Raw genomic sequence first — 72089 nt, 5'->3', positions numbered from 1 at the left:
TAAAATCAAGAATAACTCAAGATATGGCAAAATTTTAATTCAAGATCCATTTTTATTCTCAAAAGTGCACAATTGAAAACATCACAAAATTGATAGAAAGACTAACTAGACCGACTGCAAAGATATCATAACACTAAAAATTATATAGAATTTAGACCTTCCTCTACCCTCGGGAACTCACTTATATAGCATGAGTTGCAACAGGCTTCACACATAAAGGGAAATGACATTTATCCTTAGCACAAAAAGATTTACAAAAGAGGACACAAACTGTCACTATCACAAATAGAAAAAATTTGGTGTTTTTTTGCCTCTTTGTAATAGAATGGCCTTCTCATTTATTTTCCCTTGCCCTCATCTCAAATAGTCCATGTATTTTTAAATAATGGAGAGTTTTGTTAGCTGATTTAGCACATAGGACTCTAAAAGCCTAAACTAGTCACTAGTTCTACACTAGTCTAATCCTATGTGTTGTCAACAATAAAAAAATTAATAGAAATATGAAAAAGTATAATCTTAAACCAATAAATTTTTCTACATCCACCCAAATAAAAGATCACACTCAAACTATTTGCTGTTGTCTAGACTGTACCCACGACAGTGGCTTCCAAATTTGTAGAGAATTAAACTTTGATTGTTCAAAATTGTTTCAAATTCATGCCATTACATATCAATATTGATATCCTTTGTTCAAACATGTGTATTTTTATGAAATAGACCCTAACTCTTCTACAGACTGATTAACTACTTCCTAACTATCTCTATACTAGTCTAAATTGACTATTACCAACTAAAACAAGTAATTTGTTGTGAAGTTGACAAAAAGGTTGTCAACTCAAAAACACACCATTCCAATCCATCTAAAAAAACTTCTAAAAGGTTTAAGGACAACCTTTAAAACTAAACAAACTCATAAACCCTTATTACTACCCCCTACTACTCTAATTAAGCCTTTTTAGGCTCATATGGCCAATATAGGCATTTTACAACTTATTGCACTCTTAGTGCTTTTAACACCACTTAGAGGCTTTAATAGCCTTATTAAATCATTTAAAACCATTATTGTTCATTTCCTAATCATCCTTTGTTCAAACGGGCACTAGTAGGAAATAATGGAGAAGAAAACCTCCAGTCTTGCCTAGGACTGAAGTCCTGTATTATTACAAAAAAAAGGGGGCATAACCCAGTTTATAAAATCTCATCTTTAAAACTATTTCATATTGTTTAGTTATATTTCACATATTAAAACCTTCCTCTTTTGGTATTACAAAGTGAAGAATTCAAAGGAGGGATCAAGAATAGAATCAAGCAACTTGCTCCTAAGAAATTTGTAGGTGAGAGGTGGGGATAACATAAGAAGACACGAAAAATAAACCTATCAGTATCCTAAAAGAAACAATTTCTCCTTTCTTACTAAGCCAAGTTAGATATCAAATAACATCATAGTCTTCCTTTGATGTAATATCCAAAATAGATAGATTACATATTAAATATGTGAATTTATTGAGGAACTTGAACTGAAAGTGTCAACAGGAAAGAATAAAAGGAGTAGGAGGATAAATGAAGAATTTTAACCTATCAACACCCTATAGTTATTGAACCACTCCTTTGCTGCATAAAAATATTAGATCCTACCAAACTAGATTAATAATTACTAGATCCAATAGAGGGTTAGAACTACCAATTTAAACTTCTAATCTGTGGGGCATATCCCTAATATCAAACCTATCATAGCATAAAGGAGATAGTAGAAAGACACCACAATGCTCAAACAAAAACCAATAGTATCTTGATGTTTATTTATTACCGCTAAAATCTTGAAAATGAGTTTAAACAAGTTTTAAAAATTAAAAAAACATACTACCTTCTCCCTAAGACAAAATGGGGGGACAAGGTAGCCGAGGAAAATATAAGAAACTAAAAATAGGGACTAGCCAAACAAAGTCCTATACAGAGATCTAATACTACTTATGATACTTTGAGTCATCATTGAACTCCTCTTTGAGTTCCTACACTGGTTCCTCCATTCCTTTATCTTCTAGCACCCCATCCTCTTTAATGTAATCTTCTACCCAGTTGAAACTTGTTGGATCGAACACTTCATGATAATGTGCTAGGAAAATCAAATTTCTCGCAAAGATGGGCCTTGTTTCCCAAAAAATTACCTTATCTACGAAAATGATTGGATATGTTGGAACTTCTTCCCCTTTGATATATAGCATTCCATAGTTAGTAGTTAATGAAATTTTTAGGTAACCCATGATGTTCCATAGGGCTTCTTCCAAACCAAGCTGAATGTTAGGATGGAAAATTTTAGAGTGGGGCTCTACTATCTATTGGAGTTCTTTCTTGTAAAGAACATATTATGTAGATTTAAACTTGATACTAGGAAACACAAATAAGGACTAGCCTAAGGATGAGCTAAATCATATATTTAGCAAGGCTAAATCTTAGTTCTGGGCCAACATTAAAAGAGTTAATCAAGAATCACTTCACTTTAGGCTTTGCTAAGCCAAGGCAGGCAAACCTAAGGGATTTATCTTATTAACTTGATATTCTTCTCTGGAAGACTATCCCCTGTAGTAGAAATGGTCAATATTTTTCTATAATTTGCTGATAAACTTCCTGATTATAGTAGCTAGTTACAAGAAAAGAAATTAACAACAAATAAGCCATAACTGACACTTCTAGTTCTTCAAAACATAAAATGGGAAATTGATATTCAATTAAAGTTTGGATCTCAGCATAACCTAGGTATGCAACAACAAAGGATATGAAATCTCTAAGCTAACTAGTCCCTTATTCATGATAAACTCAAATCAAGAACATAACAAATCTTTGACCCCTAGATGCAAAAGGAATTTTCTTATTTGAGTCAATTGGTCCAAAGTTATAACTTGTCGAATAGGGCTACCCAAAATTATGAACAATATGCAGATTTACAAAAGATGCAACCAACCAAATTTGAGACATTTAAAACCTAGACAAAATATTTCAAAATGACTTGAAACTTGGAATATAGGTTCTTTGGTATGCATGTTAAACATACTCAAAGTGGTGAATCATGAATATTAACCAAGTAAAAGATATTCAAAAGTAAACTAGGCCCTCTGTCGTTGTTTAACACTTGAGCAGAAAATGAAATATGGCTCTAGCTCAAAACGAGACCTCACAGAATGGTTCAAGATGTTAGTTTATCATTATAGAACACATGGAAAAGCTGAATGCAAGGTGTTAGAAACATAAAATACCTCTTAGACCTTAATACAATAGTCAGGTACTCAAGCAAGAAAATGCATTTATAGGGCTCAAAACTTGGAATGGACACTCAAAATGGGAATGCAATTTTGAGCACTAACATAGGCTCTATTTGGGGATGCATGGCCCTTGTGGGCATGAAAAAAAATTAGATCTCTGGAGGAAGCAGACCACTCAAATTTTCTCAAACAACTTACTGAAAACAAGGAATTTAATTTAACCGTACAAGCTAGTGCCCCGGGCCACCAAACTTCTTCAAACTTCTTACCTCTATCAAACACTTGATTCTCACTTATGTCTCCCTAAGGTAAGCTGGAAAAAACTTTTCCATTAGTTTCACCAAACACATAAAAATTATCAATTAACTTAGCTAGTAAAACAAAATAACTTTCCTAACTTTCATAGTGCATACTAGGGACATCCTTAACATAATTCTCACTATGAAAATAGGGGTTAGCATGCTCAAATATACCAAGATAAAACTAATAAATGTCTTCAACAGATGAATTATGCATGCAATAAAATTTGGGAAAAAGATCAGACACACCTTGAAGATGTGTATCTCTATGTATAGATAGTTGACATTCAAATGAGTATTCAGATTTGTACTCACCCATATTATCCTTATCAATGACTGAAACAAATCTAGGGCTCTCCATTGCTTATTCACAATTAGAAAATGGATCAGCCATATTAAAACATTCATCATAAAAATCCTTGCAAGTTGTAGGTAGATTTTCAATAACCATTTCATCTAACACCTCGCCATAATAATCACAATTGAAATGTTGATTAGTATATTCACTATCACATATGGAAGAAAAATAATCTGATTTTTTACAACAATATGATAGTGTGTCACCATTTGTATCTAGCTTAGCTAAATCTAAAACTTCCATGTCCTCTTCAAAAAATGGACTGATAACTCCATGCAAGGATCCTCTTTGAACATTTTGACAAAAAATAGGCTGATCATCATCAAAATATTCATCATATAAAGCATTAGTATAAACCATGAAACTATTTTTGACATCATTCTCATGAAAAATTTCAGCATGTGAAGAGGAAAAATTAGAATCATCATCATCATTACTTGAATACATAGCATCCACTTCATCAACTAGCAAGCAAAATATAAATCAATATTAGTCACATCGCCTTCACTAAGATGATTCAAATGACTTACCCACAAATCATCTATTATTTTGTCACTAGGTGATGTTGCAGTAACTATAGAATTACTTATATGCTGATGATTACAGTTACACACAACCCCATGGCATTCATCTACACAACTAGGTAATTGATCTTTGTAAATAACCTCTTTGTCCTCACATTGTGTACACGATTCCTCTTTAAAACTTTTAACTACATGCTGGTTTATACAATTCAAAGATGGAATTTCACTTTCATTTTCAGATCTAGAAAAATAAATTATACTTTTACTTGGATAAAGACACTTACTTTCCTCATTGATGTCTTCTTCCCAATCAGCATTAGACTTGTATGAAGATGAACATGTAATATCATTTTCCTCACTTTGATTTGAGTAATTGATCTCATCATGTTCTTCATATGACACCTCTTGATTATATACTAGATCAACAACATTGTCCACATCACTTGAAACAGAACTTTTAGCTTCTTCGTCCACACAAAACTAAGATGAATGCCTTGCAACTTCATGATTAGTTACATTGTCAACACAAAGAAAACCATCAATTGGAGAAGTAACAACTGAAATTAAATCTTCTGCATATGACTTATCAAGTGAATTAACCTTAACATCTATTGCTAAAGTACTACAAAAATATGCACTCTGTTCAACAATAACAAGATCATTTCTCCTTTAAAACAAAGAGACTTCAACTTCAACATCACATGTTTTTGATTCTGAATTTTCAATAAGATTATCTACAATAGTAGGGGAACATATACACTGATATGTATTTGAATACTCAACATGATACTACTCTTTATTTTTGTCTTCATTATGTAAGCAACTAGCCTTAGAGAAATGACTCACTAGTACATTTGGGCTCATTTTTTGACCTTTATTGGTTAAAATTTTGACCCATTTTTTGACCAATCTTCGACCAAATTCGACCAATGAATTGGTCGATAATTTTTCGATCAAAAATTCGAAAAACATACTGGATGGTCAAAATTTTGACCAATACGTTGGTCAAAAAATGTCCAGTTTGTTGAGCCATTTTCTGCCATTCATTGGTCAAACTTTCAACCAATGCTTGGTAGAAATCTGCGGGGCATTGGTCAAAATTTCAACCAATGCATGGTGGAAAACTAGACAGCACTAGTTGAAAACTTTTCCAGTAGGTTGGTCAAAACTTCGATGAATACGGTGGTCAAAAAATGTTGGCATTGTTAGCGCATTTTTTCCATTCATTGGTCAAACTTTTGACCAATGCTTGGTAGAAATCTATAGGGCCCATATCATGGACAGCGATATCATGGACCCACTTCCTGTGTACTAGGTACAAAGATTTTTGATTGTGAGATCGAGCCGGGATCAAAGGGTGGCGTTGACTAGCTATGAAGAAGTGCTCAGAATTAAGTATAGCGAGTTAGTGAGTGTGGCCCACTACTATTGAAGTAAAATTGTTGTCCACAAGATCAAGTCTAGATCGATGATGCTCATTGAGTCACTATAAAGAGATGTGCAAAAATTAGGTATACCGAGTTAATGAGCAATGGACCCACCATCATATTCTTAAAGGTTGTTTCAATTGTCTACCACACGATTAAATTAAGATTAGTGATCATCACTAGCTCACTGTGGAAAGGTGCTCAAGAATTATGTATAACAGTTAGTGAGTTGATGACACGTGTGCGTAGTCATGCATGGGCCCGATTTGAAGTGCCAGCCTTGAAGGAAAGGTAGAGGTGGAGGTTTTTTATTGGCTTGACTGCCAATGTGTTAAGAAGAAAGCTGAGTCAGCTTAGTTGTAATTCCCAGATCGTAGGATTTTTCAAGGATCAATGGCACAAGTTTAAAAAAGAAAGTGCGATGCCACTCTATTTTTCTATTCGACACATTTATGATAAGTGAAAGCTTTGCATGTGGGAGAAATAGAGAATAACACAAAGATTTTCATTAATTCCAGTCCCACGTGAATAGAGATTGCAAATTTTCTGAGCACAAGAGCTTGATTGATTATGTCATGTTAAGCCTGGTAAAGATGTGAAATTATTCTTCTATTTTTCGAGAGAAATTTTAGAAGTTTAGAGAAGAACAAGTTCAGCAAGTCAAGTACTCATATTATAACCTTTGTGGCATTCCAATTCTCTCAATACTATCAAAATGCCTCCTAAGAAACCATTCTTTGGGAAAATTAATTATATGGATAGGAATGTCCACGATGATTTATTAGAATTACTCCCAGAATCTATTGTATAGCCTGCACAAGTTAAAAAGTTAATTTCCTTAAACCCTAGGCTTAAAATTGGTGATGGCCTATATGACAAGGGGAACTAGGTTAGGGATGCAAAAACTACTCAAATTTTTTAAAAAGTGGTTTTCAGAAAGAAAGTTGTTTGCCCTGCATGCTAATGTTTGGAATTTTGATTTGGGAAAGTTAGTAGTCCCAAGTGTTTTCATGGATTATGATTTGCTTGAAGCCATTGCTAAGAATTATGACCAAGCCATTAGGGTTGTAAGAAGAAAGGATGGTGTGCCTCTGGTCTCAATTACTCCTAAAGAAATTAGAGAGGTTTTTCACCTGGAACCATTATCAGACTACCATGTGCAAATCAATCTGCTAGAATTAGAGAATGAATATAAAGCAAAGAAGGATGTAATTAGGGCAGGTGCACTAAGGGCACATATTGGTACAATAGGAACTTTTCCAGTAATTACTGTAGCCTCTAGAGAGCCTTTTAAGAAGAGTCTTTTCACTTCCCGGGCTGTAGAGATATACAGGACCTGATGTTGAGTTTTTGGTGAAGATGAGCAAGAATTTATGCCCATTGGTTTCATGTACCTGATGGTTCAGATTGCTTCCTTCGGTGTAGATGTTATTTTTTCTTTTGCTTCCTTTTTGGCTGAAGAAATTCACATTGGTTTAGTTGGGATTGCGAAGGGCAAGGTGGAAAAAAATTTTGGTCACTACTCTCTATTAATGCATATGTTTTTTTTCAAAAGAGTGACATATTTTGGTAATGAGATGGAACTAAACAAAGAGGAGAATTGGGAAATACTGCCAGTTCAGTTGTGGAGTGTAGATATGACCTGGGATGCAAGTAATGCTAGTTTTTTCAGATTTGATAGATATTTTGCTGCTAAATTGAGATGCCTCATATTGAGTGACAATCCTAGAATCCCTAGGGTACTAATGAGTCTCATCAGGCCTATGGATAACCCCCATGACTTGAAAGTTTCACATAATTAGGGAGATATCATCCCCTACCCTGTTTCTACTATTTTTAGAATCTATGGTTTCAAGGGGAACCCTCATGTTTTGCCTTACCAAGTTCCTTTGAAGGTGGGAATGGCTGAAGTTTTATGGCATGATTAGATTCATGAATGTCAGTACAAATTTTAGCAATTTGTTCTATATCATTCCTTCCATCCAACATTTTCCATAATGTCTCTGTTACATTCTTTCCAATATGCATAGCATCAAACAAATGCACGATTGGGAGATCCTTGTAGCATGGTAACCTACTAAATTGAGTAGGATAACTTTTCATTCCTCTAGGAAGTTGGTCATTGATGTATTGATGACCTTCACGAGCATCAGTTACAGCATTAGTAAATATAAGACAATATCAAAATAAAAATTGTAAACTTTGGACGACAAATTGGACATTACCTCAATGATTTAGTCGATCATATTCCAACTTCCATAAATGAGGTGTCATTCTTTGTGGCCTTAATGATGTCTCTTCTTTCCCATTGAAAATATGTTTTTTAGCAATTCGACACCTATGATTATTGTGGAGAAAGTGTCTAAACTCATCAAACACCTACTTTCCTAAACTTCTTGAATGACGACATTTCATCTTCGGACCACAAACTGGACATGCAAATTTTCCCTTTGTTTGAAGACCTAAAAGATCATGTATAATTGGATCATGTACAATTATCATACGTAACTTAAGCATTTGATAGTAATGTGTAAGCACTATAACAGACCCAAAATATGTGATCTTAACAATATAACATACCGCAAAAATGAGTTAGCCCAGGGGCATCATGTATTGTCCATACAACCATTGCATGGAATTGAAATTGTCGATGTCCTATTGGTCTAGAGATGTCATACATAGTGATGCCATTCCATAACTTCAACAACTCATCAATTAGGGGCTCAATATACATGTTCATATCTTTAACTTGGTATTTACCTAGCAATTCAATGAACATAAACATTGTGTAATTATTATAACCATTTTCATGCACTATTTATAAATTAATTTAGATAACTATAAAAAAAAAATTACCTAGCACAATCATTGACAACATTATGTGCTCCCTCTTTATGGACATCCAAGGAGGAAAGTTATTGTTAATAATAAAAATAGGCCATACTAAGTAAACAGATCTCATATCTCCATATGGATTTACACCATCCTCTGCCAATGAAAGTTTCAGATTATGAGGTTCTTCTTTAAAGTGTGACCATGTTTCTTCTATCTCTTTAAATGTAGAACCATCGGTAGGCATTTGCATAATGTCATCCTGACTTCTATTGCATGCATGGTAATCCATAAATTGTGCCAAGCTAGTGCACCTGAATAACCGTTCCAGACGTGGAATAATGGGAATGTACCAAAGAACCTTGTGAGGCACTTTTTTTGTTATTTGATCTAACCGATATCTACTAACATGACAATTAGGACATTCTATTGCAAATTTATGTTGTTTATGATATAGAATGTGATCATTGGGACATGCATGTATTGTTTGATACTTCATTCCAATCTGATCCATAATGTTAGATAATTCTTGGTACGAACGAGGAAAAATGTTTGATGGTGGTAACAAAAACTCACTAATCAACCTACAACAACAAATATGCATTGTTAATATAATGAATAGTAATTGTATGCTAACCTTGAAGATGAAAAAAATGAGATACCTTAGCATACGTGATATTGCTACATTGGATATGCTATTCATAACCTTTAAGTTCACCAACAACACTATAGCCGATAGTAGAGTTGTTTGGGAGCCTGGGTATAAGGACTCGTGTGCCTTCTCAAGTAAAGGTATATCAAGACCATCTTCATCATTATTATCAGATTCGCTAGTACCATCATTGTGAGCCTCTTCATCACTTTCCCCAATACCATCTTCTTCAATCATGTCCTCTGGCACATTTTCATCTTCTTCCATGGGAGCTTTATCCTCAACTTGGATATTCACACCTCCATGTTCCTCCAGTAGGAAATCCACATTCAGCAATGGATGAAAATCATGGCCCCCTTCAACATGATCATATTGACTACAATGACTCTGGGCTGTTGTGATTAGAATTCTTTGATTCTTTAAACCCTTACACTTTTTGCAAGGACAATAACATTTATCAGGTTTTCTTTGGAATTGAGCCCACAATGCAGCCATTGTCTCATTATTTTCTTCTAGATTCATATTGTTAGGCGTGGTCTTTCTTCACAGGAAAATATACCTACAAATAAATTGGACATGTTGTGATTAATGTTTATATCTGCACATATGGTTTTTGTTAATTAATGTTTTCAAATGTAACTAAAATGATTACAAACATATCAAAAAGGACCTTCACAGGGTCTTATTACATCAACTGTTCTAACATGGTCATGTTGGTTATCTTGAGACCTTAATGTCTTCTCATGCCTTCAACCTTGACCTTGATGCTCCTGCATCATTCTCCCGAGGATCAAGGAAAGTTGGATCATCATGGAATTGAGTGGGCAGACCTTCTAGGAAGTTGCAATACTTCAACCTTGTAAGTGTCATGTCAATGCAATGTGTACTAAACAAACAATTTAAGTTGATGAGAAATAGTTGTTATGAATTCAAATTGTAAGCGTCACCTCAATGCATTGGGTATTAAACAAACAATTCAAGCTGATGAGTATGGGTGTTTATTAACCACAACTCATGAAATATGTATTAAGTCCATACCTGTTATTTACAATGAGTATGGGTTTTTTTTCTAAGAACATACCTGTTGTTTACAGTCAGTAAGTTTCTATATCCTCTAACAAATTTGAAGCAATGAGCCAAAGTCACATGGTTGAAGATGACCATTGTCCCCTCAAAGAACCATCATTTGATAAATTGTTGCATTGAAATATGATCTAGAAAGGGCCTTTCCACATAGTATGTTGGCACTATTTGGCAATCATCGATCATGTGGTTATTGCAAAGAGGCTAAGGACCAAACATAGAATCATGGAGATAGTGCACGGATGTACAAGGAAAATTTGTTGCTCTTTAGCTACTAATCTTGCTTTGTGCTTGTCAATTAAAACATTATTTTTAAACTTGATCTTAATACTTTTTATAATCAATGGCTTTCTTTCCAATGTCTATCTCTTGACTCAACACATTTTTTCATTTTTCTTTCCTTCTTGCTTCATCATAAATACTTGGTTCACAAGCACTTATGGTGTTCTTCTTGCTAAGATTATGATGTGGACAATGATTTCAATCTAGATAATCAAATGTTTGGCTCAACTTTTTTGGGTAAGTGTGATGATATGTAGTGCACTATAAATTTTATCTTCAATGAAAGGATTAGCACCTCTAATTTTCAAATGGCGATCAACCATAACTAGCTAACAATCTAAACTAAAAAATACATTTTATGCCAAATTCCAATCACAGTTAAAGACATTTAGCTATTGGAAAATGGAAAGATTATGTCTTATTTCAGATATGCAATAAAATGGGCAAGAAATGTGGAAGAACGTTAAGTTTTTATCCACCAAAACATGAGTAAAATTGTATAAACTGAATGTATTTTTAAAAATAATGTCAATTCCCTTCAAAAGAAATATTTTGCATGCAACTTACTTTCTGAAGATATTTCAAGTTTAGTAACTCTTTAATCACATGATCCACAATAGTTGGAAGCTCTGTCCTGTCTGTTAGTTGTGGCTTGGCCTGCAGCAACAAAAAATTCTTAGTATATGCATCTCAACATTTAAAAAATACATCAAGCAATTCAGGTCAGTTATAGTCTATAAATTAACTGGCATTTGTTTCTTCTTTAACATATTCGACAATCAAGTAAAATTAATAGGAATACAAGAGCAAAACTTGGAATTCTACTAATGTCATCAATGTTAATCTTGGGTACTAGTACAAAGCCAATAAGAAATCTGCAGTTGTACCAACCAAGATATTTACAAGACTTGATCACAAAAGGTTCATTTAGCACAATACAACTTCAAAAATATTGTATATATACACTCTTTGATGCTGTCAAAGGGAACAATTATTTTAATAATGTTTTACATAAGAATTGCTAGAGGAAATGATAAGCATGAAATATATTCAAGTTTTGACACTAAGGAATTGAAACATCCGCACTCAAGAATTGCCTAGAGTATTTAAAGAGTGTGTATCCCACAAATAAAATTGGTATAAATGTTACAACCACCAAATTTGGAGGGCATGGAAATTCAGTCATCACTATCCTATGTAGTACACTTAATTTCATATGTTGGAATCATTTTGTGACTTGTACACATGATAGCCCAATAGTTTTTAATGTCATCTTCATCACAATTTTTCTATGATAGTCTAATAGTTGCAGGTGGCATCTTCGTCACAATTTTTCCATGATAGTTTTGTTGGTCTAAATTTTTGCATAATCAAATTCCTTTGTCCAAGGTATAGAAGAATTCAAATTGGGATCCACCTATGGTGAATAGGGTTTCTAGCCAAGTCATATTTTGTAGGTCTTTGAAGAAAATTTTTGTTGAAACCCTAGATCTTATTTTCTTTTAAATTTTTCGGGCACAAAACTAAAAATATGCGAAGATTCCCATCCTTTTCAAACTTTTCGTGCCCTGAGTCACATCTTTTCTTTTGTGTTTCTGATCACCCGATCCCTAAAAGATCTACAGCAATCGCTATCTTGCTATGAAAAGATACAATTATTTTACCCTTAGCGACATAGCGACCACTGCTAAGTTGAAAAGCAGTACCGTCAAGTGAAAATACGGTGATCGAAGATTGTATTGTTTCAGAGATATTTCATCACATTTACAACAGACATGTCAGAACCTAAAAAGGAATTACAACATTGAGGTACAAAAGGCATCAACAAAAATCTTAGCTTTTTCGATTAGTCACTTTGTTGCTATCGGAGAAATTGGGCACTTCGCCATTAGTGACATGACACCTTCACCAAAAGTAATGACCGGCAGTCACTTAAAAAATTTTCGATGATCATAACTTTTTTCAGGCTGCCTGGTGCACATGTTGTTTTATTATGTGTTAGATGCATTAATGAGGGTAGTTATGACTTCACTCGCCTTTATCTTTCTGACCCTGAATTTTGATGAGTCACCATAAATTGCTATGTCACTATCAAAGAATTGGTGTCTCTCATCGTTAGCGACATAGCGCCCTGACAGAAAGTAGTACTGTGGCAACTTTTTAGAGTAAGTGGGTCCCAGAAAGTGCTCCATCAAATATCAATTATAAAGCTTTGGAACACACTGGCATCTAATGGGCTACACATATACACCGAGAAAAGAAAAGACACCGGGATTCACTATGTCACTATCGGGAACTTGTTCTTCTTGTCATTAGCGACATAGCACTTGGTCGAGAAATAAATAAATATGGGCCCCAAGCAGTAGGTAATATAGCCAGGATTTCATCACGTCATCAATGATTGGACCCACACCCTGTTCACAAAATATATGAAAGACTGATCGTCAGATCTATCTCAGATCCATGATCATCGCTATCTCGCTATGGCGAGTTGCATGAAGGTTACGAATAGCGACATGGTGACAAGGTGCCCACGATATTTCTTTTGAGCAATGCATCAAATGTCATCTGCATGATCAAATTAGGATCAATGATAGGCGCTATCTCGCTATGGCAAGGTGCTCACTCTTTATGTATAGTGAGATAGCACCTAAGTGACACGTGTCCTCAGAGTTCTGTGGTTCTAGTTCAGAGGCACCAACAATGAAGGAAAGGTACACACAAAAATTTTTCATTGGGTTGACTGCCAGCTTGTCAAGAGGAACATGAGTCATCTTTGCTTGCATCCCTGGATCATAGGATTTTTCGTAAATCCACGGTGTAAATTTGAATATAGAAGGTGATGCCACCCTGTGCATTAATGAGAGATGAAAGCTTCGCGTGTGAAGAAAAATAAAGTATAACACAGAAGATTTTCTTAATTCCACCTTACTCGAACAAAGATTCAAAGCATTTCTAAGCAAAAATAGTTATTGAGAAGACCGTGCTGGATTCGGTAAGATTGTGAAGCAGTTTGTTCGCAGAAAGATTGCAGTAACACTGAGAAGAACTAGAGCGAAATTCAAATTAAGTAATTGCATTATAATCCTCTTGCTATTTCAATTCCTTTGAGAGTTAATTAAAATGGCTTCAAAATAGAAAGCATTTTTTGGTCAAGAGAACTATTTGGATAGGAATATCCACGATGATTTTCTTGAACTGCTCCCTTCTTCCACTATTGAAATTGTAGAATTTAAGAGGCTAACTTCATTAAACCCTAGGCTAAAAATAGCAGATGGGTTGTATGAAAAAGGAAAATGGGTTAGGGATGTAACAACTTCACAGACTGGTCTTGTTTTATTCAAAAAATGGTTTTTAGAGAGGAACCTTTTTGCCCCACATGCCAACATCTAGAATTTTGGTCTAGGGAAAATAGCGGTTCCTAGTGTTTTCATGGATTATGATCTTTTGGAAGCTGTAGCTAAGAATTACGACCAAGCCCTTAGGGTAGTGAGGAGAATTGATGGTGAAATCTTGATTACAATCAGTGTAGAGGAGATTAGAGAAGTTTTTAATTGAGGGCTTGTCACTGATTATCATGTGCCCATTGATTTGAAAGGGTTTGAAAATGAGTATATGTCTAAGAGAGATGCAGTTAGGCAAGGAGCGCTGAGCGCACACATAGGTAGAATTGGAACACTGCTAGCAATAACAACATCCTCCAGGGAGCCTTTCAAAAGGGCATACTTCAATTCTAGGGCTATAGAAATATATAGGTCCTTGTGTAAAGTTTTTGGGAGAGATGAAAAGAGTTTATGCCTATGGATTTTATGTATATGATTACTCAGATTTCCTTTTTTGGTGTGGATATAATTTTTGATTTTGCTTCTTATTAGCTGAGGAGATTCACATTGGACTAATTGGAATTGCTAAGGGTAAGGTGGAAAAAACTTTTGGCCATTATTCTCTGTTAATGCACATGTTCTTATTCAAGGGATTAACATATTTTAGTAAAGAAATGGAATTAGCCAGAGAAGAGAGTGGGGAAGCATTACTAGTTCAATTGTGGAGTGCAGATATGACTTGGGATGCAGAGAATGCCAGTTTTGTTAGGTTTGATAGGTATTTCGCTTCAAAGCTGAGATGCCTCCTATTAAGGAACAATCCCAGAATCCCCAAAGCATTAATGAATCTCATTAGGCCTATGGACAAACCAAGTGGTTTGAAAGTTTCACATAATTGGGGGGATGTCATTCCATATTCTATTTCTACTGTATTTAGAATATATGGTTTTAAAGGAAGCCCTCATGTACTACCCTACCAAGTGCCTTTGAAGGTAGGAGTTGCTAAGATATTGTGGCAGCTGGGAGGAGTGGAGGAAGCCCTTCTATTGAAAAGACAAAAGGGGTCAATTTTTCCTACTTGCACAGTGGCTCATCATTTTTTAATCACAAAATGAGGTTGGCTTTCTTTGCACAAGATTTTGAATCCTTATAAGATGGCCACTTCCCATCCTCGTTTTTGTGATTCTGAAGGATTTTATCATTTGGCTATGAGGCAGAGAATTAAGCTTGGTAAAATTGAGCATGAATTTTATTTTCTTGAAGACTTAATAAGGAATGAGTACTCCTTGCAGGAGCAAGAGACTAGGAAAGAAAAGTGGAAAGTCTTTTCTAAAATTTTGGACTTCATTCATTGTTTTGATCCAGATTATAGTCCTTTGGACGATGCAGTTACAAATGTAGATAAGATGAGAAAACTTATGAATAATTTTCTTGAAATAATAGAGGCAATGAATGAAAAGAAGCAATTCTTTATTAGGTTCTACCCAGATAAGGCCAGGGAAGTAACGGGAAGATTGGGTTTTACTCCCAATATAAGGGCAGGTCAATTAACTATCCAAAAAAGGTCGGGATATACTATTGTTCAAAATAAAAAGAATATAGTGGAAAAAGGAAAACAAATAATTGAGTCCACTAGTAGGGTTTTGGAAGAGAGGCCTACTGAGCCCTCCACTAAGAGGAGGAAAATAATAAGAGAGGAGGATTCTCATGTTGAGGAGTATTCACCTTCACAGACCCCTTTGAGAATCAGGCAGGAGCAGCTCACTATTGAGCAAATTGAACAAATTGGATCACAAGGGGGAGTTTTTGTCACTCAAGCAGAGATCGATGAAGGGAACCCCCAAGAACCTCTTGTGCCAAGCCTCAAGGTGACTGTAGCTGATTTTAAGGGAAGGGAATTGGACCCTATTTTGGAACAAGACAGCTAGTAATTTTTGTCAGATGATATTTTTGTAAGGTCTAGGGCTGTCCATCAATTTTCTTGGAGGGCAAACATCCACAATTTTGAGGAAAGATGTAAGAACATGAAAAAAGAGCATCCATAAATGGATGAAGCCTCCATCCAAAACCAAATAAAGGAGAAAATGATGAATTCTAGAACATTACCCTTGAGGAGGGAAGGCAAATGGTAAAAACTTCTAACATACTATTGTTGCCTAATTGGGATATTGCAGATGCATTGATTTTTAACTCTGTTTCTAATAGACTAGAGTTACAAGACCCAAATAAAAAGGAATTTGCAGGGACTGCTTTTAGTGATGATCAAGCTGCTCTTGTTATGTGGTCATTAAGAAGAGGATCCAGGATTGTATCAGCATAGCCTGATGGTTCAAGACTGATAGGGAATATTATTGTGAGGAGAGTTGCTGATACCTCACACATACATGCAACCCACATGAATGTGGATTATTTTTAGTTTGCCTTGGCTACTGCTAAAAGGGAGGAAAATGAAATGTTTGAATTAAAAAGTAAATATGAGGCAGTTGTGGATGCCTATAATAAAGAGGTAAAAAGGAGAGTTGAGCTTGAGAACAAGCTATTGGGAAAATCCACTAGGCCTAAAATAACATACCCTCGCTCCCCTGTTGAACCTTTCAAATCTACCCCTCTCATTGAAATACCAGACACACCCCAAGGGCTATAGTATTACACTACTGAGGATTTTGAAGAAGAAAAGAGTAAACTGTGGGCCTTACATGTAGAGCTAGAATCTAAATATGAAGATAAACTAAGAACAACTCTTACATATCTAGGAGACAAGGTTGAATGGCCACTAATCCATGATCAATTGGCCAGGGTGATTAACATCTGGGAGGAGTTAAAAGAATATGATGAGGCTCTAAAGCCTATTGTGAACAAATGGGTGAGAAGGGAGAAAACAATAACCTTATTGTGTCTATCTATTATAAATAATTATCATGATCAGATTGATAAAACCTTTGACATTATTTCTGATCTTGTTGATTTTGATAGAAAAAGGATACATTTATAGAAGATAATAATAGGCTACTTAGAAAAATATAAGAGCCAAAAATTCAATTTATTTCCTCATGCCCTAGATAAGAAAAATAGTTTGAAAAGCAAAGAGGAATGGGAAAAGGAACTTGATGATTTATTCTGTTTAAGAATGAATCAAGTCATAAATGAAGCAGGGCATGCACGATGGGCCACCACAACAGAAGAAATGGTGAAAGCCAAAATATTCTTTGATTCTTTAAAATAGGAATTTGTTGATATTGATAATGAGGCTGACTATATAATAAAGAAATAGAAGGATATTTTGCAATTCAATTGGCGAGATGACACATTATTTGACAGGTGGGTGGCAGAAATGCCTTCTAGTGAATAGTTTGATGTAGATGAAACTGACAGTGATGAGGTGCAGGGTGAGGAAGTCCAAATCATTGATACCATCACTACTCAAACCCAATCAGAAGAAGAAGACAAGAAAAACTTGTCACTTTCAGTTGCAGAACCGGGACCACAAGATGCCAATACAATTAAAGAAAAGGAAAAGGTAGAAGTTGTCCTTACCATGCAAAATGAAGGTCGTGGAAGCCTACAGGTGGAGGTTAATGTGCCCTCATCAGAACAAGCTTCATCGTTGGCTAATTTAGCAGTTACATATGAAGATGAATAAGATCAATAGCCAACTTAGCAACATCAGAACATGTAATAAAAGCTGACCCATCGAAAGGAATGGTTTGATTTTGATATCTTCTATTACCCATAGTTTTGTCATTTTGTGATAGGTGTATGTAGATATTCCTTGTAAAAGAAACCTGTTAGTTTCTCTTAGCCTAAAGCTTGTTACATTTCATATTATATAAGTAAAATTCTAGGGCTAGAGAAAAGGTCCGAATTCTATTTGCTAAGTGATACACTTAGTCTATTTTTGGTCCACCATTTTTGAGCAAAAATTCGTGATGTATTTTCTCTGTCAGATCTTGAGAATACATGAATATAGAATGATCTGTGTTTCTTTCTGAAGGTCATTCTGAGTCTATTGTAAATTGTATACAATTTTCAAGGAAAATGAATACAAATTATGAACTGTCCCCATATCAGTTCTTTCTAAACTTTGTCTCCTTTTGATTACTTGGTTATCTTGATGTTGTATAAGTAAAAGCTTGTGCAATTGAATGTAGTTCAATTAGGTTGTATATCGATTTATCATGGCTGTTAATTCAATGGATTAAGTAAAAGCTTTGATGAATTTGATAAGGTTGCTACAGTAGTGGAAAGGATTTTGAATGACAATTTCTGATAAGAATTACTGAAAAAATTTGTTGTAAGGCAAAAAATTAGATCTAGAGATTTGTAGTAGACTCTGAACCCCAATAATTTAGGCACTGATCAAATTTAGTCCAGCTGAAAGAGAAATGTGTCACACATGATTGTCAAAATGTAGAATTACAATCAACTTTACTTTTATTTCTTGTAGATCTTCAAAGTTGGCCTCTACTTGTTTGCATGGAATGTTTTAGCTTTAGTTAGCCATTATTGCTGAGAACATCTGCAGACCTATAGAAGATTTTTGGCCATATCTGTTATATGGGATGTGTTTATTAAAGTATCAAGAATTGTACATGTATTGGAGAATTTGAGATGAGAATCAGAATGAAACTAAGATAATTCTCATATAGTTTTCCCAATCTTGTATCATCCCTGGGTATACCCACCCTGGTTTTGTAGAGCCAAAAGAGTAGAAAACCACCCTTGGTTTTGTAGAAGTTTGGCCCAAATGGTGTGCACATACAATTGATAATAAGAATTGGCTAGTCTTTAGATTGTGTGAGTATTGTCATCTTGGTATTAAGCATTTTGTTGCTTAGTAGTTTTAAGACACCAACAAGTTTTTTATTCATCCAAATGGAAACCCTTGTAGGAAGACCTAATTGCAATGGAACAATTAAATGTAATGTTGAAATATAGGAGAGAGATTCTTTTGTTTGACCTAGAAGATAAACCATCTTCTAACAAAATGACAAAGACTTTCGGTGAAGGATCCAAAGTACATCAATTCAATTATAGTCTAGTAAATTTAGGTGTCATCTTCATCATAAGTTTTTGAAGATAGTCCAGTATTTGTAGGTGTCATCTTCATCAAAAAATTTCCATGATAGTTGATTAGTTTGAGGAGTCATCTCCATCACAAGTTTTCCATGGTATACTTGTAGTTAGAGGTGCATTAAAGACCTTTTATCACTACATGAGCTAGTAGTAGATGGTGATTATTCATTATCATCATCATCATCTAACATAGAATCACATGAATATCATGTTTTATAGCCCACATGGCATAGGTATTGAGGGTACAACTCCAAGCACTAAACACATCAGATTTCAAATTATTATCTTTATGTGTTGATGTTTAAGTTGAATGTTCTAGAGTTGAAGAGAGAAACACACTCAATTTTTTGTTCTTTTTGTTCTTTTTTTAAATATGAAACTGTTGTTTAAATGATACAATATAATTATGTATTATTAAAACCAAAATACAAGAAAAATATGATACCAACACAACTATATTTATAAAACAAAAAATTTGTCATTATTATTTCTTCTAAGCTTTTACAACTACAGCTTCTACATATACATTTCCTTTCTTTTCTTTCATTACTATAACAAAAAGTATAATAGTTGTTACAATAGACCAACATTCCAAATGATAAATCTGCATCTACACACTTTCAATAAAATGAAACAACAAGTAAATTACATTCTTTTTGCAACTAGACTCTTTTTAACACTTATCATCAAAACATCAATAAGAAAAAACACTTGAGCGGAGACTCTCCCATTTATATTACACAACAATGGCTGAACTTTGGCATAAAAAATAATAATGATAGTAATAGTATTCACTTCGATCTTCAATATTATCATAAAAACCTACAAAAAAAATACACATGTACCTATGGAAATATGCTCGAAGAGAAATTCCTCTCCTCAACCACCGGAGATGCAGGTATGATTGGAGGTCGTGAATGGAATAGCTTTTGAAGTCGAGCACATCAGGAAGAATGAAAAAAAGACAATATCGAGAGTTTCAAACTACTATTCTACCCCCCCTATATTTATACAAATGCAGCCTGGCCCCCTTTCATATTATTCCCAGGGCTAACAAGCGTCATTAATCAAGTGGGTGGAGAAAACCTAAAATGAAACTGAGCTCAGAGAAAACCATGCGAAAATGCATAGATAACCATGTGAAAATGCTCCAAAAATGTCAAATGAAATCGGGCGCAAAAAACGTAATTGGGCAAATGTTTTTTGAACTTTGCCGATGTATAAGCCCTGTGTTGGTCAAAATTTTGACCAACACAGGTCTTATATGTAAAAAAACAAAATTTTTGCCTTTACATTTCGACCACCCTAAATTTATTTAGTTGATGGTCAAAATTTTTGGTCAAAAAATGATGTTAAATGTAGTAGTGACTCCTAGTAAGTCCATACTTCAAATTGTTCTCAATATCCATAGCAATCATATGACCCTAATATAAAGTCTTGGGTTCTTTATCCCTTAATCGATAGCTCATTTTCTTATCAAATGCATCAAGATAAACTATTAGACTCACTTGATCATCTAGTCTACATTTCTTAGGGATCTCATTCAAGGTTCTTGCAAATCTGATATTAAATTGAGGAACAAGTTCACCATTCTCAATATGAATCCTTAAAATTTTTCCATATGAATTAGATATGCTTACCCTTTCTCCAAATTTCTTCATGAAGGTTGAATGCAAATCACTCCAAGGTGAAATATAACATGTTGGTAAAACGAAAAACCATCTCTAGCATCACCTTTTAAAGTTTGAACAAATAATTTCATTTGCACATCCTCATGAGCAATGTCATAGTCACCCATCAAATCACTAAAAACTTGAACATGATGACTAGCTGAAATAGTATGGCTCCCATGAAATTTAGGCAAAAAATTTCTAATATCATTAGGAATGACATTTGGGAAACCATAGATACCATTGAAACATAATGGCATATATCTCTTGGTAGAAATAGATCTATGATTTTGGTTAATGGATTGCATACTAGGTAAAAAGAAATCTGCCATGTCTTGCAAACTTACAACTCACCAAAATAACTTTCAAAATTTATAGCTTGTAGTAGATTTGAAAACTCATCTACCAAATTAAATCTCTAGCATATTCCTAGATGTAAATACATTTTTTGAAACAACCTTTCATAGAATATGCTGAGATAAATTAAAAACTTCTCCTACTTAGTTCTGGAAATTACTTGATAGAGAAACCTTTTGTATAACTTACTTTCTTGAAAAAAAAAAAATCTCAAGAAAGAGTGAAAGATACCTTAAATTTGATGCTTGCAAACCTTCTTTAATGTTGTGAAGAAAAACATATACAAATCTTGTCTTGGTTTAGTAACTTTTGCATAGCATCACCCATTTTCTTTACAACTATTGCCAAGGGCCAGAGATGACTTCTTCAAATCTACATTCCAACTATTGCAACCTTCATAATACCCTCAAATTCACAATTGCACTACTACAGAGATAAAAATTTGAGTCACCACTCACTAAGTGAGAAACAAATTTTGCTAGCTTGGACAAAACACAAGCTGGTCTAGAATTTACAATAGGTATTTGAAAACTCACATACAACCTTGGAATTTCACACCCTTAACAAAGTGAAAGAAAACTTATTCTTGACCCTTAAATTCATAGCAACACTTTGTGTTCACTTATATGTTACTAATCTTCCAAGTTACTACTATCAAGAATCAGACACAACTAAGAGACACAAATTCAACATGGAGATGAAAAAGAACTTACAATTTCTTACTGTTGTAGTATTTTCATTGTGTCTCTCCCCAGCAGAGTCACCATTTTGTTGGTGACTCAGATGGGAAAAACCATGCCAAAAAATATGACTAAAATATATAAGTTCACACTAGAGATTCTTGTCCTTTTAATAGTGTATAACTTCACATAGTCCATAATAGAGTCACCATTCTGTTGGAGTTCTTTATTGTAAAGAACATATCAACTGGATTTAAACCTGATACTAGGAAAAAAAGATAGGGACAAGCCTAAGGATGAGCTAAATCCTATATTTAGCAAGGCTAAATTTTAGTTCTAGGTCAACATTAATAGAGTCAATCAGGACTCACTTCACTTTAGGCTCTGCTAAGCCAAGGCAGGAAAACCTAAGGGATTTATTTTATTAACTTTATTTTCTTCTTTGCAAGACTATCCCCTATAGTAGAAATGGTCAATATTCTTCTATAATTTGCTGACAAACTTCTTCATTATCATAGCTAGTTACAACCAAAGAAGGTAACAAAAAATAAGTCATGACTAACACTTCTAGTTCTTCAAAACATAAAATGGGAAATTGATATTCAATTAAAGTTTGGAACTCAACATAACCCAGGTATGCAACAACAGAGGATATGTAATCTCTAAGTTGACCAGTCCCTTATGCATTGGGCATCAACTAAACCCTTACATACAGATGGATACCTAAAATATACTCATATATTTAGACATCTAATATATCTATTTGACTTGTAAATAGACATCAATCTTCATAAAAACTCTCATACTTATTGCAATATCCTCCTAGTGTAACCCACAATCCTATCAATGTAAACAAACATTTACTTGGCTTCTTTATTCCAATAGAAAGTGTATTTTGACATACAACCTTAAGGGATTGCAATTGAGTTCAAGCTCTTCATTCTCAAATAAAAAACATTGCAAATAATAGAAGCATGAGATGAGAATCAGAATAAAACTAAAAGAACTGAAGCTTCTTGTATTAATTTCCTTGAAAACAATACATCATCTTCTTGTATTAATTTCCTTGAAAACAATACATCATATGTATGCCAAAATTTAGAAAAGAACACCAAGAATTGACTGTTTATCTAAAAATTCCTCAAAAGAAATACAATATTGTTGTTCATAATAGAGGAATACTGAGGAAAATGGTATCAAAATTCTAAAATTGGAGCCAACCCTATGGGCTCACTAGTCATAAAAATTGGAACCTAACTGGTCTCACAATTCTCAGAAAATCTTCAATGAATTGGAACCCTTCCAATGAGCAGATAAGGGAGATATATAGAAGAGAAGATATTTTCAGGCTTTGGAAGGTGAATTTGACATGTGTCCCATTGAAAATGTCTTCAATCTAAAGTTGTTGAAACTAAACTTCTTCATCTTCCTATAACCAAAAAACCATAAGTGATGCAACAAAATATTTGATATATCTCACTAAAGAAATTAACAAAATATCTTGTGGAGAACATATTAGGTACAAATAAAATCTAAGTTGGAGGCTCAAAATTTGATTTAGCTAGTCACATCTGCTTTTGCCATGAAATTTAAATGTATTGTTTCCAAAAACATCATTTTGCAACCAACTACATTTAAAACCATTAAATTTCCCCTAAAGTTGCCAATGAAATCAAATTTGATGAAGAACTACCAAATCCTATCTCATTTTCATCTAAAAAAATAATTCTGCAATTTTCATTGAGAAGCCAACCAGAAATACAAATCTACCTGTAGTCACTTCTAGAAAACACCTGCACAAAATATGACTGCAAAAATGGAAAGTTTGTTCTTTACCAATTCCAATGGTATATTATACTGCCTGTTCCACACAAAAATTGTGCCCCTGAGACCAATTTGAAATTCTAGTTCTTGGACTGTGCACAGAGCATAAGATTGAAAAATTTAAAATTTTATATAGTTGAACTATATAAAACTTTAAAACTCATTTAAATTTTCCAACTTCAAAATTTTGAGCATTGAAAACATTTGGATTTTTATATTTTTTAATCATTTTCACTCTCCCTCCAATCTACAGATGCCACATGTCCACTCTCCATTGGTCATCACCATTTGAATTATTTGAAATTTTCATAATATCTTTACATTTCCTTTTAACTTATACGACCATAGAAATTTGGGAAATTTCCTCCTATCATGATATCTTATACCATTTAATTTTCCTTCCCAATCACACGACAAGGCTATCGTGCTATCTTATGCCCTCCTCCTTGGATTTCTCAATCACATGACAACCTCAACCTCTTATGCTATCTTATGCCCTCTTCCTTGGCTATTGTGCTATCTTATGCCCTCCTCCTTAACTTTCTGGATTGCTTTCTCGATCACATGACAAACTCTTCATGTTCAGCTACCATGGATTGCTTTAGAGCTCTGTTATCTTTCACACTATGGAGATCCTGCAACTCCTCCTTGTGCATTGATCCTTCTAACATGGGCCTCTACTTTTTCTTGGCCTGGGGATCCCTCCCCTATCAATTCCCTTCCTTCCTATCTTTGTAGCTGTACCCATTGGAATTCCTTTGTATTTTGTCTCTGTAGCTATTCTAAAGATGCATGTTTGAATCCTAGGAATTATATACACTATGTGGCAAAGTGTAAACATAGTCCATTGGGCATTTGGGTCTATAATAATTTTTATAAGGGCTATGATATATTATTCTTCTCAAGAGAAAGAAAGTAGGGGAGTTCTTAGTTTTGTTAAGGAGAATGCCATTGAAGAATCTCTAACTAAAGTGAAGAAAGAAAATAAATTGTGGTAAACCCATCATTTTGTACACCATCAAATTCCCCAGATTCTTCTCAACAATTTTGGAAGCCTATTTCTTTATTGAATGTTAAGCTTGAGCTAGAGTATTCTATAGGAAAGATGAGCTCTTCGCAATCCACTAGAATTCACACTAAGGTTATATTATAAAAAGGTAAAATTTGAAGTAAAAGTTAAGCTGGAGATGGTGTGGACAACCTATTCTTGTGTGGACTATGGCATCTCTTCTTTGTGATGGGGTGTGGATGCCTCTTGCAGCTTAACACTAGAGCATGCTATGCATTCAAAGCCATGGGTCTCCCTCTTGATGGGTGTTGCTATATGAGGGCACTCCAATATTTTCCTCCTTGTAACTCAACTAGCAGCAGTTGTTGTAAAGTGTCATTGTGGAGACTCAGAAAATGATCTCTTGAAAGGGATCTACCATATAGCTCTTTGGGTTTATTATTTTTTAGATTCAACCACTATTTATGAACAAAATGAATTGCATTCTCAATTTCTAAAATTAGGAGCAACACTAAATCTCATAGAAATTAGAAATCATTATGACATCTCTTAGAAAAAATAAATCTCGAGATGCCCTTAGTATGCCATAACACTCAGACTCAACTAATGGAATCAGTCAAGCCCCAAGGTGGGTCTGACTAAATTTGGTTTTTTGTTTTTAAACAATGGACATTGCAAATTGATCCATTGATCATTTCAAATTTTTTGAAATCAAATTCAAACACAAATTCACCACTGAATACTTATTTTAAAATATTTCCACACCACTATGGCATCTGTGTTAGGAGGGTTGTTGCCTAGCTTTAAAAACTAATTTAAACACCTGGTCGGGCTCTAAATATCAGGATATCTTGTCTCTCTAACATATTCAACAGTTTTGCCAAACCTCGTCACATGACGATATCAAGGTCAAAAGATATCGACCTCTAAACATGTCTACTTCAAATTATCTTGCAAGTCAAACATGTTAGAAAACTACAAAGTGTGTTTGGTTTTGGCTTCGCAAACTAGGCAAATGGGCACTTGAGGTTCTGCAAATTGGGACATTGGTAGACACTGACATAGAGAGTATGAATCTCCAATTTGGGCTCATGAAGAATCACTAGGTGAAATTGGTGAAGGTTTGAAGTTAGATACTTGGATTTCCAGGATTGGAAACATCAACAGAATAGTGTTTTTTTAAAATGGAATGACCCTGGGAAAGTGTGCAGACGAATTCATCAAGACTTGAAAACTGACAAATTTGTAGTATTTTTGGAGGAGAATGTAGGGAAAAAAACCATTTGATCTAGGAAACCATGGATTTAAAGTTATAACATCCTGAATAGGGCTATAGATCAATCTGCATTTCTAATTACCAGTGAAACTTAATAAATTGCAAATGGAATCACGTTTGAAAACTGACCAAGAAGATTCATCATAAGCTCAAATTGGGAATGTAGGAAGTCTCTAACCAATAGAATATGATGCAAAAGGTATTTTCTTATTTGGGTCAACTGGTCAAAATTTATAACTTGTCAAACAGGGCTACCCAAAATTATGAACAATATGCAGATTTACAACAGAGGCAACTGACCAACTTTGAGACATTCAAAACCTAGTCAAAATATGTCAAAACAACTTGAAACTTGGAACATAGGTTCTTTTGAATGAATTTTAAACATCATTAAAGTGTAAAATCATGAGTCTTAACTAGGTAAAAGATATTCAAAAGCAAACTGGGCCCTCTGTCACTGTTTGACACTGGCAGAAAATGAAATATGACACTAGCTCAAAATGGGACCTCATAGAATGGTTTGGGATGTCAGTTTATCATTATAGAACACATGGGTAGGATGAATGCAAGGTGTTAGAAACATAAAACACCTCTTAGACCTTAATACAATAGCTGGGTACTCAAGAAAGAAAATGCATTTATAGGGCTCAAAACTTGGAATGGACACTCAAAATGGGAATGCAATTTTGAGCACTAACACTATCATATCATTGTCACCATAAATGTGATAGGCTATGACTTAAAAAATTTCCACTATATCACAATTGGATCTCCACCTATTTGGCAATCTAATATATTGACCTTGTAACACCCTCATCACTGCCCTGATAACAACCTTGTTGCTTTTATTCAACATCAGTCTTATTCTATCTTCCTTGATAGGTTTGTCAAAGGCCATGAGCCTAGAGTTGATATAGAGTATAATTGGCATGTCCATTACAAGAAAATTATAGATATAATGCCCACTAAGACCTAGAAATGAGGGGAAAACTACCTTGAATAGTGATATAGAACTGTCGAACTGAATACCACATAATCATGAGTAAATTGCCAACCCATAAAGCTGCAGAAAGGAAAACAGTTTCTACACTGACAAGAAGGCCAAGGTATAGGAATGAGAAATAATGGTGATGATAGGATAGTAAAAAATGAAAAAAAAGTCCTAGATAATTGTTTTAGTCAGAGGCAAAATCTAAACATTCTCTCATATTGCAGAATTTAGAGACAAATATTGCGAAATTTCCTCCTTGTATTAATATTCTTTGAAACTAATAGATTACTAATATAAATTTAGGAATAACTCAAGATATGATATAATTTTCATTCAAGATCCATTTGTATTCTCAAAATTGCAGAATTGAAAACATCACAAAATTGACACAAAGACTAACTAGACTGACTACAAAAATAACATGACACTAGAAATTATACAAACTTCAGATCTTACTCTAGCCTTGGGAACTCACTTATATAGAATGAGTTGCAACAAGCTTTAGGCATAGAGTGAAAAGGATAGTTTTCCTTAGCACAAAAAGATTTACAAAAAAGGACAAAAACTATCACTATCACAAAAAGACAAAACTTGGTGTTTGTTTGCCTAATTTGTAACATAATGGCCTTCTCATTGATTTTCTTGCGGTGGGGCCAGTTCTGTTGTAGCAACTCCTTGTTGATCTATTGCATCTGATGATTGTCCTTGTTATATCTATTTCTCTTCCAGCTATAGGACCACTTTTCTTGCATGTGATATGTCATGCTTTGATATCTGGATATTGATTACAACCAATTTCTCTTCTTCTAGATCATTAGTTTGAGTAGCCACATCCACTATTGTAATTGGTTGTTCTTGTGCCACATCATCAGTTTGAGTAGCCATGTCAACTGTTATAGTTGGTTTCTCCCTTTTTCTTTCTTCTTTTTGAACTAGTGCATCAATTATTTGTACCTCATCCTAGTCCACATCCATTTCTTCAACTTCTTCTAGTAACAACTAATTTGTTGAGGGATATTTTTCCATCCACCTATTAAAAAGTGTGTCATCTAGCCAATTGAAGCTTAAAATCTCTTGTTCTCTTTTCAAAACATCTCCTCCCATTTTCTCTATCTCAATAAAATCATTCTTGAAATAATCAAAGAAAATTTGCACCTCCACAATTTCCTCAGTTGTCTTGGAAAACTAGATGTAATCTTTCTCATTCACTACTTTATTTAGCCTAATACTCATCAACTCATTTAATTCTTTAGCCCATTCTTCTTTGTCTTTCAATCTACCTATTCCCTTGAGTACATGAGAAAAGAGATAAAAAAAATTTACCAAGGTATTTCAAAAAGTAGTTGTTAATTCTTGTCTACAACACAATCCTCTTGTGATCAAAATCAAAGAAGTCATTAGGCTGATTAAATGTTATGTCTATCAGATCACTAGAATGACTAATAACTAAGCAACATAGTGTTGTAACATCAGTTTCCCTAATGATCCATTTGTTCAAAATTGGCCTTAAGATTGCCTCATTATTATTTAAGTCATTCCATATTTCTACTAATTTTGATAGTTCTAAATAAAATGAGGGCCATCTACCTTGTCAACTAGATACACGATTGTATCTCTCACCCTATTTTCATGTTTGACACCCAGTTCCACATGTAGTGACCATAGTTTTTCTTTTTCTTCTTCAAGTTCCTCATCAACATACATTTGTGGCTCTTGAGGAGTACTTGGGATTTCTACAATTGGAATTGTGTTGAAAGGTGGTACAAGGGGAGGAGGAGGAGCAATTTTGAGCTTCCTAGACTTTCATTTATGTCTCGTCATTTTATTTTCAAGGTTAATCCTCTTTTGGACTTCCTTATTGTAGGAATCTAGGACTTGTTCATATTTATCCTATAGCTCTTGTATAAACCTTTTCTCTTTCCTAGCAGTGGCTAAGGTAAGAGTGGCTATTTCAACAATTAATTATGTTGCCTCTTCATTTGGAGTATCCTCTACTCTTTTGACAATTAGGTTTCCCATTAATCCAGAATCATTAGTTTGAGAATAACTAGCTCTAGATCCTATTTTTAAGGACCAAATAACTAAGGCATCATGGTCTTGATTGTATTTAGCACCATTAAGTGTTCTTTTCTTTTTCTCCTCATTACTCAACTTCTATGTAATAGTATTAAACACCATTGCATCTACAATGTCCCAGTTTGGAAGAAGTAAAACTCTAGTTGATCTAATCATTTTTATTCCCTCTTCAAGAGTCACACTACTAAATTCTTGCATCATTTCATCCTTGATATCATCTTGTATGACTGACTCTTTTTTTTTTTCCTTCTAAACTTTCCTTTTACTACATCTTTCCTCAAAATTTTCAATATTTATTCTCCATGCACATTGGTAAAAGGTCCTTGAATTTATAAAATTGCCATCAAATAAGAATTCATGGCTACCCCATTCTATCAAAGGATCTATCTATTTTCCTTTGAAATCAGCCATAATCAATTCCAAGCTAGGCATGGGAGGTTCTATTAGATTTTCTTCTTCCAATTCTATAGTGGTGATGAACTCTCCAGCTTGAGATCAAGTTGTTCAATTTTCTCTCCAATAAGTTGTTCTTCTTCTACACATAGAGGAGATTGGTGCTTGGCCAAAGAAAGGGATCAAAATACTACAATGATGGATTGATTAATCTAGGATTGGACATCCTGAGTGTTTCTAACCAACTCATTTGGACTCATTTAATTTATCAACCAGACACGTAAACTTGAAATGGTGTCTACAAAGTATATGCTTTAAACTTCTCTCAACTTAAGAATTATTCTATGAAAATTCAAATGATTATGCTATAGGAAATCTATGTTAAAGTTGAGAATCAAATCTATTTTAACAAAGCATGACAATATAGCTAAGAATTACTTCAACTGTCTATGCTATAGGAACAATCCACTAATTCTATTATCAATGGCTATAGTGATAGCAGAGTCTATGCTAGTTTTATGAACTAAAGGTAAATCCTATGTTAATTAATTAGTTCACTTCCAGTGTGGCCTCCCATAGAGAAGTGAAGTAGAAATACTCAAAGATAGAAACTTGAAATGATCTTTTAATTCATAACAATAGTAAACATACATAGTGATAAAAAATAAGATTACATTCAGTACTCAAAACTTAGAAAACTTCTTCCTTCTACTAAAACTATTAATTAATTCCTTTTTTTGGAACATAGACTTCCAGTTATTTAAGCACAAACTAGGAATAGAATTCCTAGATTTTAGACTTCATCAACTATCGAAATAATAGATGGTATTGAATATTACAAGAGATTTATTAACTTTGGCACCAAATGGAACATGAATTTAGGAGCTCATGACCCCTGGATTTCCTTCTTTGATTCTCGCTTTCCTTAAAATGGGTAATGACTATTATGGATAGAATGATTGGTGATGTGGAAGTTCATTAATGAAATTTACAACCGTTTACTTAGGCTATTGGCTCTGCTTAGCTGAGTTGACTTTACCTTTGACTCTACAAAATATTAGTGGCTCCAAAGTAATAACATACATCAAGACTAATTCAAAATATGTCATCTAAATTAGTTTACCCTATGCCACATTGTTGTAGGAGAACTACCTAACCTAGCTAAGGAAGAAAAATATCATTCTCACTATTTTATAATCAAAGGATATATCATTTCATAGCATATTCATTTTAGTCTTGGAAAGTAATTATGAACACATTTGTTTGAAACTATCATAAAAATCAAAGTTTTTAGAAAGTTTACAAACTAAACTAAAAATGAAATGAAAAAATAGACAATATGCTGGTCTCATCATTCCCCCCAACTGAAACTTTGACTTGTCCTCAAGGAAACATGAAATTTTTGACCCTTGCAGCCATCCTAAAATTTGAGGGAACACTCTATCCTTTACCTCTTGTAGTGTAGTTCCAATAAAAGCCTTTACTCTTCCTGTAACCTTCCCATCTGTGGAGCTCTTCTGTCATATCAAATTTCTCTAAATCTTGCTTATTAGCAAGCAATGGGAACAATAGCAGTGAAGGCTAAAAATTTAAATGGATCCAATCACTTTTCCTTTCTTCCCCTAGCTTAATGTACTAGGGTGCTCGCCGAGTGGCCATAACAAGATTCAATAGAGAATGAGGTTCCTTCTTCTATAGGTCTTCACTCAATCCTATCTAGTGCCATTAATTTCCCTACCTTGCTACAAGAAGATCTATTTCTGCCATAGCTTTATATTCTTGATAGGCTACATCCCTTATAGAAGAAATAATCTAGTTTCTAGATTTTGATTGAGCTACTTTCAACTAATCATACTACATTGTTCTGACATCTTTGGCTTTAGGCCTAAGAAAAAGTGGAATCTCATACTCTAATTCTCTATACCAAAAGGCTTGATTTTCTCTACTAACTTCATTTTGGATCCAAGCCATCAATGCCTTGAGTTGAATATCACCTACATAAAGTAGAGGGTTCCAATCTTTGTTGTTAGGGACTACTAAATTATGTAAAAAGAGTTCACAGAGTAAATTTTTTATGGTTATAGGGGTAGTATGAAAAGCTTGGAAGAATTCCTGAGGAGTATTCAATGTTAAACTTTTACCTTGCATTACATAGGTCATCTGATAATTAACAAATTGTTCTTTCAAAAAGAGAGCATAAATAGGAGAAGGAGAGTGACAATACATCAATTTAATAATCATGGTAGTGACTTTTGTAAGTTTTCCACTTAATTTTTCAATCTCCACATCCTTTTCAATCAATTCTTGAGTTTGATTGAACATGGTTTTGTTGAGGCTCTCTCTCTCTCTCTCTCTCTCTCTCTCTCTCTATATTTTCCATTCTTTCCTCTCCTAAATTAGCTGATTGGATAGCTATGAAATATTGCTTAGTAATGAAAAAATAGAACAAGGATGGTAAGTAACATGTGACATAGGTGAAGGACCGAGAGGAATATCTTGTTGGGCTACATAGGCTAAAGCATCAAGTCCTTGTGAAAGAATTTGCTCAACAATAATATTAACTATTTCCAAATTTATTCTAATATCTTTTCCATGAAATTCTCTCCTTTGAAGAATAGGAGGAGAGTCTACAACACTAACAGATACACTATTGTCATTGTCTAATATATGAAAATGATGGGTAGCTAGATAAACAATGTTCCTACTATTATAGGTACACCTTCTACACTTTCCTCATTTGAACCATCTTCAATGATGATCTTATCATTATCAGAAGAAGAGGATTGCTCTTTTTCAATAGTTACATTTTTAGACACAAGGGATTGAAAAGACACACGCTCATTAGGTTTTATAGATGATTGACTCCTTTGAGTTCTATGCTTGAGGGGTACTTCTACTACCCTTGAAGCTGCGGGAAATTTTCAAGATGTTTCATGTACATTCCCTTTCTTCTTTTTATAAACCCTAGGAACTATAGGAGAGCTAATATTTCATGAAATTTTAATTTTTCTCTTACCCTTATCAAATGTTGGACCTGACCCAGAGGTTGAAGCTAAAGGAGTGGAAATTGGGGCTCTCTGTAACCACTTGGGTCTGGATAGGGAAGAGCCCGATGTTGGGTTTATAGAACTTTTTTGAGGTTCTCTTTCCTCTTCAACTTGCTCTATAGGTTGCCTAACAAGGTTTTGCACTTTTTTTTCAACAAAATCATCCCAAGATATCTCAATTAGTTATTCCCTGAGGGCTTTTTCTATGATGAGCTTAATAAAATAGTGGTGTGAAACATCTTTCAGGGTTCCTTTTTGCAATACAATAGCTCTTTTTAACAAAATGTGATACATAAAATGAGGAACATGCAAAGGGTAGTCATCATGTCTTAGGTAGCTCAAAAATTTCAAATGTGTGGCATGCAAATATGAATGTCTCCCCTCACAAGTAAAATATCTCACAATATAGATAGCACATCTGTTAAATGGTTTTGGTAAATATGTGCGAATTGTACCTTATTTCTAGTCTATCTAAAGTTGTTGGTTATGTGCACTATAAATTGGGCTCTAACTGACACTGCATCCAATGCATTTGAAAAATCCTCCTCTGCTAGAGGCAATTCCATTATCCTAGCTACAATTTTAGGTGAAAATGGAACCCTTATTCCTCTAACTCTGGCAAAGCCATCCTTCAATGTCTGCAAAAATTCTAAGGTAAGCTCCTCATCCCATGCAGACAGTTTAAACTTGTAATTTGTCCACCCCCTGGCTTGAAATATAGGTAGGAAAACTAGGTCTCTCAATAATTTTGTATGGTCAACTGGTTCTCTTCTTTTCAAACCACCCCCTATTGTTTCTTTGGAGTAATTACATGAGTAATTTCAAAAATAGAAAAAACATGTAACAAGACAAGAAGATAAGTGATAGTACTTGTTTTAAGCAACTAACATTTTTAGCATTTAAGATAACTTAATTATGCATTAAGTACCTCAGTTGCATCATACTTACCAGTTTGCAAAAATGTGCAACATAAATGTAGCTATCACATTACATCATTCTTTTTATCATGTGACATATATGAACATTTAATGATCACAAAAAAAAAGAATGAAATATAATACCCCTCCCCCCAACTAAATTAGGCAATAGCTCCTACAATTGCTAGTGACAAAGGTAACTAATAATAGAACAACACATTAAGAAAATGTTTGACTTGAGTATGTGTACAAACCTTGTAGTTCTTGTTGTTAGATGATGCTATCATGAAAGTTTATGAAGGGTGAGGTGAGGTGGAAGATGAGAAAAAGTGGAGTGAGGTAGAATTATTTCAGAGAAAATACTTTCACAAAGAAAGTAGTTTATTATGATGAGTGAAATGATCTTAGAGAGAGGATGACAAATAAGTGGGAAACTCACATGTAGTTGTTGTACAAATTGTAGGATCAATAGATGGCTAGAATTTCTATAGGAACTCTTCATGACTAGATGAGTTAAGGTAGAGTTTTAAGTGGTGCCCATTAACAAGAAGTTTGAAGTGAACAATATCAATGGTAGAGAGATGCATTACACCATTCTCAAACACAAAAATAATTTCATACAATCCAAGCCAATGGGTTTGCAATTTTCTTGGAGTTTGCTAATAATAGGAATCATATAGCAGGGCCTAGTCTCTAATAGAAAACTTCTTGTCGTGGATGAACTTATTATGCCATTTCTTTCACTGCTATTGAGTTATCTTAGTATTATGCAAAGAAGATTTGCAATATTCATCAAGGGCATTCAGTTGTAGTAACCTATCTCCTTGAGCCTTTGAAAGATCAACATCCAATTCTAAAGTATTTTTTAAAGTCTTGTGCTCAAATTCTATAGGCATGGAAGCAGATTTCCCATAAAATAATTCAAATGGGGTAAATCTAGTGGTGCTCTTCCATGTAGTCCTATAAGCCCAAATTTCTTCAAGAATCTATGCAACCTAGTCTAATTTTTGAATAGCTACTGTCTTGGTGAGGATTGCTTCTATCTCTCTATTTATGATTTCTACCTAACCATTAGCTTAAGGATGGTATGGGGAAGATGTACCATGATGGATAATGTACTTCTTCATGAGTTCTATAATTAGGTTAGATGTGAATTGAGTTCCTTGGTCTATGACAATTTCTCTAGGTACTCCAAATATGGTGAATATGCATTCACATAGAAAATCTACTACTTTGTGATCTCTGGCATGTGTCATAGCTTATGCTTCAACCCATTTAGTTGCATAATTAGTACATATTAAGATGTATGATTTTTCATAAGAAGAGGGTTCTATTGGACCAACAAAGTCAATACCCCACTTGTTAAAAGGCATGACCACCACCCTATGGCTATAGAGGTATTTCATTAGATTTAGTGGATCTTTCCATGTGTTGGAACTGATCATATCACCTTGTATACTTTGTTGCATCTTTTGAGAGTGTAGGCCAATAGTATCCAGTTGTTAAAATATTATAGGTTTTTCTTTTTGCTACAAAATGACCCCCACATGGTTCATCATGACATGCCTGCAGGATGTCATAGGTTTCATCTTCGCTCACACACCGACAAGTTACTTGATCTAGTCTGGTGTAGAACATCAATCTAGCTATCCATGAGAAATTGAAACTCTTTTCCACCAGGAGATGACATTTCTTGGGTGAAAAGTGTGGTGGTGTTATACCTATAGCAAGGTAATTTGCTATATCTGCAAACCATGAATTATAATTTTTTATTGAAAATAGATGCTCATCAGAGAATTTTTCATCTATGGCTACATGCCCATCTAGTACTTGAAGTCATGATAGAAAATATACTACTACATTGGCTCAACCTAGTTTATCTATTATCTTCACATTAAACTCCTACATGTGGAGTAACCAATGTGCTAATCTACTAGAAATAGTAGGTTTGTTCATCAAATATTTAATAGCAGAGTGATTAGTGTAGACAAAAACCTCATAGCTTGTGATATAATGCCAAAATTTATTAACTACATACACAACAACAAGCAAGTCTTTTTCAGTGACAATATTTTTTAGCTCAGCACCCTACAAATTCTTACTAATATAGTAAATGACATGCTCAATGATACCTTCTTTTTATCCCAGAACTACTCCTAAAGCAGTATCAAATGCATCAATGTGAATGTGAAAAGGTAGCTTCCAATCAAGTCCTCTAAGAATAGGTGTTGTAGTCAAAACATCCTTCAATTGTTGGAATGCTACTTCATAGTATTTTGTCCATTCAAATTCAATTGTCTTCTTAAGTAAGTTGTACAAGGGGGCATTAAGCTTACTGAAGTTTTTGATGAACCTCCTATAGTAACTGGCATGTCCAAGAAAGTAACATCTATTTTCTTGGTTGGTGTTAGTAACATCTATTTTCTTGGTTGGTGTTAGTAGATTAGTAATTACAATAATCTTTGCAGGGTCCACTTGAATTCCACAAGAGGAAAGGTAGTGGCCAAGAACAACTCCTTCTTCCAACATGAAATAACACTTCTCACTATTAAGAGAAAGGTTGTATTCTTGAAACCTTTTTAACACCTTATCCAAGTTGGAATGAGCTTGTTCAAATGTCTCACCATAAGTGGTGAAATCATCCATATAGATTTCAACACAATTAATAGATATCTCAGAAAATATGCTAAGTACCACTCATTGAAAAGTTGTAGGTGCAGTACATAATCTAAATGGTAAGATAGAGCAAGAAAATGTTCCCCATGGATAGGTGAACATTGTCTTATCTTGATCTTCTGGAGATAATTGGATTTGATTATAACCACTGAAACCATCTAAAAATGAAAACTATCTCCTTCCTACTAGGTTATCCAGTACTTGATCAATAAATGGTAGAGAAAAGTCATCCTTTTTAGTGGCTTTATTAAGCTCCCTGTAGCCTACACATACTCTCCATTTTCCTCCCTTATTTGGAACAATAACTAGAGGTGACATCCACTAGCTATTAGAAATAGGATAGATAAATCTAGCACTAAGAAGTTTTTATAACTCTGCTTTGACTATATCTTTTAATGTTGGGTTTACTCTCCTCTAGGGCTGTCTCACTAGCTTACATTCTAAGTTAATAAATATTCTATGTGTACAAAGACTAGGATCTAAGCCCTTCATGTCAGTATAGTCCCATGCAAAGGCTTACTGACTATCTTGCAATAGTTTAATGAGACTTGTCATTTGAGATGCAATAAGGTTATTATTAACATTCAACTCTTTTATTGTAGTAATTTCAGCTCCCTTTACCTTATCCATCTTTAAAATCTCTACTATTGATGGAGATTTAATTTCATAGGGTAATAATGTATAAAGGTAATTAGGTGCTATAGGAGATTGAGATGCATCACATTTAAGCAATATAGTTTGTAAGGATCTAGCAGGATTTACAGAAGTGTGTCCTTAGAATCATATTGATTAGTAAGGATTGTAGCCAATACATCATCTTCTTCTTGGGATACAACAAATGGGTTTCTCTCAAGCATCATGAGTTGTTTAACATAATTGATTTCTAAAGGATCATCAGCAAGGTCTGGCCAAGAAACTTGGTCAAGATCTAGTTGTGGTTGTTCACGAGAGTACAAAGTTAACTTTTTAGTCTTGACACCATCTAATATTGTCATTTTTCCTGCTCAACATGAAATGCATGCATTTATAGTGGCCAACCAAGGTCTTCCTAAGATTAATGGATATCCTCCGAGGGTGCCTTTAGGTGACAACCCAAAAAATTATAAAGGAAAATATAGGGAATCCAAGGTTACAATGATATCTTCTATCATACCATGAAGCTTGATAGTTGAGTTGTCTACTAAATGAAGTATTCTAGGAGTGTCCCTTAATCCAATAATGTTAAGTCTCAACAAGACTTCTCTAGTCATGACATTAATTGATGCTCCTAAATCAATCAAAACATTCTAAATTTGGATGCCATTTATGTGTATGGTAACCATAGGACTTCCTGGGTTAGAATACTTAGGCATTAGGGCTTTTCTCAACATTAAATTAAAAAGTTGTTCTAGCACATGGACAGTAGGAGGATTTTTTTTCATTCTACCAGAATGCTTGACACATGCTTCTTTTAAAGCTTTATTGTAAAGGGGAATCTCCTCAAGTGCATCCAATAAGGGAATTTGTATAGTCATTTGTTTAAGCTAGTCTAGGAGATCAGTTGTTATAGGATTTGGTTTAGATGGAGCTACAGAAACTAACATTTGACGATATGGGGGAGTTGAGGCATCAATTGATTGATTTGTTGGAACATTTTCGATATCAATGACCTTAGTTATTATAGGTCCTTTAGGTGGAGGCAACTTGGTTTCAGACCTTAGATGAATATCATTTATCTACAAAGAATAAGCTTGTTGCTTATTGTTGGGATTTGGTGTTGGCTGAGCAAGAAGTTGTGGTTGCTTCTATAGGATAACATTGGCTTTAGGAGGTAGAGGCATCAGGGCTTGTTATTGAGGTAGAGGCATCAGGGCTTGTTGTTGAGGCAGTTGGTTAGGCCCCTACTGAGGTGGTTGTTGCCAATTCCTCTAGTAGATAGGTTGTTGGTTAGGGCCCCACTAAGGATACTAGTTATTTTGTTGAGGCCATTGATTATTTTGCTATGGATACTAAGGTGGTTGTTGGTAGGCTTGGTTATACTATGGCTACTAGTTGGGCCAATTATTATTCCAATTCTATCCTTGAGGGGCAGAATTTGGAGGGATAGTGCCTTGCTAGTGATTATTATTATAACCAAAATTATTTATAGGGTCTTGAGACATACCTTGTCTCTAAGCCCATGGAAATCTCTGAGCAACATAGATCACTTCTCTTGTATCCTCATCAATTTATTTGATCTCAGTGGGCATTGGTTGTGCATTCATGGCTACAAAGGTCTTGCATGTGTAGTTCTTCTTCCTTTCTTTGCAATGAGGGTAGAATTTAGTCAGCATAGCATCAACTTCATCCTATTTCCTTTGGGCTTGCATGGTATCCAACTGAGTAGCAACATCATAAATGATATCTTTCTTGAAGTTAGATAGTAAGTTAGATAACTCCATCTTAGATACTCCTAATCCACCATTGGTATTATGTGGTAGGCTCCTTAGTCCTTTACCTTTCTTCATAATAGCTCTTGAATAGTTCTGACACATCTTCTTGATTTCATTCCAATTCTTTTGTGTAACATCTCCTCTAGCCATTAGGTCCAAGTCTTCCATGCTTTCTTCTTGCACACCTCTTAGAAAAAGATGCTTTTTAGAATCTTCATTTAAGTTATGTTGTGTGTTCCATTACACATTGAACAAGAATCTAGAAACATAGTCTTCCAAGGTTTCACTCTCCTTCTGTGACATTTTAAAAATGTCATCCCCCTTCATATCTTGACCTCTACAATATTCTTTATATTTTTGAAGAAAAAAATTAGTCATTTCAGTCTAGTTTGCTACAAAATTTTCACCCAACCCCTTGAACCATCTTAGAATAGCCTCCTTTAGAGTACAGGGAAACAATTTCAACTTATGGGCATCAGTTTTTAGTCATAGCTCCTATAGAGAATGTCAAACTCAAAGAGAAAGGTTTTAGGGTCTTCTATAATAAGGCCATAGAATTTTGGAAGGGTAGCAATAGGTATGTTCTTTAAATTTTTATTCCCTTGCTGAGGTGGAATAGGAAAAGGAAAGGTAGGCATAGCCATTCCTAGAGGAAGAGATGGTGCTTGATATATAATAATGGCTAGTGGATTATCTTGATGTGTAGGCTCAGCAAAAAGTTCATTCAAGTGGAGTGATTCTTCTAAAGATGAAGAAGGTATTTCATCTTGAATATTAGCAAATAAATTTTCAAAAAGTTCATCTTTGTCATTCTCTCTTTGGGGTTCATCTAGTTTAGGATGATCATCATTGGATGGTTCTTCCTAATTATCATGAGGAAGGAATCTCTCAAGGTGGTCTCTTCTTCTATGCATACCATGCCTTTTTAATACTAAATTCTATTCTAAAGGGAATAAAAGTGAAACTACAAATATTGATTTTAATTAACACCATCCCCAATCAATGGTGCCAAAAATGCTTGGCCAAAGAAAGGGATCAAAATACTACAGCAATGGACTACTTAATCTAGGATTGGACATCTTGAGTGTTTCTAACCCAAATCATTTGGACTCATTTAATTTATCAACCAGGGACATAAAATTGAAATGGTGTATGAAAATTATATGCTTCAAACTTCTCTCAACTTAAGAATTATTCTAGAAAATTCAAATGATTATGTTATGGGACATCTATGCTAAAGTTGAGAATTAATTCTATTTTAACAAAGCATGAAAATACAACTAAGAAATACTTCAACTTCCTATGCTGTAGGAATAGTCCACTAATTCTGCTATCCATGTCTATAGGAACAATAGAGTCTATGCTAGTTCTACAAAATGAATATAAATCCTATGTTAATTAATTAGTTCACTTCCTATGTAGACCCCCACAGAGAAGTGAAGTAGAACTACTCAAAGATGAAAACTTGAAATGATTTTTTTATTCATAACAATAGTAAACATTCATACTGATAAATAACAAGATTACATTCAGTACTCAAAACTCAGAAAACTTCTTTCTTCTACTAAAAACTACTAATTAATTCCTTTTTCTAGAACACAGACTTCTAGTTATTTAAGCACAAACTAGGAACATAATTCTTAGATTTTAGACTTCATCAACTACCAAAAAAATGGATGGCATTGAATATTACAAGAGATGTACTAACTTTGGCACCAAATGGAACATGAATTTAGGAGCTGATGACCCCTAGATTTCCCACTTTGACTCCCACTTTCCTAAAAATGGAAACTGGCTATTATGGACAAAATGGTTGGTGTTGTAGAAAGTCATTAATGAAATTTACCACTATTTACTTGGGTTTTTGGCTCGATTTGACTTTACCTTTGACTCTACAAAATATTAGTGCCTCGAAAGTAATAACATACATCAAGACTAATTCAAAATATGTCATCTAAATTAGTTTACCCTATGTTACATTGCTTCAGGAGAACTACCCAACCTAGCTAAGGAAGAAAAAAATCATTGTCACTATTTTTTAATTTAATAACATATCATTTCATAGCATATTCATTTTAGTCCTAAAAAGTAATTAGGCACACATTTTTTTGAAATTATCATAAACATCATGTTCTTAAACATCAAAGTTTTTAGAAATTTTGTAAATTCAATTGAAAATGAAATGATAAAATATACCATTTTCTGGTCTCATGAGTTGGGATGGTATGTAATATTCCCCTTGTGACACCTTCTTCTCTTCTATTCTTTTCCTCATGGGCATTGGTTCTAGAGGCCTTTCTTCTAGTTTAAGTCCTCTTGTTAAAAAATTACTAGTTGATCCAATCTTTTCCTTCCTCTTGGCATTAATTTTCTCCCTAGTTCTGACTATCTTGTAACCAAGTTTCTTCTAAATGAACAATTGTCCTAAACCTACTATAGGGGTGAAAGATAATCTCTTCATTACCTCTCTTTCTCTATTAGGATAGGAACTGATAAGGAGAAATTTCTTTCATTCATGGTGTCCATAATTTATGGAAAATTTATCATTAACTTTTTTACCTTGTTAGTTGATGTCTTGGCATCTTTCAATTGACTATATTCCTTCTCAAAATAATTGATGAATTCCAAAACCTTAGAATAAACTCTCCACTTTTCTTTCTTTATTTCTTGTTCTTGGAGGAAGAATTCATTTCTTATCACATCTTTTGGAAAATATAATTCATGTTGGTGAGTGTTGGCCTTAACCCTTTGTTAGAAAACTTCAAAGTATCCCTCACTGTCATTGAACCAAGGATGGGAGACTACCATTTTATATGGATTTTACACTTTATATAGAAAAATGGACCCACCATTTGTAATTATAAATCAATGAGCCACAATGCAAGATGGGAAAATGGAACCCCTTGATCTACCAATTAACTCTACCTCTTCCAACCCACCTATCTACCATAGAATTTTAGCTAACCCTACCTTAAGTGGTACTTCGTAGGGTAGCACATGCGAGGTTCCCTGGAATCCATATAAACTAAAGATAGTAGAGACTAGATATGGAATAATGTTTGCCCCATTATGGGAGACTTTTAAATTATTAGGGCAATCAATAGGTCTAATGAAATCCAAAAATAATTTTGGTATCCTAGGATTATCTTTTAACAACAGGGTCCTCAATCTAGATGCAAAATATTTGTCAAATGTCACAAAACTTGCCTTTTCTACGTCCCAATTCATATCTACACTCCATAATTGGACTGGTAAAGGCTCCCCATCATGCTCTCTTGTTAATTCCATTTCCTTCTCAAAAACTTGAACTCCTTTGAAGAGAAACATATGCATCAACATAGAATAGAAACCAAAAGATTTCTCAATTTTCCCTTTAGCAATCCCTATCAAACCAACATGGATTTCTTTAGCTAAAAAAGATGCAAAATAAAAAATGACATCAACTCCAAAGGATGAAATTTGAACCATCATATACATAAACTTTATGGGCATAAAATCCTACTCATCTTCACCAAAAACCTTACACAGAGACATGTATATATCTACAACATGAGAATTAGATAATTTTTTCTTAAAAGGTTCTTTGGTAGAGGCTATAACCAATGTTAAATTCCCAATTATTGCTATGTGTCCCCTCGATACCCTCTTTCTAATCTGATCCCTACGAGATAAATACTCCTTTTCTAAACTTTGAAAATCAATAACCTCTTAATATTCTGAAGTGGGATCCATCCCAAAAACTCCTTCGATTTCTTTACCAGTGATTTTTATCAGGCATTCCCCATTTATTCCTCTTATGATTTATCTTATAGGATCATAATTTTAGGTTACAACAACAAGGAGGTCCGAACCCATAAAAAATCCTTGAACTACCAGCTTTTCTAGGTCAAAATTCAAAACATTTTCATGAGGAGCAAATAATTTTCTTTTAGAGAACCACTTCTTGAATAACTATAACCTAGTATTAGATGTCACCTCATCTTGGGTCCAATTTCCCCCTATCATATAGACCATCTGCTACGTTTAATCTAGGGTTTACATGGATTAAATTTTTAATCCATGCGACATCATTAGTGACTTCATTTAATTGCTCCAGGACATTGTCATGAATATTTCTATTAGCATAATCTTTTTGCTTAGTGAAACCATTCTTTAGAGGCATTATGAATAATAGTCATAGGATACTAGAATTTACTTGCAAGTTGAGAAAAATACCTACATGGCTTCTTCAATTCATTTCTAATTGCTGTAGTAGATTGTTGATGTAGAAAAACTTATGATTCAACACAACACAATAACAATTTTCCCCAAATACGACTCTCTAATTTCTCAACAATCTCTTCGTAGAATAAAATTTTTGATTTTCTCTTTTGTAATATTCATATCAATCCAAACAAGAAGATTTTAATTCCCATAAATGTTTTATAGAGAATAGAGTGGCATGTTTTTAAAATTTAAAATAGGGTCATTGATTCACAAAACTCTGACAATTAGGATACAATTAACACTATGATCTGGCAGTCAAATCAATTAAATATTGACACACAGATTCCTATCTACCTTGTTGGCACTCTCTATATAACAATTATATGCAATAATACAAGCATCATCCTCTCATTATATAGCTATAGTTAAAGGTTGAGCATTTCCTCCAAGTGACATAGTGACAACCTTAGATCTTTCATGCATCTTGTTGAGTTGTCATTATGCATGATGCTAAACAGTAGGAATTCTTTCGAACTCATCTCTTGAAAAGTCAATCTTGTGAATCAACTCCAAGGTTTCAAGTGATCTTGTGACCTACTAGAATTCACTCATTTGAAGATAAATATTTTTGTTTATGAGGATGCCTTTTCTGGTTCAAATGATCTTAGATAAGATGTAGAATTTTCTCACTACTTCAAAATAAATCTGTAAAAGAACTATGTTTTTGTATTTTTCTGTTTTATATGAATGCAATCTAACAATGCAACTATTATGAATTCCTAAATTAACAAGGGATTAGTAAAGAAAAAAACAAGAACTTTGAAGAAAATAATATGAAAATAAAATCTTAATGGACATAAGCTACAAAAACAACACGTCTATGAGTTAAGCTTTTGAAGAAATTGGTAGGTAACCAATGAAAGTAGGAGCAGGGCTTCCTTGATTCCACTAATGCAATCATCAATGAGAAATGTAGTAACTATATGCTATTTCACTCTTCATCAAATCACAAGGCCAGATAAAGTGCACTCATGTGAGACAAAAGTTATGCAGGCACAATTTGGTGATTTCTTGTCAAGCTAGATACGTCAGCAAAATTCATCAAACTGTAGCAAACACCAAAATTAAAAAGATCACACAACTAGAAATAATGCAATAAGATTTTGGCTCAATCATAATTCCATGAACATTTATTCACAAAAATATGACACATTTAGGAAAGAATTACTATACTCCAAATGTGAGCACCAAATGCATAATATTATTGCAAAATAATGGCAGCCCCCATTACATATTACAATCCTGTATTTATAAGAAACCATCTCCTCAATTTGTGTTGAGAGTGAGAGATATCTTCATGCAATAAAATGCTTTTTTAATTTAATAAAACAAACTAGTTATATATAGATTAACAATTTAACTGGTGCTTAGTAGGACTCCATCCATTTTTATTCATTAATTAGATGCATGAGCCTTTACATGTCATAAAACAAAGAAATTATGAGAAAATAAGAAGAAGAAAGCCTTAAGTCAAAGTAGAAATTTATGGAAGTTTCAAAATAGAAGCTAATCCTTCATTGGGAATCTATTGATGTTAAATTGCTATCAAAATACATTTTCAGTGCATGGAAAGCTCTAATTTTGGAACTAGCAGTTAACTACCAATGCATCTCTAGAAACATGCACCTTTGAAGAAAGCGCATCAGCACACCTATACACTTCTGACTTCTTCAAAATTATTCCAACACTTTGTAACAAAAGTGCACCAGTGCATCTAGCACAATAGTGTAGTAGTGCACCTCAAAGGTCTAAAATTGCAAAATTTTATTGAGTGTTAAAAATGAAAATTTGGCTTCTGGGTTTTGTACCCCTTCATACTAGAGCTATTTTTGGATGCTTGTTTTTGAATTCCTTAATAATCTCAATGATCTTTGCTACAACTGGTAAGTCCAAGGCATTATATTCATCCTTAATATATTTTTAGTAATTATCTACCTCTATACAGGTCTCAAAAAAATCTTCTTCTATTCTAAAGGCCGACCAGATGTCATCATCATTAGAAACCTCATCAAAAATCTTTCTAAATTTCTACACTACTATCTCAACCGGTATCAATTTTTTTCATGCATCATCTTCAAAAATATCAAGAAATGCATCATTGTAATGTTTCTCTGCTTCCAAAATCTTCTCTCAGGCTTGGTCCTTGAGCTGATGGATCTCTACATGTAATGGCTCCATTACTTTATTACCATCTACTATATTTTCTATCTAATCATCAATCAAATCAAGCTCTTCCACAATATATACATCCATAAGTGTTCTATATATTTGGACCTTGATTGCCTATAGCAACTATAAATCCTTTCTCCATGCATGTACCTCATCCATAATACTAAAATCTTTCTTCAAAATTGCTACCATTTTATCCACATTTTTCTGCATAGCATGAAGTAGCTTTGATTTCCTTGGATGATTAGAATGCCTTTCTCCTCAAAACTTTCATGCCATTGTTGATAGACATTCAAAAATGAATCTAATCATACAACCCCCTTATCTCTTCTTTTGAGTACAACATTCAAAGTCTCCTCTGGATGTGTAGGATCCAAGGGACTAATAACTTTGGCTAAATATCCCTTTAGGATTTTATTTTTCCTTTGAAGTGTTACTAATTTTGCCCCTTCCTATTCCAAACTTCTAAATACCTCCTTTATCCCCATTGTGACCATCAACTTGGATGTATCCAATGTGGGCTTCCAAAGCATAACCTCTTTGATTTGGTAATCTCGTGAATCCAAATCTTCTACTTCCAAATTAGGAGGTGGGATAACCACTTATGCAAATAAATCATGATTTTGGTCACTGTTGATGAAGGTTAATGCCTTTGCCTCTTTTGATGGGGACTCAAGTTTTGTTAGAACCTTAATTAGTTCTATCATGTCTTCCTCATCGACATTAAATTTTTGCTTCTTGTTTCTTATCATTTCTCTCTGTAACCATCTTGGGATCCATTCCACTAAAGGCCTACCTCTTAAGGATGAAAGAGTATGCTATGCTATCTCTTTTCCCTTATCCCTCCTTTCTAGGTTTTTCTCCCTCTATGAAGGTTATCCCTCTGTAGTCTTTGTTTTAGTGGAGCTCGTAGTTCTTACTTCAATGTCCTAGGAAGCTTGCTAAGGATATTGTAACATTTTCCCTTTTGCAAATACTTCATTAGTTGATACTTATTGTGGCTCTTCCTCCTATTCCTTTTGGACTTGCTCTACTTTGGTACTTGGTGGCAGAGGAGTAGTAGATCCCTTATCCATAACTATGACTTGCAATGGGGATGAAGGGGTTATCTCAAGACCTTGTGACTCTAGTGGCATTTGAGTCTAGTCTTCCTATTGGGGTTCATTTGTTGGTGTATACTTGATCTTATCTCCCACCAATTCAGTACCTAAAAGCATGAAATCAAAATCTAACATCTTAAAGATATCAGTACCCTGTACATCTTGCTCATCAATCCATTGCTAGATTTCATCCTTTGATGTGGTCATCTGTAGAGGTTTTGCTGGGATTGGTGGTAGTGTAGTAGTAGAACTTCTTCTCCTTTTCTATTTCATGGCTCTTGCTAGCCAGGTTCTCCTATTCAAAGGTACATTGTCCTCATCATCTTTTTTCCCCTCTTCTTTAGGAATAGATTTCAAAATGGATGGGAAAGGAATTAACCTCCTAATTACTCTTTGCCTTTTCTTGGTAGGATTTTTAGGTCATCTTGAACTTGTGATGCCCCAGTATCCATGGACCCTTGTACATTTACTTCCTCTTGTTGTGGGGTTGTCAGGATTTCACCTTCCTCTGGCTTGGCTCTTTGGGGAGAACTCCTCTTTATTTTTCCCTTTCCTTATCTCTCCTAAAGGTGATAGTATCCAACTGGTCTATCAAGTTGGTATATCATTTTGGGTCTTATTGGTGACTGAGATGCAAAGGTAGGGATGGTGACTTTCTTCCCTCTACCTTTGGCTGGATGGACTTGTGCATGAAAGATTACTATTTTAGGTATTGGATCAAGTTTAGATGGTTTCTTGATCTAATCCTACATCATTTTAATGATATTCCTAACCCTATGGTTAATGTTGGAGTTCTTTTCTCTGTCAACCTCAGAATTCACTATGGGTCTTTCCCCAATTTTATTTGTCTTGAACAAAGGATCAAGTAGTTCCCCTAAGTCTTGTTCCAATATCTTCAATGGAATCTTTATCTTCAGGGCCTTCTCTACCAAGTACAAAGTAATCCTACAATAATTCCTTTTTCAGACATCATAGTCATTTATATCATTCATCCAATTATCCTTAATGGCTCATTCATGCTGAAATATCTTCCTTGCTAGATGTTGTACTCTTCCAATATTATCAAAACATGGCCTTGGAGAATTGTACTCTTCTAAGGGATATTGATCTCATTCACATTCAAAAGATGAAATATCTTATTTTTGAAACACCTAAAATTATCCTATGGTCAAAGGCCACATCCAATAATGTTTATGTTGTTTTCTAACTCTATCATATGTAGACACAATTTGTCAAGCAATATCCAAGAGGACAAGTCTATCACAAGTGTACCTTTAAAGTTTCTTTAGGTTGACAGTGGTACCAACTACCTTTAGATATGTAAATGTTTTGAATTGAATGTAATATGAATCAAATACCATTATCTATGCCACTGCATCATCTGATAATCTCTTTGCATAATCTCTTCATATGAATTTGATTATGGTGAATATGAAGGCATCATTAACAATTTTATACTCCTTGCTTTGCTCTAAGAATCTCTTCTTTACCAACTAAGGGTAGATGATGTATGGCTCTGCATTAGGATCTTGCATGTTACCCCTCTTGTACAACCCTAGATAGTTTGTCACCCTTGCGGCTAACAAATACACCAAATATGATGTCATATAGAACTTCCTTTTGTTCATTACCACCTCCAATTGTTCACACAAATTTTCACTCAAAGTAGAGGCCCAATCAAGTGGCATCTTTACAGTCTTGATGGTCTCAATGAAATGTACCATAAAGATGTTCAAAATGTCCTATTGCTAGCAAACCCATAACCCTAATCAAAAGTATAATTGAGTATCCAATGTCTTCTTTCATATATCTCTTGGTCATGTCAACTTTACTAACCTTCTTTCCCACAGGATTCTTCTCTATAAGGCAAGATGACTAAATGATCTCAGAGGCTTCCTAAATATGTTCTTGGTACCACCTTTATGCCTGTTCATAGGTAAGTATTACCTATTTTGCCTCCCTCCAAGATTTGAATTCAAATACTTGAACCCACCCAACAACCACTTCCCATCTTTGATATTATTTTTAATGCCTAGGAAATACAAAAAATAAAACATTTAAAACTCTATGGTATTTCCTATTTTCCTAATTTGTTTCCGCTAGCCTACAACTTTCTGTTCCATCAAATCTTTGGTGATCTACATTTGGTGCTTTCCCACATTTTCAAAATTAATGACCTTTACATAATGTGGGGAAGCCCCTTTGTAATGCATAGTAAGTGGGCCATTTTCTTCTTGTGGGCCATAGAGGGAAAGAGCTACTCATGAGCTGGCATTTTTATTGGTGCCTACTTTCTCAAATTTTGTCTTTTTTTGAACTCTCTAACAATGTGGGCAAGTGCCCTAGTGACACCTATCCCACGATGTCACATGTTCCCAATTATACCTTCCACTATCAGATCTTCAAGGATCAATGGCTAGCGCATGCCCACAATAAGGAGTTGCAAGGAAATTAAACAATGCGGGTATGCACCCTTGTGACATGTGGAAACATGTGGCATGGTGTGATGTCATGGGCCCGCTCTTCTCAGGAGAAATAAATAAATTCTATTGTGGCACTTGTCAGAACACATGGGTTTGAAAAGGTGTTATTATATTGAGCAGTAGGATCCATTGTTCGATGCAAATAGATCAAGGGCTAGCACTTTCCCACATTATGAAGATGCAGGGATGTTAAGGAATGTGGGTAAGCACCTTGTTGTTGCATGTCCTTGTGGAGTCAAGTTTGTTCCATATGCTATAGGGTGATACCAAGGTGGTACCAGGTTGCTGAGTTGGATGCCAAGTTGTGCTAAGTGCATGGGCCCAAAAATTTTAGTGGGGTAGACGTAGTGTAATGAGGATCTTCACTATCATTGATCTTACAGAGATTAATGATTGACACTTTCCTACAATATGGAGATGTGAGGTAATTAAGAAATGTGGGGAAGCTCTTGAAGGACACATGTCCTTGCGGGCCTAGGGAGATACATTATGGCTAGGGCATTAACAGTTAGAGGCTAGCAGTTAGGAGATTGCCACGGTTAGGGTTTTGAGGAGGTGGTGTGGTTAGTTATGAAGATGTGGTTGATCACATGGAGACTTTATAGGGTGGTAGAAAATTGAAAGACTATTGGCCCACATGACTCATCCTGGTGGCAGAGTTCAGTTGACTTGCTGACTTTGCAGATTCACAAGCCAAAAATAAAGGAGATTGCATTTTGTTGAATGATTTGATCCTCATGATCAATGCCAACCACTCCTGAATGAATGTTGAACTTAGTGAACAATAGTAGAACACTCCACCACCCTAGTTCATCCACCTACTTGGTTAGAATGGTTTAATGGCACCATTCCTATCAGGGCCCTATTTCAAAAAACATCAGGTTTTATTGTATCTAAATCTGTACCCAGATCAAATTTTCTCCCAATCTTTTAGAGACTTAATGGTAGTGGTTGTGGAATAACTTTAGAAAAAAAATATCTCAGTTATTCTTGAGCTTTAAAGAAAATTTTAGTATGTTTTGTAAGGTGGGTCGAATCTTCTCTGACTTCTTTGGTATTGCTCTACAATTTCTCTATAAATTCCCTTTGTCTTTGAACTATATGACATTCTGCCTTATCTCCTTTAGCCATTGATATAAAGTGTAAGCACTATTTGCCTCTCATTGGTGTATTATAGAGATCCCCAATCTTACATGACTATATCTCTTTTGGCCAATGAATGATATATAAGTGAATCCTCTCTTTCCTTGTGTCATTCATTTGAGTTTTCTGATCTACATGTGATTGTTGTTAGATTAAAGAAAGTTTGGATGTGTATACCTTTAGTGTCATGATGGTTCAATAGTGCATGTATGGGTAGAGATTGGTTTGAACACTCTATTTGGTGGATCACCCCCTTAGGCTAGAGTAGGTAGATTTGATTTCATGCATTCCTTCTCCCTTTTCCTCTCCAAGAGTAGTTAGGTGTACCCTGATAGTAAAAGAATCCAACCTTCTCTAGAGACTTAACCTCATAGTTCAAGTCCTACATCTTGGAGGTTGTTTCCATGTTTCACAAGGTTTTCCTTAGGTAAAAACTTTGGACAAGGGTGCAAACCTTTGTGAGAACAATTTTTGGCATGCCTAGTGGGACAATATTTAAAAAAATTCAAGTCTACTGGTGTCAAAAGGAAGATTTCAAGATTAATACCGAGGATATAGTACTAGCTTTGGTGTTCAAGCCTTCAAGAGGCTCATTCTTCAAGTACCTAGCAACTCTAAGCTTCAAATACATCTAGTTCCAAACCAAAGTTGTAGTAATTCATGCCCAAAGCCAAAACAAGGGCATCTTCTAGTGGTAAATTTCATTACCAAAAGCTTTCATTTTCAAATCCAAGAAGAAGGAAGGCTAGAGTATCTTTATCACCAGTTAGGAGCACAATAGCAACAAATACACCTGGGAGATCCATCTCTACTCCCCCTACTGTTAGATCTTAGTCTAGATTACCATCAACACATATCAATAGATCACTTGTCTATATGGCATAGCCTAGAGTCCATACTTTTTCCACCTTTAATGGTGGAAGTCCTCTTTTATTGGCCCAAAGACATGACATACTAATAGTTGCACTCAAAAGTATACTAGAATTTACTAATGAAACTTCTATCTCTCCCTTAGAACACATTCAAGAAGTTTCAAATGTCTATAATATCCATGGTATTATAGAGGCTGATGTTGTAGTTAGGCTTCTAGCCTCATCCTTGAAAGGAAAAGCATTACAATGGTATAGAGGTTTGGCTCATGGTTCCACAGTAGATTGGGATGGATTAGGAGTAGGACTATGCAAACACTTTGAGGACAAAAGTGACCATTTGTCACTTTTAGAACAATTGACTACTATAAAAGGAGCCCCCCATGAATGTATGACTGATTTCAACTATAGATTTCAAAAGACATGGGATAGAATACCTACTTCAGTAAAGCCTACCCCTAATAATGCCTTCTTGCATTACCTCAGAGCTTTTAACAGTGATATTGCCACCACAATCCAAACTGTGAGAGAAGATACCTTACCTAATGCTTATGACATAGCAATAAAGTCAAAAAACATTCTAATACAAGGAGGTAAGCTAGCTCCAAGGTCTCCTATGCCCTTCTTCCCTGATGTTCCAAATCACCAACCAGCAATGCCTCCTCTTCCCACAACTTCCACATCACAATCCCTTTCCCTAGTCCCTCAAGCTTCCACATTTTCAAATGGAATAAATGAAATCAAGGAAATGATGCAATCTATGATGCTAAACATAGATAAGAGATTGCAGGGCCAAGAGAAGAAGCTAGAGGATAGCTTCGCTGTGATGCAAAAAGTGAGCAACAAGGTGGTGACTTTAGAGAGATAGAAAGCTCAAGGTAGTAAGGCTAATCAATTGCAACATCAAACTCTGAATAGTGGTAGGCCTCCAAATTATAATTATGGGAACAATTCTTTTGATTAGAATAGGTAGAATAGCCATGCTTCAACCTCAAGTGTAAACCAAAGTAGGGCCATAGTTCCTCAAAACAACATGGTCCAAGATCAGGATTTTTGTCCTTCCTGTAACTACTCCTATGCCCATTGCATGTGTCAGAATGCTGAATCTTATTTGGCTTTGACCATCCAAGAGCCTACAGTAGGACAATCATACAAGGAGGACAAATTTAAAGAGGCCTCATATATGCAAGGACAAGGTGATTGCTCCTTTATGAATCATCAGGTGGAAGAACATTGTAATGTAAACCAGGATTCTATTGCTTACAACACTAGGAGTAAGAGGAGAGCTATTGAAGATGCTACCCCTCCTCCTCCAAATTAGGCCTCAACTTCAAATGCAATGCCTCATGAACAAGTAGTAAATGATCAATCAAATACCTTTCAGCAGCAAAGGAAAAATAATGGCAGAAAGGATGTAAGTGATCCTCAGGTTGTTCCATCTCAACCTCCTAAAAATGTAGCTCCCAAGGTTTCTACTAAAGTATCTACTGGGCCATTCAGTGGTAGAACAAATGAAGAAGGAAAATGTGAATATTTCCATGTGGGATGCTGTTGCTACTATACCCATGCAAAAGAGGTTGTTGCAGCAAGAATTGAACCAAAGGATCAGCCACCCAGCATGAAAAGTGCCACAAGCCTAGTACAACCATCAAAGGAGGTAGAAATAAGTAAAAAGGTTAGACCCCCTCCATTTTATGTTTCTCTAATTATAGGGGGTAAACTAGTCCACAATTGCATGATTGATTCAGGGGCTAGCAGTTCAATGATGCCTAGGTGTGTTCCTGATGCCTTGGAAATGAAATATGAGCCCATTGTTAAGGATGTATTACATGTGGATGGTAATACTATCAAGACTATAGGGATCCTTAGGAATGTGAAAATGGCCCTACATGCATGCCCTGACTGTACTGTAACTCAAGATATATCCATTGTTGAAGTCAAGCCACATTTTTCCATCTGCCTGTCAAGAGACTTCACTACCAAAATATGTGGTTACATATCTTTTGATTGGTCATTTATGTCTTTTAGAACAAGATATGGGGCCAAAGATTCAATCAAAGTAGAGCCTCTAGCCCTCCATCATACTGAATCCTACACACCTAATCTCATCAACATGAACTGCACTATCCTAGAAATGGATGATAATGACATAATGAATGAGCCTACTACTTCCCTAGCAGAGATACCTAATTTTCTCTTAGATTAATGGGCTAATGCATATCAATTTGATCCTATGTTAGAAGCCATTGAGACAAGCCTCAGTACATATTGTATATTAGAGAAGGATGCTCTAGTTCCAAATCTTGTAGAGACTAAGGAAGATATGAGTGGGATATGGAGTATGTACTTTGATGGCTCAAGGAATAAGAATGGATCAGGAGTTTGTATGATGTTGATTTCTCCTACACAAGTAAGGTACTACTTCTCCTTTAGGCTCTAGTTCAGTTGCACTAATAATGTGGCCGAGTATGAATCCTTGATTCAGGGTCTCCTACTTGCTCAGAAAAGAGGAATTCAAGCCTTAAGTGTATATGGAGATAGTGAGTTGGTGGTTAATCAAGTGAGAAATCAAAATACCACCAAGAATGGTTTGCTCAAGTCTTATAAACATAGGGTATGGGATCTGCTTGAAGGTTTCAATGCATTTAATATTTAAAGCATCCCTAGAAGAGAAAATAGACATGCTAATAGGCTTGCAACAATAGATGCATCTCATGATGTGCCAGGGAATCTTGAGGAGAAGAAGAAGCAAAAAATCAAAATGGTAGTAAGGCCTTCCATCCCTAACAAAAAAATCCATTTGCAAGTGTTTGAATTTGATGAAAAAATTGTAAGCTTCTTGCTGAATAAAGCAAAGTTTTCAGATAGAAACCAGTCAAGGTTGCAAGATCAATATGGTGATCAAATCATTAATCTTAGTTCCAACAAATTACCTAAGGGTCTCATTACCTTAGATATTTTTTTTAATCCTAATGAACAAACAAGAGGCAGAGTCATGAACTTAGCTGCTAATGAAGATGATCACACCCTAGTCATGGTTGTTGATGAAAAATCCTTAAACATGGGGAAGGTATGCTTTGAGATTGAGAAAGAAAGTTTTATTCATCTATGTCAAGAATTTAATGATGTATTTTCCTAGATGTATGATGATATAAAGGGTTTTGACCCAAGGTTGTTTCAGCATACTATCAATTTAATTGATAATGTTAAACCACTAAGACAAAAAAAGAGGCCAGTGAATCCTAAAATTGAACCCTTAATGAGAAAGGAGCTATCCAAATTGATTGAAGCCAAGATAATTTTCCCCATCAAGCACTAGTCATGGGTAGCAAACCTTGTCCCTATTAGGAATAAGAATGGAGAAATTAGATTGTGTGTGGACTTTAGGGACCTTAACCAAGCTTCCCTTAAAGATCACCATCATCTCCCTTCCATGGAGCAAATTTTGTCCAAGGTTAGTGGTTCAAAGAGATTTTCATTTCTTGATGGATTTTCTAGCTACAATCAAGTATTGGTCCAAGAGTCTGATAGGTACAAGACTGCATTCACTACCAAATGGGGTACCTATGCTTATTGTAAGATACCATTTGGGATAACCAATGCAGGTGCTACATTTCAGAAGGCAATGGAGATGGCCTTCAAAAACATGATTGAAAAGTTTGCAATAGTTTACCTTGATGATATCACAGTGTATTCAAATAGTGTAGAAGAACATTTTGATCATTTGAGATAGGTGTTCTCAAGGTGTAGAGAGTTTGGGATATCCCTTAACCCAAGCATGTGTGTCTTTGCTACCAATCAAGAAAAATTATTAGGACACATTATATTTGTGGATGGTTTAAACATTGATCTAGAAAGAAAAAAAGCAATACTTGCTCTCCCTCTTCCTAAACATAAGAAAGGGTTGCAAAGTTTTCTTGGTAGGATAAATTTTGTGAGAAGATTTAACCCTAATCTTGCTACCATGGTAAAACCCCTTATAGCTATGCTCAAGAAAAGTATGGTCTTTGCATGGAACAAGGAAGGGAAGGAAAGTTTTGAAGAGATCAAGGTAGCCATAGCCTTAGCCCCCACTCTCATTAATCCAAATTTTGAAAAGGATTTCATCCTTTATACCCTAGGTGGTGAGTCAAATGTTTCTACTATCTTGACTCAAACAAATGACAAAGATGAAGAGCAGCCCATAGCCTTCTTTAGTGAAGGGCTTAAAGAGTATGAAGACAAATACAACTATGTAGATATGCATGCCCTTGCAATCATCAGAGCTTTAAAGAAATTTAGACACCTCCTGTCTCATAATAAAATTAATTTTTTAGTACCCCATGCCAGTGTGAAAGATTTCCTTTTGAGAAAAGATACTAGTGAGAAGAGAGCTGGTTGGATTACTAAAGTAATGGAATATGATGTTGACATCTAGATCACCAAGTTGGTAAGAGGGAAAGGGTTGTGTAAATTGATGATATCATATCAGGAATTAGATGAGGAAGTCACTATGATACTAATAGAACAACAAGAAGCAAGAAATGATGACCCAAGGAACTAGATGGATGATATGAGGAATTTCTTATCAGGCAATAGATATCCTCAAGGATTAGATAGAACTAAAAGGAGATAGTATAGATTACAGTCAATTCCTTATGTCATAGTTGATGGTATCCCTTTTAGGAAAGATTTTAATGGAGCCCTATTAAGATGCATTGACATGGACCAAGCTAAAAGAATGATCAAAGAGCTTCATGATGGTCCTGATGGTGGTCATTTCTCAGCTAGGAAAAGTACAATGAAGATCATGAGGGTTGGTTACTACTAGCCATCTCTATTCTATGATTGTCATAGGTATGTGAGGAAGTGTGAAAAATGTGCCTTCCTTTTTGGTAAGCAAAAGCTTGAAAATCTTCTTCTTCATCCCATTCAGGTGGACCAGCCTTTTGCTCAATGGGGATTGAATTTTATAGGCCCTATCAATCCTTTCTCTAGTTCTGGTCACAAATGGGTTTTAGCTACTATAGATTACTTCACTAGATGGACAAAGGCAGTTGCATTGATGGTGCCACATAATCTTCAGTTGTTGAGTTCCTTGATGGAATTGTGAATAGGTTTGGTGCCCCTTCAACCATTATTTTAGATAATGCAAAATCTTTTGTAGGAGCTCATATTTGTGCATGGGAAGTTGACCATAACATCTACTTGAGCACATCCTCAAACTACTATCCTTAAGGAAATGGTTTGGTTGAGTCATCCAACAAAAACCTAATTAGGATTATGAAAAGAACTATAGAGGATAACCAGAGGTGTTGGCATCAAAAGTTGAGGACTACACTGTGGGATGACAGAATAACACCTAAGAGGTCAATAGGGAATTTACCATTTATGTTGGTATATGGTAGAGAAGCAAGGCTTTCAATTTCATTAGAATTCCCATCCCTAGAACTATCTCATTAGCTAGAGTTAATTGAAGTTGATGCCATGATAGTAAGAATGGTAGAGCTGATGGAGCTGGAAGAGAAAATAAGTTAGGCCATGCAGACCCTAGAAACACATTAGTAGCAGGTGAAATGGAGCTTTGATAAGAAGGCTAGGGTTAGAACCATTAGAGAAGGTGATTTAGTTTTGAAATGGGATGCAAACAGGGCAAAACTAGGGAGACACTCAAAATTTGATGCACTATGGAGTGGTCCCTATCTGATTGTCAGCTGCAAATAGGCCAGCACTTTTCAATTTAGCAAGCCTGGTGATGAAATTTTGCCTATCCCAGTCAATGGGATCTATCTCAAACCATTTCTTTAAGAGGGCTTGAGGTTTCATGTACATATGGAGCTTAGTTTTCTTTCTGTTGGTTTCCTGCTTTCCAAGAAGTGCACGAGCACAAGTTTCTCTTTATGAGATAGCCAGTTTTTTGAAGTTTGAAGGTTGTAGATGAAGTTTTGGTCTTTGGTTCTAGTTGTAGAGGGCAGGTTTTCCAAGGTTTTGTTCCCATAGAGGTAGGGTTAGGGTTTCATAGTGCATTGATCCAAATCTTTTGTGACTTTATAGCCCAATGGATGCATAAGGTCACTAGTTGTATGCATAGTTGGCTTGCATCCCCTCTGAGTCACTAGAAATATTACCTATTTTGCCTCCCTCCAAGATTTGAATTCAAATACTTGAACCCACCCAATGGCCACTTCCCATATTTGATATTATTTTTAATGCTTAGGAAATACAAAAAATAAAACATTTAAAACTCTATGGTATTTCCTATTTTCCTAATTTGTTTCCGCTGGCCTGCAAATTTCCACGCTGTCAGATCTTTGGTGATCTATGGTGGGCACTTTCTTGCATTTGCAAAACAAATGACCTTTACATAATGTGGGGAAGCCCCTTTACGATGCATGGCAGGTGGGTCCATTTTCTTCTTGTGGGCCGTAGAGGGAAAGAGCTATTGGTGAACTGGCATTTTTATTGGAGCCCACTTTCCCATAATTTGTCTTTTGTTAGACTTTCTGACAATGTGGGCAAGCACCTTGGTGAAACCTATCCCACGATGTCACATGTTCCTAGTTATACCTTCCACCATCAGATCTTCAAGGATCAATGGCTAGTGCATGCCCACAATAAGGAGTTGCGAGGAAATTAAACAATGCGAGTATGCACCCTTATGATGCATGGCACGGTGTGATGTCATGGGCCTTCTCTTCTCAGGAGAAATAAATAAATTATATTTTTATACTTGTAAAAACACATGGGTTTGAAAAGATGATATTCTATTGAGTAGTAGGATCCACCATTCGATGCAAACAGATCAAGGGTTGGCGCTTTCCCACATTATGAAGATTTTGGGATGTTAAGGAATGTGAGAAAGCACCTCACTACCGCATGTCCTTGTGGGGTCAGGTTTTTTCCATATGTTGCAGGGTGATACTAAGGTGGTGCCAGGTTGCTAAGTTGGATGCCAGGTTGTGCTAAGTGCATGGGCCCAAAAATTCTAGTGGGTCAGGCTCACTATAATGAGGATCTTCATGATCATTGATCCTATAGAGATCAAGGATCAAAACTTTCCTGCAATATGGAGATGCAAGATAATTAAGCAATGCGAGGAAGTGCTTGAAGGACACATGTCCTTGTGGGCCCGAGGAGATACATTACAACTAGGGAATTAATAGTTAGAGGCTAGAAGGTGGGAGACTTCCATGGTCAGGGTTCTGAGGAGGTGGTGTAGTTAGTTATGAAGATGTGGTCAACCACATGGAGACTTTATAGGGTGGTAGAAAATTGAAAGACTATTGGCCCATGTGGCTCATCCTGGTGGCAAAGTTTAGTTGACTTGTTGACTTTGTTGATTCACAAGCCAAAAATGAAGGAGATTGAGTTTTGTTGCACGATTTGATCCTCATGATCAATGCCAAGCACTCCTAAATGAATGTTGAACTTAGTCAATAGTAGTAGAACACTCCACCACCCTAGTTCATCCACCTACTTGGTTAGAATGTTTTAATGGCACTGTTCCTGTCAGGGCCCTATTTCAACAAACATCAGGTTTCATTGTATCTGAATCTATACCTAGATCAGATTTTCTTTAGATATTTTAGAGACTTAATGGTAGTGGTTGTGGAATAACTTTAGAGAAAAATATCTCAGTTATGCCTGAGCTTTAAAGGCAATTTTTGTAAGTTTTGTAAGGTGGGTTGAATCTTCTCTAACTTCTTTGGCATTACTCTACAATTTTACTATAAATTCCCTTTGCCTTTGAACTGTATGACATTCTGCCTTATCTCCTTTAGCCAATGATGTAAAGTGAAAGAACTATTTGCCTCTCATTGGTGTATTGTAGAGATCCACAATCTTACATGACTATATCTCTTTTGTCCAATGAATGATATATAAGTGAATCATCTCTTTCCTTGTGTCATTCATTTGAGTTTTCTAATCTACATGTGATTGTTGTTAGATTAAAGTAAGTCTGGATGTGTATATCTTTTAGTGTCATGATGGTTCAATAGTGCATGTATGGGTAGAGATTGGTTTGGACACTCTATTTTGGTGCATCACCCCCTTAGGTTAGAGTAGTTAGATTTTCTTTCATGCATTCCTTCTCCCTTTTCCTCTCCAATAGTAGTTAGGTGCACCCTAATAGTAAAGGAAGCTGGCCTTCTCTAGAGACTCAACCTCATAGTTCAAGTCCCAAAGCTTGGAGGTTGTTTCTATGTTTCACAAGGTTGTCCTTACGTAAAAAAATTGGACAAGGGTGCGAACCTTTTTGACAATAGTAAGCTTGATGAATTGATTTGCATATGGAAGATGGAATACCCTCTCAATATTTTTGGGTTAGAGATCAAGGAAAATTTCCCCAGTAATGCTCTTCACTACTCTCTCCTCAGAGACAAAGTGTTGTGCAAGTGTCATTATAAGATCTAAAGATTGTATCAACATTGGGTGCAAGCTGCATTTACCAACCCTAATCGGATCAATGCAAAGACCATAGCAGACCTCTCAGTAGGATTTTTAGAAATCTTCAGGAATTCCCCCAAATTAGTATGCCCCAAGTTTGTATCTTTGATCTCTGAGTAGTCATCTTAAAACCTAGACTTTTCTGGAACACATTGGAATTTGACAATCACTGGTTTCAGTGCCATTTTGTCACCCATGGAAGCTAATGAAGATGCCATTATATTTGCACAAAGGGATGCTTATTAGTCCACATTTAAGAATGAAGAAGATTACAATAACACTTAGTCCCATCCAGAACAAAATCCTGAAAGTCAGATGTTTGGAAAGTATGAAAATATCCCCCATTATCCTTTAAAAGGGAAAATGGTGCACCTGGTACACCTAATAGGTGTGCCAGAAGTGCATATTTCCATAAAAAAACTCTAATTCTAAGGTGCATACTAGCACAAAAAATTAGGTGCGCTAGTGTGTAGCTTAATTTTTCAAGTCCCCTCCTTTTTGAGTTTTTAAAAGTTTTATATGTATTTGGGGAATTGGTGCACATCAGTACACCCAGGGAGGTGCACTGATGCACACCATCCTTCTCATGTTTTTGTGCCTTCTTTGTTTTGAACTTTGTATATGGTTTCACACTAGCGCACCAAGTTAGGTGTACTAGTGCACACCTGGCCCTTGTTTGTTATGTTTTTAAGGTTTTTTTGTTGTTTATTTTTTAAGGTTTTTTGATGTTTTGCAAAAGGAGAGGTGTCCAATAGCACACCTCATTATTTGTGCTACTACGTGCTTCTTTTCCAAGTTCTTTACTTCATCTTATGTTTGTCTAGGTCTTTGCAAAGTGAGGAAGGAGGAGTGGAAGGCACATCTTGAAGGTGTGATGTTTGTACAAATGGGATTCTTGGTGGACCTCATGTATGTGGGAGTTGTAGCTTAGGAGACTTCAATGATAACAAATGAAGGCAAGGTGAGAATAGAAGAAGGGGGAACTTAAATAAACCATGGGATTCAAAGACTCCTTTGTGGTGCACAGATACACTACTGCACATCTACACATCACAAAATGGCTTTTAGGACTTGATTTGGCACTCTAGTGCACCTGGTTAGGTGTGCTAGTGTACCTTTTAAATTTTTTTTCAAGTTAGACTTATTTCCATTGATTTCTCTGTCAAGACCTAGGACATGAACTAGTGGCTCATGGGGGACCTCAAAATGACTTGGATCCTAAATTTAGGAGTCCAAAAACCAAAAGTAAAGAAGGGGATCCCCATTTCTATTAGGAAATGGGGCATGCATTGTGTAACCACAACAAATAGCCCCCAAAAAAGGAAGAAATGACAAAGGCATTTCTTCATCAACAAACATTCTTCCAACATGTGTCAAACACCAACTAAATCCTAAATATTCCAAGCATAGTTCAAATGACTTCACAGTCAAAACTTCAAGATCCAAACCTCCAAGCTCAATGTGTGCTCTGTGTATTCATTTCCTTCAACATCTGAGGATGTAGTCAATCAAAATATTCTGACAAATCTATAAAAAAATTCCACCCCACCTAGTTCATTCATTAGGAATTCTCATGAAGGTTTCTTATCGATCCTTTATCTAACCAAATGAGAGAATCAATTCGAAGGCTCTTAGCGGGGTGTCACTTTTCTTTTAAATTTCTTGGTAATCTTTTGAATAATTGTTCCATGTATTTCATAATGTATCCATTTGATTTTTTTTAGATGAAGCAATGTTTTGGTACTAGATAGCTTTTCTTGAATGTGTATCTATTTTCCCTTTTAGATCCTTAGAATCCTTTAGTTTTACCACTTCTCTTTCCTTTTTTATTTTATTTTGTATCCTAACTATGCTTAGACTATGTAGCTAGGACATCAATGTCATTTCTCTGATTCAATATTTTGTAAACATCCATTGCATTCCTCTTTTGGAACTTTTGGAAACTCTTATGCCAAACAATGATCTTAGTTGTCCTTTGAAGAAGACCCTTCTATTTGAACCAATTAGAATTTGGATTGACCCTTGCTATCTTCAACTTAAACATGACAACACTTGAGACAATTGATCTTTAAATTTGCAACGTGTTGAGAACTTGTTGGTGTAGAATCCTAAATTCAAGACTGAAAGTCCCCCTATTACTGCAAGTAACATCCATTCCTCAGTTGGTATAAGACACACAATCATCCAAATGTTTTGACAAAGAAATACCTCTTCCTAAAATTGGAACCAAAAGAGTAGTTAGTAAGATATGTCAAGATAAAATCTCGAGTGCACCTACACCCTAGACTGACACAACTTTGAAAGCAAACAAGAAATTGAAAGAAAACACACTTACAAAAAATAAAAACACTTACAGAAATGAAATCTATCTTAAAAAATTATTTTTTTATTTTCAAAATAATATTTTAGAAATTTTCCATTGATTGGAAATGAAACTAATTCCCCTTGTAAGGAACTAAGCCTAAAAGTATTTTCTTCAAGAATCTTTGCAATTTGATAAGGACCAATCCACAAGCATTGAAACTTGGTGTGGCTACCTAGCTTTTTTTTTACCTTATCCAAAAGTAGAATAAGGTCAAAAATCCTGAAGGATTTTATTGTGGCCCTCTTGTTGAACCACCTCTTCATGATAGCTTGATGTTTAGCCATGTTTTGCAATGTAGCTATTTTTTTCTCATCCATCTCTAAAAGGTCCATCAATATGATTTGTACTTTGTCAGCATTTTCAACATATCCACTCCTGAATTTCAAAATAGGAATCCTAAGGTTAAGCAAGAATAATGGCTCTTGTCTATAGACAAGCAAATATGGAGATGTTCCCAAAGCATTCTTGATCCTCACTCAATCTGTCCATAGGGCATATTTGAGTTGTGTATACCAATCTTTAGGATTCTCATTTAATAACCATCTTATTACTATGATCAAGTTTTTATTCATAGATTCAGCTAACCCATTTTCATGGGAGTAATAAGTTGATGAGAACTTGATAATAACCTTATTTTCAAATGCCCACTAAGTTAAGAATACTTATGCAAAAGCTAATCCATTATCACACACTAGAGCGAATGGCATCCTAAATCTAGTAACAATGTGTTCCTCCAAGAAGTCCATTACCACCTTAGTGGTGCAATTTTTGAATGTTTCTATTTTTGTCCATTATGTACAATAATTAGTGGCTGTGAGAATATAAGTGTGTCTAGTTGATGATGGTGGATTGACTGGACCAATGAAATCTAGCTCCCACTTTGTGAAGGGGTGTACCTCATATACTGGTTGTAATGGCATTGTCGGGTGTCTTTCCCTATTAGCACTAATCTAACAAATATGACAAGAACATACATGCTCAAAAGTGTCTTTGAATATCATGGGCCAAAAATAACTCAATCTCAAAATCATGTGTGTAGTTTCTTTTGTTGAACCATGTCCTATACCATACTTATTGTGAAATTATTCTAGAACTTCCTTTTCTTCCTCACATCCTAAACACTTCAGATAGATCACTTCATAATTTGTCTTGTACAACTTTCTGTCATACAACATATAGGATTCACACTTCATTTTAAGTCCCCTACGCTATGAACTATTCATCCAACTAGGGCATTGGTTCTGTAGAAGATAGTAAATAATATCCTAGTACTAGACATCTGTCACTACATCTTGACCAATATTAACTTGAGATACTATCATCCTCTTCTGATCTTCTGTATCTATTTCATTCTCAAATCTGAACATCTTTTCATCCCTAACCTAGTTATTAGCTATCATTTTTGATAATCCTTGACCTCTAAGAAGCTACATGAGTTGAATCTCTAAATCAAATTCCTGAAGTATCTCCATCCATTTCCCTCATCTTTTACCAAGTTCATTTTGCATCAATAAGGTCTTTACTACTAGATCGGGTACAATAATGTACACCTTACTTCTTAGTATGTAATGATTGAACTTCTTTACTACCTTGATCAAAGCAAAAGACTATTTTTTGAGGTTGGAATAATTTAACTTGGCATTTCTCAGGGGGTAGCTCATGAAAGCAATAGGTCTTTCATCTTCCTTTTCCTTCTTTTGTGTTAGGATCCTAGGACACAAATGTTTTGAAGTGAAGGAATATATCTTAAAGGGAAGCTCATAAACATGACTTATCAATACTAGATTTTTGGAAATGGCTACTTTGATATCTTAAAATGATTTCTTTACCTCAGGAACCCATTCTATTTTAGCCCCCTTTTTGAGTAAATCATTAAGGGGATGTACTATTGCTGCAAATCCGCTTATGAATTTTTGCACAAAATTTATCTTTCCAAAGAAAGACTTGAGCTCCTTCTAACTGTTGGGAGGTAATAACTTCAAAATGGCTTTAACTATATCAAGATCAATGGAGATGCTAGCTTTAGAAATGACATGACCTAGGAGCTTTCCCTTAGTGACCCCCAAAAAAAATTTCTTGGGATTGGGAGATATTTCATATTTATGACATCTATTGAATACCTATCTTAGATCAACAATATGACTACCCCAATCTATTGAAAAGATAGTCAAGTCATCCATGTAGATAACTATACATATATTAATCAATCCCTTAAAAGCTTCATCCATGGCTCATTGGAATGTAGCCCCTACATTAACCTATCCAAATGGAATTCTCCTATAGGTGAAGGTTCCCCATTTTTTCATAAAGGTTATCTTTGGCTTATCTTCTTGTTCAACCATTACTTGATTATATCCTAAATATCCATCTAAGAAAGACATCATCTTTTAACCATTCATAATTTGCAAGACCTCATCTAGCGAGGGCAATGGATGATTGTCCTTTTGAGATGCCAAGTTCAAGTTACAAAAATCTATGCAAAGTCAAATCTCCTCGATCTTCTTTCATACATGAACTAAATTAGCCACCCACATAGAGTGGCGTACAGGAAAAATAATCTTAGTATCTAATAACTTATTGACTACCTTCATTATTAGAGGTTCATGGATAGGATTAATAGGTCTTTGCCTTTTTCGAAAAGGTCTGGCATTGGGTTTGAGTGGAATATCATGTGTAATGATCTGAGGGTCATATGTATTTAGTTCTTCATAACTCCAAGCAATGACATCCTTATATTCTATAAGCAATTTGAGCATGTCTTCCCTTTCTTATGGATTGCATGCTTTCCCAATTCTTACCATCTTAGGATCATCTTCCATTCCTAAATTATATGAATCACATTCCTTAGTCCCTTTCTCTTCAGTGGTCCTTTTATTAAATGTCGATTCATCATGATAAAAAATGCACTCCAACTTGATCATCTCCTTAGGAATAGTATTAGTTTTCAAATTCAAGATTCCATCTTCATCTTGAGTTGCATTGTCCTCAGTTGTGTCATCTAGAGTGTCATCAATTTCTTGTCCCTTAAAGTTGTTGTTGCACATAATAAATTCAATAATATGTTGATCATCCTAAAAAACTTGAAAGTTTGTGATATTGTCAGGAATAGATGAAGTAGCAACCAATTCAACTGAAAATCATTTCAATTTTGTTCTTTTAACTAGTTGTAATGCACTTGATGAAATAGCAAGGGCATCTGCTACCATATTTTTTCTTCTTGGAATAGACTTTATGTTCAAAGCTTCAAAATCATCTAGTAGATCCCATACCCTTTTCCTATAAGCAAGCAACCTCTTATCATTACAGGAATACAATGATTTCACTTATCAAATAACCAATTAAGAATATCCTTTGACTATGAGAGCTATAACTCCTTTCTTGAATGCAAAAAGAAGTCCTCGAATCAACACTTTGTATTCTACAACATTGTTAGTACATCTAAATTGCAATTGATATGCTACATAGAAAGACTTACCTTTTGGACTAATCAACTCAATACCTACATCTGGTCCTGATTTGTATTTGGAACCATCAAAGTGAAGTGTCTAAATTGGGCTTTCCTTGGGTTTTCTAACCTTATTCTTATTTTTCCTTAGTTTTTCCTTTACCTAGGCTTGGAAGGATTGTCTCTTGGGTACCCATTGTAGTCTTTTAGAGGATGGACTTACTAATTTTTCATTGTCATTCTTCGAAACTAGGAGTGAATGTTTTTCTTGTTTGTCTTGAATTTCACCTATCAATTCTTTGACTTCATCCACTTTGGGATAAGGATGGATGACTACCGAAGTCCATCCCTAACCTTTTATGTACCTTCTTCTTCTTTGTACTTTGATCATTCTGAGTGGAGGAAAAGACAAAACTCCACCATCTAAAGAAGTATTGTTGTATAATACATTTAGATCTTCAATTGCCTCTTCAATCTCTTTGACAACATTAGACATATTTATAAAACTTTGGTTTTCTATGGGTTCATTTGGTAGATCATTGAATTTCTTTACTCCCATCATTTGTGTTAATACCTTGGCAACTACTTCTTGACATGGTGAACATTCAAAATTTGAATGGCTAACTTTATGGAATCAATAAAATCCTAGAAGGAGGAGGATATTGGGGTCAACTTCTCCTCCTAAACATTGTAAATTAGCCATCATATGGTCTATGAATTGTGTTATGACCTCATCTTTTAGGGTTGAAATCTTGGAGTCCATATCTTGATCATCTAATAATTTGACTGCAACTGTATCAAAAACTATTACTTTGTAGGAGCCCAAATCTATTTGTAAAAAGTCCACCTCATTGGGAGCATTGTATTCTTTAATCATCTTTTTTAACTTTGGCTCTGCATCTATTTTGATTTGATTGTTCAAACCTTTCCATGGTAACCAAAGTTGAGTAAAATCCGTGGAGAACCATCCCCTTAGGCATTTCATCCATTCTCTACTTAGGAGTAACCCATATCTTTTTGGGGTATCAACCACATGTATACCAATGACATATTGAATCTATAGGTTGACTGTTTACTATATCCAAACATCTTTTAATACACCAATGACTTTCACTTCTATCTTGTCCAACTCTATCACTATTTGGTTGGTAGGTTGAGGATTGACTCCTAACTTTTGCACTATGGATAATGGCATGATGTTACATAAAGGTCCCAAGTCAATTAGGCAATTGTGAAGATTCTTCCCATTTATTCTAATGCTTAGCAAAAATGGGGGCACCTCAACCTTGTCTTTAAACATAGTGGGCAATGCCTCTGCATCATTGACTTGTTGAGATACCATCTTTTGAGGGGTAATATTTATATTGTGGGAGGTCTTTGTATGATCTAAGGTCTTCATGAGCACTTCTCATTGTTGTGGACAATTTTGCAACATGTCAAAAATGGACATGTTGGCCTTTGTTTGCTTTAGGTCTTCTACGACACTATACTTTTCAGTAGACCAAGTAGGGTCTTTCAATATTGTTGGTACGTTTCCTTGGTTTTGATTTTGTTGTCCTCCATAAGGTGGTTTAACTGGTACCAAATTGGTACTCACTCTCAAATTGGGAGGAGTTGGTTGTAGTGCTGAGGGAATTCCATCTATCAGAGGTTCCCTTCTACTTCTCAAGCTATACATATTCTGATTGTTATTGCAAAAAGAAAACATCTCTTCATGTTAAAGGTCAGGTTCTTGGCTAAACAAGAATAAGAATTCTTCATTGATTGGTTGTTCTACCTGTGTATCTTGTGTAGAATCATAGGATTCTAATAGCATAGCATTAAATTGCATAGGAGGAAAATTGTTGTTTACTTGCAAATTTTGAGTCATTTCTTGATTTCCATCATAATATGAACCATTATTGTTAGATGCATTTTGACCATCATCATATTGATTGATATTTGTATACTGAACATTATTGTTGTTATTTTTTGTAGGGATGCTTCCATTATTTGGATGAGTGTTCCATTGTTGGTTTTTCTTTTGGAAGTCATTCTTACAGTCAGGAGGATTGAAGTTGTTCCCTCCATTATTGTTTCTTGTATTGTTGTTTCCACTGCTATTGTTCCCACTAAAGTTCCTATTATAATTTGGGCCATAATTTTTGTTGTAGGGGCCAATGTTATTCCTTTAAAAACTATTATTCTATCCCTATGACAACCTTAGATGAGTCAGCTCATTGTTCATTTGTGACATAGTCCTTTTCATTTGACCAAGTTTAGAAATAAAGTTATTATCTACTTCTGTGGGAACTGCTTCCTTTTGTTCAAAGAAAGTAGCTTTCAAAGGTTCATACCCTGGATATGTTAGAGTGGTGTTTTGCAGAATGGGTGCCTATTGTAATGGAACTGGATTCATAGGCATGAGTTGGCTAGGCATCATAGGTACTCCAATAGGGTAGGTTGGTATTGCTATGATAACTTGAGTTGGGAGCATCAATCCTCCTCCATTAGTATTGTCTTTTTTAGTAAAAGTTATTGCTTTTGCAAAGACTTTTTCTAATGTATCAATATTTTATGTAGGAAGTCTTCTTAGAAAGATAGCAATAAGAGGGTCCATAGCATTTAGGTAAATCTGAATTGCTGCTTCAATTGATATAGTATATGGTGTTACCAATTTGTGATATTCCATATAAAAGTGATTATTGAAGCACGAAACCATCTCAACTAGGTGCCTTTTGATTGATATGAATTGTTGATATATCACCATTGGGTTGATAAAAGTTTTGAATTGTTCTAAGAATAATTTTTCAAAGGTACCCCAATCTCCAATACATCTAGGTGGAAAATTAATGTACAAATTGAAGGAAACTTCCCCTAAAGAGCAAGGGAATAAATGAAGGACCACATCCTCATTGGCAATCTATTTTTGGTTGCAAATTTATGTGAATACTTTGATGTCGTCTTTGGTAGTTCATGTTTCTCCATAAATGAACCTTGGGAAAAACTTCTTAGGATTCTTAAGAAGGTCATGGAGTGCACCTCTCAAGTTAATTGGTGAGTCTTTTTTCAAATTTGTGAAAAAGGCCATTGGAGGATTTGGTGGACATAAGGGTGGCTGTTGTGGAGGTGGATTTGAAGAAGATGATCAAATGTTTAAGGGAAGTGGTTAAATTTGAGGTACTCCTTTGTCACTGCGAGGCTTGAAGGCTAAGCTTGAGAAAATTGTGTGTAATTAGGGAATATCTCAAAGCTCATTGAAATGGGGATTTTGGATCAAGATCCTCCAATTTGCATCAATTCTGGAAAAAGTGCACCTCTGCAGAAGCACATTTTCTGACAAATAAGTTGCAACTCAGAATTTGGCGTAGCAGTGCACCTGAATTTTCCAAAAAACTCAAAAAAAAATTTGAACTTGTAAAAAGTGAAGAATTTTGAAACTATGGTAGACTTTCCTTCTATTCTAAAAATCAAAATGGTAGCCCCCCTTCTAGTGCCACTTCTATTGAGCTTTCGTTATGCACGATGCTAAATGACAAGAATTCTTTCAAACTCTGCTCTTGAAAAGTCAATCTTGTGAATCAACTCCAAGGTTCCAAGTGATCTCACAACCTACTGAATCCATTTAGTTGAAGATAAATGTTTTTATTCATGAGGAGGCCTTTTCTAGTACGAATGATCTCAGATAAGATGTAGAATTTGCTCACTACTTCAAAATAAAAAGAACTATGTTTGTGTATTTTTTTGTTTTATATGAATGTAATCTTACAATGCAACTATTATGAATTCCTAAATCAACAAGGGGTTAGTAAATAAAATAACAAGAAATTTGAGGCAAATAACGTGAAAATAAAATCCTAATGGACATAAGCTATGAAAATAACATGTCTATGAGTTAAGCTTTCGAAGAAATTAGTAGGTAACAAATGAAATTAGGAGCAATGCTTCCTTGATTCCATTGATGCAATAATCAATGAGAAATGTATCATATGATGTTTTAGTCTTCATCAAATCACAAGGCCATGAAAAGTGTGCTCATGTGAGACAAAAGTTATGCAAGCAAAATTAGGTGATTTCTTCTCAAGATAGATGCATCAATGAAATTCGTCAAACTATAGCAAACACCAGAACTAAAAAGAATGCACAAGCATAAATAATGCAATAAAATTTTGGCTCAATAAAAATTCCATGAGCATACATTCACAAAAATATGACACATTTAGGCAAGAATTACTGCACTCCAAATGCGAGCACCAAAAGCATAATATTATTGCAAAATAACAATGGCCCCCATTACATATTACAATCTTGTATTTATAAGAAATCATCTCCTCAATTTGTTTTGAGAGAGATATATCTTCATGCAATAAAATGCCTTTTTAAATTTAATTTAAAAAACTAATTATGTACAAACTAACAATCTAACTAGTGCTAACTTGGATTCTGTCGGTGTTTGAAAACGTATTCAGGCTTTCAATTATCCTAATGAGAACAAAAAAAATCTAGGGGTAGCTAACTCCATTTTTCAACATGCCCATTCAAACACCAAGCCAACTATAAGGATGGACCCTTCTTCTTCTTCAGGCTATACAAAACCTAGGCTGGTGGACCTATAGATTCTTTATATGGTACCGGTTATCAAAACACACACTGAATCTAATATGAAGCAATAAAACCCTTATTTCTCCTAATAACTCATGAAATAACATCAATCTACAGTAGCTAAATGCAGATCTATGAACTTCATAAGCTGAGTGAGGGCATTCTATTATAGCTCTTTAACATGAAAGGGGAAAAGCATTTGATTATTGATGTTGATGTTCAACAAATCCTCAAACATGCAGCAATATAACAAGTGATCCTATAACTGATCAGTGCCTGATCCATTGGGCAAATCCATGAATTCAAAACATACATCTATGACATTGGGACATATTTTGTATTCCTAGACATTAGATCTATTTAATCACCTTATGATTTAGACATCAGTGTTCATTCAGATCTCATTCTCACAAAATATCCTTCTCAACATAACTAGTAACCTTGTCAGACACATCAAGCATTTACTTGGGACTTTGTTCCAACAGCAAAATATATCAAACATACAACTTGAAGGGGAAGCAAATGGATCTCAACTCTTTGTTCCAAGACCACATAAGACTATAGATTATTGAGATAGGAGACAAGAACCAGAATGAAACTAGTGAAATTACTGTTCATATGTATTCATTTCCTTGAAACAATACAATCAAATGCATGAAATTAAAACATGAAACAACCTAACATATCAAAAATATCTATATTATTTGCACTACTACTGTTCACATGAGAGAAATTTGCTAAAGAATGCATGGTATCACAGTATGGGAACACAACAAAACTGGATCCAAAACCTGGTATCTCAGTAGTGATTGGTTTTCTCCAAAAGACTAGAACCTCTAGAAAGAATGAAAGATAGAAAGATATTGCAAAGGAAAGAATCTTGGATTTGATCTTCAAGTGACAAGTGTCCATTTGAAATGCAATCCTTTGTAACTGAATAAATTTTTCCTTCCATCTCCCATTCTAATCTGATCTTCTATTTCATCATTAAATTGTAACTGATTGGAAAATATCTCTATTCAAATGATGAAATCCCTTGTTGAGTCATTAGAATATCTGATTTACCTCATGAAATGCTCGTAAAATTTGAGATTTCACTGAGTGAACACTATCAAAATTTGACCCAAACTGCATTTCAATTGTCTTTTAACCACATTTGAGTCATCACCTTGTTAGAAATCAAATCTGAACTTCCTGGTCTGAATATAATTGCAATTCAAGTACCTAAGAAGAATCCTCCTGTAGCTCAAATAGACTACTACCTGTGCAAAAAATGACCTCATATTTAGAAAATTTAGATCTTCTCAGTTTTGGCAGTATATTGGAGTGCATATCTAGCCTCCTGGAAATGCCCAAAAAGTCAATTTGAAAAATGCTCCTCTACTAGAACACTCAGGTCTGCATCCTAATTTTCAAAAATTAAAAAAAATTTGAAAGTACAAACTTTATAAATATAAATCCTTTTGAACTTAAAATATCTTGAACGTGACTTCACTTTTGAAAAATAATTTTAAAATGACATTTAAAATCATTTTTCTTTTTCCATATGCTTTCCATTCAGGTCAACCCTTCTTTGACTAGCTTTTTGTCATGTGTCAATATTTGATTGGTTGAACCTTCTGCATCATCTACCATGTCAGTGCCACTGGGACCCATGCCACATGTCTCTTTCTCACTTTCTCACATTATTTATCTTCCTTGCATCTTCTTTTTTGTGGGAATGCAGGCACTGTAGGATCTGCCACGTGGCAGCATCCTGTACCTTCGTCTTGAACCTATTTGTCCCCACCACGTCACTGCACCCAGAGCCTATGTCACTATGTGTCAATTGCCTACATTCTTGCATTTTTTATCCATCACGTATCTTGGAAATGCGGGCAAGCGGGCACTACCAGATTTGACACGTGGCAAAATCTTGGCTTCCACCGCCACATCATCGCACATGTACTTAGTTCTAAAATTTATTCCAGAGCGGTCCCTGCCAACTATCCTCCATGGCCCCACACATGGGCACTTCCTCAAAAGGCTATGTCTATCAAGCTACAATACATATTGCTTGCTTTAGTATTTAGACATTTTAAAACTTTACACCCAGCACATATGGGACTTTTAATGCCCATGTTAGTTCTTTTGCTCCAGGTTCTCTGGCATGCGTTGTCTTACTTGCAGGATCTTTTCCTTATTGTTGCGTTGTGGATCTCTTGGTTTGGTGTGATCCTCATTCTCTAAGTTTCTTTTAAACACATAGAGACTCTTCATATTTGGCATTATTCCTTTTGTTTCTGCCTATGTTCCTTTTGACATGTTTTTGAACTGATGTTCTGCCTTTTACTGCATGTGGTATCCACTAGATTACCACTGGAAACTCCTCCTAATCATGAAAGCTTAGGCTCTCATATTGGCATGATTGGAGGCTACGTGAGGTCTTCTTAGTCTAGCGCAAGGTATGGGCCTTTTATTGGCTACGTGGGAGCTCTGATGGAGTGCATTATTTTCTTGGTTCACTTTGCAATGCATGAGGAGAGCCGTTGTAGATGTGGGTGGCCTTCATCTTTTGCCAGGGCTTCATGGCATCAAAGTGGGCCCTTCTACTCAATACATGAGTAATTCTCTGTGCTTGGGCAGAACTTTTTTTATATGGCGTGGCTTTGAATGTTGGTGACCTTCTTTGTTTGATCTTTGTTTGCTGCTTGTTCAAAATGTGCTAGAGTTCCCTTGTTTTAATGCTTGAATGTCTTTCTCACCATAGTGTGTCCCCTATTTATAAGCCACCCTTCATGAATCATTATATTCTGGCTTTTTAC

The sequence above is a fragment of the Cupressus sempervirens genome, chromosome 3, assembly GCF_028749045.1.
Source record: "Cupressus sempervirens isolate cs-2001-9-10 chromosome 3, ASM2874904v1, whole genome shotgun sequence".
NCBI lineage: Eukaryota > Viridiplantae > Streptophyta > Pinopsida > Cupressales > Cupressaceae > Cupressus > Cupressus sempervirens.
Note: the sequence above shows the minus strand (reverse complement) of the source record.